This window comes from Mobula hypostoma, chromosome 5, assembly GCF_963921235.1.
Source record: "Mobula hypostoma chromosome 5, sMobHyp1.1, whole genome shotgun sequence".
NCBI lineage: Eukaryota > Metazoa > Chordata > Chondrichthyes > Myliobatiformes > Myliobatidae > Mobula > Mobula hypostoma.
In genome coordinates this window covers 32231145-32294620 of record NC_086101.1, presented here as the reverse complement: position 1 = coordinate 32294620, position 63476 = coordinate 32231145, and the positions used below count along the sequence as shown (strand labels likewise).

At 44.0% G+C, this 63476-nt stretch overlaps 1 protein-coding gene across 1 annotated transcript; it reads right to left on the bottom strand.

The window, feature by feature from the left end:
- Positions 1-26780: 26780 nt before the first annotated feature.
- On the bottom strand, positions 26781-37160 carry LOC134346176 (complement C1q tumor necrosis factor-related protein 3-like). The gene is made up of 4 exons (XM_063047493.1): positions 37076-37160; positions 36924-36989; positions 32574-32667; positions 26781-28101 (listed from the first exon to the last, which is right to left on the bottom strand). The coding sequence occupies exons 1-4, from the start codon at positions 37091-37093 to the stop codon at positions 27713-27715; spliced, it is 567 nt and encodes a 188-aa protein (XP_062903563.1). The 5' UTR covers positions 37094-37160; the 3' UTR covers positions 26781-27712.
- Positions 37161-63476: the final 26316 nt, after the last annotated feature.

Below are 63476 nucleotides of genomic sequence, written 5' to 3'. Positions count from 1 at the left end.
AGAAAGCACGGCAGCACCTCTACTTCCATAGAAACTTGCCAAGGTGTGGCATGACATCTAAAACTTTGACAAAATGTGTGGTGGAGATGTGTGCTGCTTCACGCCTGCATGAAGCACCAATGCTCTTGAATGGAAACTCCTACAAGAAGTAGTGAATACGGCCCAGTCCATCACGGGTAAAGCCTCCCCACCATTGTGCACATCTGCATGGAGTGTTGTCACAGGAAAGCAGCGTCCATCATCGGGCACACCCACTGCCCAGCTTATGCTTTCTTCACGCTGTTGCCAGCAGGGGGAAGGTCCAGGAGCCTCAGGACTCACAGCACCAGGTTCAGGACTAGTTACTGCCCCTCAACCACCAAGCTCTGAACCAAAGGTGATAACTTCGCTCACCCCATCACTGAACTGTTCCCATATCCTCACTTCATGGCCTCTTCATCTCATGTTCTTTCTTAATATGTATTTATTGTTATTTTTATTTTTGTTTTCTCTGTACTTGCACAGTTTGTTGTCTCTTGCACACTTGTTGTCCACCCTGTTGGTGTGGTCTTTCATTGAATCTATATGGTTATTGGTTTTATTGAGTATGCACACAAGAAACTGAAGTTCAGGGTTATATACAGTGACACATGTACTTTATAATACATTTACTTTGAACTTTGAACACAATAAAAATACCAAAAGAACCAATAAATATTAAGAAACATTTAAGGAGGAGGAGGAGAAGATGGCATTGCGATGGCAGCGCGCGCGGCCTCTCCGGTGAATGAAATCTGTAATCTGTCAATTAGGGGACCGTGCACAATTCTGATTTGATAGAGACAGACGTGAGAGTACGGAGGAACATCTGGAGAAACTTCTGAAATGCCCGCTTCACTGCTGCTGCTACTGTGTGGTGACAGGAATCTCCGGAGCAGAAGGCCCCGAATCCTCGACTTTGTTTGTTTTGGCGGTCGGGACGAAGTTGAAGGCGCTCGGAAGAGGATGGCGCTCGAGAGGCTGTATCGGAGGGGCTGGTCGGAGTCTCGAAGTTTTTAGACGGATGGACTCAGGGTTGACTGTGGTCGGCTGCTTCCAAGGCATCGGCAGCTTTCGGTGCCTTGGAGGTTTATGGCAGGGAGTTTCTCCCTTTTGCCGCCTGCTATCGGGGACTCGGGAGTCGATCGGGACTTGAGAGTTTTTTTTACCGTGCCCATGGTCTGTTCTTTATCAAATTATGGTATTGTATGGCACTGCTGTAACTATATGTTATAATTATGTGGTTCTGTCGGAGTTAGTCTTTGGTTTGTCCTGTTTTCTGTGATATCACTCTGGAGGAACATTGTATCATTTCTTAATGCATGTATGCATTTCCAAATGACAATAAAAGAGGACTGAGTGTTCTCATAATCTAATCTAAATGCAGCCCTATAAAACGCAGTATACAAGTAACTGACTGAGTGAGGTCGTGTTTACATGAGATTAGTTTATAGACCTAGAATGACTGTGTGTACATAAGGTGAGGATATGGGCCGGATGCAGGAACTTGGGACTAACTGGGTGAGCACCATAGTCATCATGGACTGGATGGGCCGAAGGCTCTGCATCTGTGCTGTATTGCTCAGTGACCCTATCACACTAACAGAAGGCCCTGATCTATTTTAATGCTTCAGTGGGAGGTGTGTGTGTTAGGGAAGGAGCTGTGAACTTTAGCACTCTCTGCTGTAGGCTCACAGAGTGAGGTGTGAAAGCCAGAGGCGACTGTACGTGCAGCTGTGCTGGACGGGGGCAGAGCGTGGTGGTGTGGGGTTGGGAGCAGGCTTAGTAATGTCCTCACAGACAGCCACACTGAGGATCTGTAGATCCTTCTATGCCAGTCCTTAGGACAAAATTGGAATCAGAATCAAACTTATTATCACTGACACAAGTCATGAAACTTGCAGTCCAGTGCACGACATAAGAATTACTATAAGTTATAGAAATAGATAAATATCAGGAAAGAGGAATAGCGAGGTAGTGCTCATGTGTTTGTGAACCATTCAGATATCTGATTCAAATATCTGTCCACTACACCCCCAATCTTGGTGTCATTCACACACTTAGAGATGCAGATAATGATATAAATGACAAACAACAACGGACCCAGCACAGATCCCTGTGGCACTCCGCTAGTCACAGGTCTCCAGTCAGAGAGACAACCATCTATCACTCTCTGGCTTCTCCCACAAAGTCAATGTCTAATCCAATTTCCTCTAAATCTCTCACACCATCAGGTGGTCTGTAATATAGCCCCATTAGCATGGTCAGACCTTTCTTATTGCTCAGTTCCACCCATAACACCTCAGCAGGTGAGTTCTCCGGTCTGTCCTGACTGAGTGCTGCCGTGATAGTGTCCTCTTTTGTAGATTTTTCAGGTATTTACTCCTCTCTGTCAATCTGTGTGTAATATTTACCCGCGTCGGTAAGGGAACATGATGCAAAGACTGTGGGCACTCATTTCCATCACTTGTAACATGTGATATGACTGCAGCATATACTATAATATGAGGTGTTTCCGGCAAGCTTCACCCGACAATGTGGGTCATAATGTGTGAGTACGGTGGAAAGACACCTCACACTGCTTTGTCCATTGCCATTTCTTCCCAATCTGTAGTAATAAGTTCAATGGGTGGAGTACCGTAGCCAGGTTTGGCAGGAAACACACACAAGATGCTGGAGGAACTCAGCAGACCAGGCAGCATCTATGGCGAAGAGGACAGTCGGTGTTTCAGCTTGAGACCCTTCAGCAGGACTGGAGAACAAAAGGTGAGGAGTCAGAATTAGAGGGTTGGGGAGGGAGGGAGAAATACAAGGTGAAGGGTGAAACCGGGGGGCGGGGGAGTGGTGGTCTGGGGGAAGAGGGGTGAAGTAAAGAATTGGGAAATTGGTGAAAGAGATACAGGGCTGGCTAAAGGGGGAATCTAGTAATAGAGGACAGAAGGCCATTGAAGAAAGAAAAAGGGGGAGGAGCACCAGAGGGAGTCGATGGGCAGGCAAGATGATAAGGGGAGAGAGGGAAAAGGGGATGGGGAATAGAGAAGTGGGGGCATTAGCGGAAGTTGGAGAAATCGATGTTCATGCCATCAGGTTGTAGGCTACCCAGACGGAACATAAGGTGTTGTTCCTCCAACCTGAGGATGGCCTCACCGTGACAGTAGAGGAGGCAATGGATGAACATGTCGGAATGGGAATGGGAAATGGAATTAAATTGGGTGGCCACTGAGAGATCCCGCTTGTTCTGGTGGACAGAATGTAGGTGCTCGGCAAAGTAGTTTCCCAATCTATGTCAGGTCTCACTGATACACAAGAGACCACACCAGGAGCACTGGATAAAATAGATGACCCCAACAGACTCACAGGTGAAGTGTCACCTCACCTGGGGCCCTGAATGGTTGTGACAGAGGAGGTGTAGGGGCAGTTGTAGCATTTGTTACACTTGTAAGGATAAATGTCAGGAGGGAGATCAGTAGGGGGGGGAATCAATGGACAAGGGAGTCAGGTAGGGAGCGATCCCTGCTGAAAGCAGAAAGTTGGGGGTAGGGAAAGATGTGCTTGGTGGTGAGATCCCGTTGCAGATAACAGAAGGTACAGAGAATTATGTGCTAGATCCAGAGGCTAGTGGAGTGGTAGGGTAGACAAGAAGAATCTTATCACTGGTGGTGGCGGGAGGATGGAGTGAGGACAGACGTGCGCAAAATGGAAGAGATGCGGTTGAGGATAGCGTTGATGGTGGAGGAGAGGAAGCCCCTTTCTATGAAGATGGAGGTCATCTCCTTCGTTCTGGTATAAAACCCCTCATCCTGAGAGCAGATGCTGTGGAGATGGAGGTATTGAGAGATGGAGATGGCATTTTTACAGTAACGGGGTGGGAAGAGGTATAGCTTAAGAGAGATCAAGAAAGGGGAGGGAGGTGTCAGAAATGGACGGGGTAAATTTGAGGGCAGGGTGGAAGTAGGAGGCAAAGATGATGAAGTCATCGAGCTCGGCATGGGTGCAGGGAGCAGCACCAACGCAGTCATCGATGTAGCGTAGGAAAAGCGGGGATTGGACACCACTGTAGGCTTGGAACATAGACTGTTCCACGTAGCTGACAAAAAGGCAGGCACAGCTGGGGCCCATGTGAGTACCCATGACTACACCTCTTGTTTGAAGGAAGTGGGAGGAACCAAAGGAGAAATTATTGAGAGTGAGGACAATTTCTGCTAGGAGAGTGGTGGTGGAGGGGTACTGGTTGAGTCTGGTATCCAGAAGGAAACAGAGAATTTTAGGCTTTCTTAATGGGGGTGAAGGTGTCTAGAGATTGGACATCTATGGTGAAAATAAGATGCATGGGGTCACTGAACTTGAAATCGTTGAAAAGATCAAGAGCATTTGAGGTGTCATGGATGACGGTCAAAAGGAACTGGAAGGAACTTGTTAAAGTAATTGACAAATCATAAAAAAACCACAACAGTGACATGTTCTTTGGCCTTGGGGCATTCACCACAGCTTGAGTTTTGTGTGCCAATAATGTGATGGTTGGTTTCAAGATTTCACCCTTGTCTTGCTGTGCTCTGAGCCCTTAACCTACGAATCTTTTCAGCACTGTGTTGGGATTTTGGAGCTGTTCCTTGCCATCCTCACCAGTAACAATGATGTCATCCAGGTAACACTGGGTACCTGGGCAGCCTTGCAGCTCCTGGTCCACAGCTTGCTGCCAGAATGCAGGTGCAGATGCTTCTCCACAAGCAAGCAGATTAAAGTGATAAAGCCCTTTTTGAGTGTTCATGGTGAGAATCACTTTGGACTTGTCTTCCATCTCCATCAGTAAGTAGGACTCCACAAAGTCCATTTTGTTGAAGTGTTTTCCTCCAGAAAGGTTTGCAAAAATATCCTCTATCCTGGGCAGAGAGCATTGATCTACTTTCAGTGTTAGGTTGATAGTGACCTTTAAATCACCACAGATCCTGTTAGACCATCCTTCTTGGGTACTGGGGCCACTGGGGTTGTCCATGGGCTCCACTCAACCTTGGAAAGAATTCCTTCAGCCTCCATGTGATCTGGCTCACTGGCTACTTTATCTTGATGGTACAAGGAACCAGACAAGTTGTGTAAAACCTGGGTGTGGCCTTTTCACATATCCCTGAACTCTGCTGTAGCATCATCCAGTACCATTTGTAATTTGCTTTCAGTTGAGTCTGTCGCAGGGGATGTGGCATGCAAATGGTGGATGGATCTCCAATCAAGTCTCAGCCAATCCCAGCACCATCATATGGCCCTCCTGATTTTACAAGCCCAATGATGCTTGTTGGTTGTTATACTTCACTGTTACCAATGTCAAAGTTCAAAGTGCACTTATTATCTATGTATATATAATATATACAATCTGGAGATTCACCTCCTTACAGGCAGCCACAAAAAAAAGAAACACAATGGGGCCCGTTAAAAACGAAGACCACTAAACATCCAATGTGCAGAAAACAAACAGGTCATGCAAACAATAAAAGTAGACAAATAACACTCATAAACAACGTTCACAAAAGTGAGCCCACAGCCATGAACCAGTCACAGCCCATCGAGGAGCCAGTTATTTGCAGGTCACAGCCTCAGTTCAGTACAGAGATGAATAAACCGTGTGAGCTGTGAGCTGCAAACTGGCTCGTCCCTCTCCTCTTGCCCTGACACCCTGACTATTTCCATCTGGCCCGGTACTTAAATCAGTGAAACATCAGGTTGTTCATTACTCTCAGACCCAACCCCTGCCCCTTCGATACGCTCTCAGACCCGAGACACACCACTTCGATTCCACCCGTACCCAACCTTTCCAATCCTGCCCAGTACTTAAATCAGCCAATCATCAGCTTATTCATCACTCTCGGGCCTGGGCCCGGCAGCCTCAACCATGCCTCGCCTCTGTTGCCTTGCCTAGATTCTGCCGCCTTGAATCAGCTCCAAGTCGGCTCCAGCAATGGCTATACAAGGCTCTCTCACTGCTCTCAGGCCTGAGGCCTGTTGCCTTGATTCGTCACATACACGCCACGCCACAACCATCCTACACCTTCGAGATTTCAGTTCACACCACAAAAATGCCAGGTCCTACAGGCAGTTCAAAAGCACAACTCCAAAAGGGAAGTTGCAGGCTATTGATTGCAGTGATGATTTAACAGAAGAAGTGCTATTAGTAGAGTAGTTAGTATTAGTTTTGTTTGTTGCCAGCAAGTTGCCGCTGTGTTTTACCAATGCCATCTTCAACCGGGGCATGTCATTCCCACAGGAGTTATCTTTTCTCCAGTAAAAGTTCTAAGATGGATATCTGCAGGCTTCAGTTCTGTGTCTTTGAAATGCTGTTCAAACTTATTTTGTGAAATGATTGAAACAGCTGAGTCACCGTCCAATTCCATTTTAATTAATTTGCTGTTCACATCTGGTGTAAGCTGTATTGCTTTTTTCTTGTTAGCTTTCACATTGCAAATCTCAAAGCTATTCAGTCCTGTGTCACTCTCATCATTATCAGATTTTTCTTCAACAGCATGCAGATTAGAGCTCTTTTATGAAACTGCAACTTGACTTTCTATCTTTCTCTCTTCCCTGTGCAGTTCATTTATTTCTGTCTGCCTGATACTCACTGTCGTCCCTGACTGTAACCCAATTGCATCTCTGACTGCCATTTCCATTGATACAGCAATTTCAACTGCTTCTTTAGTTAGGAGACATTTTTGAATGTTTTCTTGTAATATTCCACAAACTAAACAGTCCCTTAGTGCATCGTTAAGCCCATTGCTGAACTGACAATGCTCGGACAGTTTTTGTCAATTCAGCCAGGGAAGCTGAAATGGGCTCCCCTTCCTTTTGATTCTGCTTATGAAACGTAAAGTGTTCTGCAATCAACAATAGTTTCAGTTTCAAATCTACCTGCATTGTGACAACTCATTAGAGATGGTTTAGTTGGATAGATTGAACTTCGAAGCAACCTGTGTGCATTTCGACTCATTGCACTCTGAATTTGATTGGCAGGAGTCGGGATATGTTTTCCCTGCCTAGTGATGGACACCAATATAATGTGGTGTTGCAATGACATAATCTTACATATAACCAATAATGAATCATGAAAACAAACAAAGGGTGCTTAATCAAACAATATACATACAATATTACTCAAATATGACAGAAATATTGAATACACTACAGCAGGGAAATTACATAGAACACAGAACAGTACAGCACTTCGGCCTATGACGTTTTGCCAATGTTTTATCCTACTTCAAGATCAGTCTCACCCTTCCCTCCAACATAGCCTCCCATTGTTGTTTCATCAATGTGCCTGTGTAACAGTCTCTTAAATGTCCCTAATGCACCTTCCCTGGCAGCACATTCCACGCACCCACCACCCTCTGTGTGAAAAATCTATGTCTGTCATCAGGCTATACATCCTTCTAACACTTTAAAGTTATGCCTCCTTGTGTTATTCATTTCCACGATCTAGGTGTCTGATCATCAGGTACACCTCTATCAGGTCTCTTCTCATCCTCCTTCTCTCCAAAGAGAAACATTCCAGCTTGCTCAACCTGTCCTCATCAGACAGGCTTTCTAATCCAGCCGTCATCGTGGTAAATCTCATCTGTACTCTCGCTGAGCCTCCACCTCGTTCCTGCAATGAGGCGACCAGAGCTGAACACAATATTCCAAGCATGGTCTAACCAGGGTTTTATAGATCTGCAACACTAGCTCGGAGCTCTTGAACCCAATCACAGACTAATGCAACCCAACACGCTGTTTGTCTTCTTAACCGTCCTATCAACTTGTGCTGCAAATTTGAGGCGTTGTTACTGGAAGAACTCTATGGAATAAGATTTCTGTTCATTTAGAAGAGCAGAGGATGATTTGGAGAGTCAGTGTGGCTTTGTATTGGTGATGACAAGGAAGCTTGTCTACAGCAGGACATTAGATCACACAGAAAATTGGCAAGAGTGGTGGCAGACGGAATTTAATCCGGACAAATGCAAGATGATTTTCTTTTGGAAGTGAAATTGGTGTCAAAAGTTAAAATTTATTATCATATGCTTAAGTACAGTACTGTGTAAAAGACCTTGGCACCCTAGCCATATATGGGTGCAGAAGGCTTTTGCAAAGTACGGTTTTTTTCAATATAGAGCGGAGAGCAAGTTTGTAACTTTGGCAGGAGCAAAGAGAATTGGGAATGGTGAGGGTGGAGCGCCGTGGGAGGCGTGTGGAACAGGTGTTGGGGGTGGGGGGTGACATGGGGACAGGCACACCAAGCCCAGAGACACCAGACAGGGCCATCTGATTCCAAACAATTGGTTTAATATCATTACTGAATGTTCTGATGCTTCTCTCAATCTCCCTTCTCCAATACACTTTTCCCAACCATAATTAGAGAGAAGGTTCTTGGGAAACTGAAAGATATGAAGGTAGATAAGTCACACACATCAAAGTTGCTGGTGAACGCAGCAGGCCAGGCAGCATCTCTAGGAAGAGGTACATTCGACGTTTCAGGCCGAGACCCTTCGTCAGGACTAACTGAAGGAAGAGTGAGTAAGAGATTTGAAAGTGGGAGGGGGAGGGGGAGATCCAAAATGATAGGAGAAGACAGGAGGGGGAGGGATGGAGCCAGGAGCTGGACAGGTGATAGGCAAAAGAGATACGAGAGGATCATGTGACAGGAGGTCTGGGAAGAAAGACGGCGGGGGGGGGGAACCCAGAGGATGGGCAAGGGGTATATTCAGAGGGACAGAGGGAGAAAAAGGAGAGTGAGAGAAAGAATGTGTGTATAAAAATAAGTAAAAGATGGGGTACGAGGGGGAGGTGGGGCATTAGCGGAAGTTAGAGAAGTCGATGTTCATGCCATCAGGTTGGAGGCTACCCAGACGGAATATAAGGTGTTGTTCCTCCAACCTGAGTGTGGCTTCATCTTTACAGTAGAGGAGGCCGTGGATAGACATGTCAGAATGGGAATGGGATGTGGAATTAAAGTGTGTGGCCACTGGGAGATCCTGCTTTCTCTGGCAGACAAAGCGTAGATGTTCAGCAAAGCGGTCTCCCAGTCTGCATCGGGTCTCACCAATATATAAAAGGCCACATCGGGAGCACTGGACGCAGTACATCACCCCAGCCGACTCACCTGGTAAAGTGTCGCCTCATCTGGAAGGACTGTTTGGGGCCCTGAATGGTGGTAAGGGAGGAAGTGTAAGGGCATGTGTAGCACTTATTCCGCTTACGCGGATAAGTGCCAGGAGGGAGATCAGTGGGGAGGGATGGGGGGGACGAATGGACAAGGGAGTCGCGTAGGGAGCGAACCCTGCGGAAAGCAGAGAGAGGTGGGGAGGGAAAGATGTGTTTAGTTGGAGGTGGCGGAAGTTACGGAGAATAATAAGTTGGACCCGGAGGCTGGTGGGGTGGTAGGTCAGGACGAAGGGAACCCTTTTCCTAGTGGGGTGGCGGGAGGATGGAGTGAGAGCAGATGTACGTGAAATGGGGGAGATGAGTTTGAGAGCAGAGTTGAAGGTGGTGGAAGGGAAGCCCCTTTCTTTAAAAAAGGAGGACATCTCCCTCGTCCTGGAATGAAAAGCCTCATCCTGAGAGCAGATGCGGCGGAGACGGAGGAATTACGAGAAGGGGATGGCATTTTTGCAAGAGACAGGTGAGAAGAGGAATAGTCCAGATAGCTGTGAGAGTCAGTAGGCTTATAGTAGACATCAGTGGATAAGCTGTCTCCAGAGACAGAGACAGAAAGATCTAGAAAGGGGAGGGAGGTGTCGGAAATGGACCAGGTAAACTTGAGGGCAGGGTGAAATTTGGAGGCAAAGTTAATAAAGTCAACGAGTTCTGCATGCGTGCAGGAAGCAGCGCCAATGCAGTCGTCGATGTAGCGAAGGAAAAGTGGGGGACAGATACCAGAATAGGCACGGAACATAGATTGTTCCACAAAACCAACAAAAAGGCAGGCATAGCTAGGACCCATACGGGTGCCCATAGCTACACCTTTAGTTTGGAGGAAGTGGGAGGAGCCAAAGGAGAAATTATTAAGAGTAAGGACTAATTCCGCTAGACGGAGCAGAGTGGTGGTAGAGGTGAACTGATTAGATCTGGAATCCAAAAAGAAGCGGAGAGCTTTGAGACCTTCCTGATGGGGGATGGAAGTATATAGGGACTGCATATCCATGGTGAAAATAAAGCGGTGGGGGCCAGGGAACTTAAAATCATTGAAAAGTTTAACAGCGTGAGAAGTGTCATGAACATAGGTAGGAAGGGATTGAACAAGGGGGGATAAAACCGTGTCGAGGTATGCAGAAACGAGTTCGGTGGGGCAGGAGCAAGCTGAGACAATAGGTCTGCCAGGACAGGCAGGTTTGTGGATCTTGGGTAGGAGGTAGAAACGGGAAGTGCGAGGTGAGGGAACTATAAGGTTGGTAGCAGTGGATGGAAGATTCCCTGAGCGGGTAAAGTCGGTGATGGCCTGGTGCTCCTTAGTGGGGTCACGATCGAGGGGTAAATAAGAGGAGGTATCCGCGAGTTGTCGCTGTGCCTCGGCAAGGTAGAGGTCAGTTCGCCAGACTACAACAGCACCCCCCTTATCGGCAGATTTAATAATAAGGTTAGGATTAGTGCGGAGGGAGTGGAGAGCAGAGCGTAGATAAGTCCCCTGGACCAGATGATGTACAACCCATGATTTTGAACGAGGTAGCTGGAAGAGATTGTGGAGGCATTAATAATGATCTTTCAGCAATCACTAGATTCTGGAATGGTTCTGGACAACTGGAAAATTGCAGATATTATTCCACTCTTCAAGAAGGGAGAGAGGCAGAAGAAAGGAAACTATAAGCCAGTTAGTCTGACCTCAGTAGTTGGGAAGATGTTGGATTTGATTATTAAGGATGAGATCTTAGGGTACTTGGAGGCACATGATAAAATAGACCGTAGTCAGAATGATTTCCTTAAGGGAAAATCTTGCCTGACAAATCTGTTGGAATTCTTTGAAGAAATAACAAGCAGAATAAACAAAGGAGAATTCTTTGATGTTGTGAACTTGATTTTCAGAAGGCCTTTGACAAGGTGTCACACATGAGGCTGCTTAACAAGCTACAGGCCCGTGGTATGACAGGATAAATACTAACATGCATAAAACAGTAGCTGATTGGTAGGAGGCAAAGAGTGGGAATAAGGGTGACTTTTCTGGTTGGCTGCTGGTGACTAGTGGTGTTCTACTGGGGTCTGTGTTGGGACCGATTCTTTATGTGATATGTCAATGATTTGGATGATGGAATTGATGGCTTTGTTGCAAAGTTTGCAGATGATATGAAGATAGGTGGAGAGACAGGTAGTTATGAGGAAGTAGAGAGGTTACAGAAGGACTTAGACAGATGAGGAGAATGGGCAAAGAAATGGCAGATGGAATACAGAGTCGTGAAGTGTATGGTCATGCACTTTGGTAGAAGAAATGAAAGGGTTGATTAATCTCTAAGTGGAGAGAAAATACAAAAAACAGAGGTGTAAAGGCACTTGGGAGTCCTAGTGCAGGATTCCCTAAAGGTTAATTTGCAGGTTGAGCCTGTGGTGAGGAAGGTCAGCATTCATTTTAAGATGACTAAAATATAAAAGCAATGATGTAATGTCGAGACTTTATAAAGCGTTTGATGACACTGGGCCTGTAATCACTGGAATTCAGAAGAATGAGGGGTGATCTCATTGAAACCTATTGAATGGTAAAAGCCCTTGATAGAGTGGTTGTGGAGAGGAGTTTGCAATGTGGGAGAATCTAAAACCAGTGGACACAGCCTCAGAATAGAGAGGCGTCCATTTAGAAAGGAGATGAGGAGGAATTTCTTTAGCCAGATGATGGTGAATCTGTGCAATTCTTTGCCATAGTCAGCTGTGGAAGCCAAGTCTTTATATATACTTAAGGCAGAGGTTACTAGATTTTTGATTGGTCAGGGCATGAAGGGATACGGGGAGAAGGCAGGAGATTAGGGCTGAAAGGAAAATTGGATCAGCCAAATCTGCTCCTATATCTTATGGTATTATGATTCCTCTCTCCCTGCCCCCTTTCCACTCAATTCACACTCGAGACCCACATCAGAATCAGGTTTATCATCACTCACATATGTCATTAAATCTGTTTTTTTTCCCAGGAAGCTGTACAGTGCAATACGTAAAATTACTCCAGTACTGTGCAGAAGACTTGGGCACCCTGCCTGTATATATGTACCTAAGACTTTTGCACAGTACTGCATAGGTACAATGAAAAGCTTTCTTGCAGTAGTACCGTGGGCACATACGTAGCATCAGATAAGCAGTGTACACAAGAAAGGACCAAAAATTAGGCATAAATTATAATTACTTTATTACAAGAAATGACAAACTGAAGATAGGTCCATTTTGGAGCAAAGGTGGTCACAGTGCTGCTGTGTACGTGTAAGACAGGTACAGTAAATGGTAGGGCACTGAAGAACGTTGATGAACAGAGGATCCTTGGGGTTTAAGGACATCGCTCCAGGAAAGTGGCAATGCAGGTTGTTAGGGTGATGGAGAAAGCATATGGCTTTCTAGCCATAGGTTGGAGCAAGAATATAAAAGTTGTTTGATATTTTATAACATTAGAGCACACTTGGAGTACTGTGTGCAGTTCTGGTCACCATGCTACAGGAAGGAAGTGGTTAGTGTGGAGGGAGTGCTTTAGAGGTTCACTAGCATGTCGCCTGGGATGGTGAGTCAGATAAGAAGCATTCACGAGAAAAGACAATACATTAAGCCTAATTTAGAATCAGAATCAGCTTTATTATCACCAGCAACTGTGAAATTGGTTAACTGAGCAGCAGCAGCACAATGCAATAAATGATAAATATAGAAATAAAAAATAATTAAATCAATTACAGTATATATAGTCATCCGTTAGTCTCATGAGACCATGGATTTGCACCTTGGAAGGTTTCCAGTGCGCAGGCCTGGGCAAGGTTGTATGGAAGACCGGCAGTTGCCCATGCTGCAAGTCTCCCCTCTTCTTGCCATCGATGTTGTCCAAGGGAAGGGCACTAAGGCCGATACAGCTTGGCACCGGTGTCGTTGCAGGGCAATGTGTGGTTAGGTGCTTTGCTCAAGGACACAACACGCTGCCTTCAGATCCCTAGACCGACACCTTAATCAATTAGCCATGTGCCAACACATATATGAATATATATGTCAATTAAATGGTTAGATTTAAAAAAATACATAAAAAGCATGGCAGTGGGAAGAAGCTGTCCCTGAATCGCTGAGTGTCTGTCTTCAGACTTCTGTACCTCCTACCTGGCAGTAACACAATAGTCACTGCTCTGCATACCGTACTGACACATCTGGAGAAGAAGGATGCTTATGTGAGAATGCTGTTCTTGGTCTACAGTTCAGCATTCAACACCATAGTTCCATCCAGGCTTGACAAGAAGCTCAGAGACTTCGACCTTGACCCTGCTTTGTGCAGCTGGATCCCGGACTTCCCGTCAGATTTCCAGCAGGTTGTAAGAGTCGGCTCCCTCACCTCCAACCCTCTGACTCTCAATACAGGAGCTCCTCAGGGCTTCGTACTAAGTCCCCTCCTTTACTCCCTGTACACCCATGACTGTGTTGCCACCCACAGCTCCAATCTGCTAATTAAATTTGCCGACACCACTACACTGATTGGCCTTATATCAGACAATAACGAGGTGGCCTACAGGGAAGAAGTCATCTCTCTGACACAGTGGTGTCAAGTAAACAACCTCTCCCTCAATGTCACAAAACAAAGGAGCTTGTTGTGGATTACAGCAGAAATGGAGACGGGCCATCCGACTGATTAACTCTCACTGATTTGAGTGTGCTGTATGTTACATTGACTGTATAATTTATTATAGAGTATTATAAATTACTATGATTACACATTGCTCATTTAGACAGAGACGTATTGTCAAAATGTATGTGAAGGGTATAAGAAATAAAGTCAATTCAATGCAATTTACAATGTGAAGAGGACATGTCCAGGATGATGGGGGTCATTAATGATGGACGCTGCCTTGACCCTTGAAGATGTCTTAAATACTATGGAGGCGAGTAATCAAGATGGAGCTGACTAATTTTACAACTTTCTAATTTTACAAGTCCTGCTGAAGGGTTTAGGCTGGAAATGTTGTCTGTATTTTTTTGCATAGATGCAACCTGACCTGCTGAGTTCCTCCAGCATTTTGTGTGTGGTGCTTTGGATTTCCAGCATGTGAAGATTTTCTCTTGTTTGTGATTTGCTTACAACTTTGTGTAGCTTCCTTCGGTCCTGTGCAGTAGTCCCCCCAATCAGATAGTGATGCAGCCTGTCAGAATTCTCTCCATGGCACATCTATAGAAGTCTTTCAGTGTTTTAGGTGACAAACCAAATCTTTTAAAACTCCCACTGACATACAGCTGCTGTCTTGCCTTCTTTATAGCTGCATTGGTGATACAAATTATAACAAATGTTTACAGGAAATAACTAAAAGCAAAAAAGTCCATTTTAGTGCAAAGGTGCTCATAGCATTACTGTGCATGTGTAAGACATGTACAGTAAATGGTATGGCACTAAAGGATACAGATGGACAGAGTGACCTTGCATTTTAAGGTCATCTCTGCATGAAAGTGGCAACGCCGGTGGATAGGGTGGTGAAGAAGGCATCTAGTGTTCCAGTCTTCATCAGTCAGAGCAAAAATATAAAAGTTGGTTTGTTATCTTGCATCTTTACAAAACAGAGTTAGACCACACAAGGTGACTGGTGATTAGTTCATTATTGTCAGAGAAACGTAAGGCTGGCTAACTGCTAGACCCCACAACTGATTAGTGTGGCCGTTTATGTGTGGAGCCACAGGACATGGGCAAGGTTTTTAATATTTACCAATAGCTTTTACCCTGCAGATACTAAATAAATGTTGGAAATGAGTGACGTTGTCCAGGACCTTGTACAACCAACCAGGGAGGAGGTATTGGCAGCCTTACAGATGGTTAAGGAAGATAAATCCCCAGGACGTGACCATGTACATCTTGGACCTTGTGCGAAGATGGAGAAGAATTAGTCCTTTGCAGTTCCCTTGTGGAGATATATTTGTATCATGTTTAGCCACAGGTGAACATCTCAAAGACAGGAGGGTGGCTAATGTAAGTTTATTTAAGAAGGGCAGCAAAGACAAGCCAAGAAACTACAGGCCAGTAAGACTTGTCATCAGCGTTAGATAAATTACTGGAGGGGATTCTGAGTGACGGGATCTTGTTTTGATATCCAAACGAGTTCGGATAGACAACGTCCCATTCAACCCATACAACTACCTTCTCACCATATTCCTTGTGCCCCAAGCAATCAGGAATCTATCATCTTCCGCTTTAAATGTATCCACAGATTTGGCCTCCACTACCGTCTATAGCAGAGCGTTCCACAGATTCATCATTCTCTGTCTAAAAAAAGTTCCTCCTTACTTTTGTTCTAAAGGGTTGCCCTTCAATTTTGAGACTGTGCCCTCTAGTTGTGAATACCCCTACCAGAGGAAACATCCTCCCCACATCCACCCTATCCAGCCCTTTCAACATTTGGTAGGTTTCAATGAGGTCCCCATGCATGGTTCTAAATTCCAGTCACTACAGGCCAAAAACTGCCAAATGCTCCTGATATATTAATCCCATCCCAAAATCATCCTTCTGAACCTGCTCTGTACTCTCTCCAATGACAATACACCTTTTCTGAGGTAAGAGGCCTAAAACTGTTGACAATACTCCAAGTGTGGCCTGACTAGCACCTTATAAAGCTTCAGCATTATCCCCTTGTTTTTATATTCTATTTCCCTTGAAATAAACACCAACATTGCATTTTCCTTCTTTACTACAGACTCAACCAGTGAGTTAATCTTCTGGGAGTCTTGCACGAGGACTCCCAAGTCCCTTTGCACCTCTGATATTCGAAGTTTATCCCTATTTAGATAAAAGTCCACACTATTGTTCCTTTTACCACGAAGGCATTATCATGCATTTCCCAACACTGTATTCCATCTGCAACTTTTTTGCCCATTCTTCCACCTTGTCTAAGTCCTGCTGCAATCACATTGCTTCCTCAACACTACCTACCTCTCCACCTATCATCATATCATCTGCAAACTTTGCCACAAAGCAAACAATTCTACTATCTAAATCATGGACAATGTGAAAAGTGGTGGGCCCATTACTGACCCCTGACGAACATCACTAGTCATTGGCAACCAACCAGAAAATGCCCCCTTTATTCCCACTCACTGCCTCCTGCCTTCAGCCATTCCACTATCCATGCCAGTATCTTTCCTGTAACACCACAGGATTTTTTCTTGTTAAGCAGCCTCATGTGAGGCATCTTATCAAACACCTTCAGAAAATCCAAGTAAATGACATTCACTGCCTCTCCTTTGTCCACCCTGTTTGTCACTTACTCAAAGAATTGTAAAAGATTTGTCAGGCAAGATTTCCGTTCACAGAACCCATGCTGACTTCGACTTATTTTATCATCAGTCTCCAAGTACTTTGAAACCTTGTCTTAATAAACGTTCCCAGCCACTGAGGTTAGGCTAACTGGCCGAAAAGTTCCTCTCTTTTGTCTTCCTCCCTTCTTGAAGAGTGGAGTGACATTTGCAATTAAGTAATAAATGAAATTTGCAATTATTTCTCCTTCTCATCCTCCTCCACTGCCCGTCTCCACCTTCCTCCCCAACGCCCCCAGCACATCCCCACATCCCTCTGCACCACTGATGTTCTTCCTCTGCTCCGTGCTCCCAGTCAAAAGCACAGAGGCACCCACAGTACACCATCCACCCTGTGTACCTCAACTATATTTCCAGTATGTTTCAGTTCAACATACTCATCACTCCTACATCACCACTCTCATTCCCCCCTCCCCAATCTCAGCCCCACTCCCCCACTCTAGACCACTCCCATTTCTGCTACATCACCACTCTCATTCCCCCTCCCCAATCTCAGCCCCACTCCCCCACTCTAGACCACTCCCATTTCTGCTACATCACCACTCTCATTCCCCCCTCCCCAATCTCAGCCCCACTCCCCCACTCTAGACCACTTCCATTTCTGCTACATCACCACTCTCATTCCCCCTCCCCAATCTCAGCCCCACTCCCCCACTCTAGACCACTCCCAATCTTGAAGGGCGAAAATTTGTTCTATTACTAATTCTTCAGGACCTGCTGCCTTTCCTTTCTTCACCTTATTTATTGCATTACAAACTTCACATTTTAAAATACTTGGACTTTCAATGTTCTTCTTAATTTCTGGTTTTTCACCTTCATCGTCTTCAAACAATTCCTGAATATACTCAGTCCATCTGTTCATAATCTCATCTTTTTCCATGATAATTGTACCGTCCCTTGCTTTCAAACATCCACCTGAAGAACAGAGGGGCTCTTTACCAGTAATATTCTTGATTTGTTGATGTATCCTTTTTGGATCAGTAATAGGGATTCTTTCTATTTGCTCACATTCCTGGTTTAACCATTCTTCTTTGGCTTTTTGACATAAGCTTTTAACTTTTTTATCTAATGACTTATATTCCGTAGGATTTGCTTTCTTCTGTCTCCTTTCTTCCATTAGATTTTTAATTTAATCTGTCATCCATTTATTCTTTGTGCTTTTTTCTTTTTTAGGAATCACTGACTTTGCTGATTCTACCAAGGCATCTTTAGAGTTAAACTTCATTTCTACATGATTGCTATCATCTTCAACAGATTCTATTTCTAGACTTTGAAATCTATTCCTTACTTCAATTGTAAATTTTTGTCTTAACTTTTCTTCTTTAATTAGTTGCGAGTCGTCAAGGGATTGTTCAGGTTTTTGCTTCTTTAGTTTTTTAAGTTTTACTTTTACATGACATACTACTGGGTTGTGGTCACTATTACAGTCTGCACCTGGATATGTTTTGCATTGAGTCACTGAGTTCCTAAATCTTTGGTTTATAGTAATAAAGTCAATTTGATTTCTAGTGTTATCACCTGGACTTTTCCAGGTCCACAAGCGTCTTCAATGATTTTTAAAGTAGGTATTCATAATAACCTGATTATTCATCTTGCACCATTCTACCCTTTTCTCACCTCTTTCATTTCCTTCCCCTAGTCCAAATTTTCCTATGGTATTTCCATCAGCACCTTGTCCTACTTTAGCATTTAGATCTCCCATGACAACAACAATATCTTGAGATTTGCATCCATTCTTTGCTTGTTCAAGCTCTTCATAGAATTTATCTATATCCTCATATGTTGCTCTGTTGTTGGTGCATATACCTGTATAATTGCGATATCAAATGGTTATCCTCTGAATCTAACAAGGAGCACTCCTTCTGGTATTGTCCAATGTCCTAAAACACTTTTTGCCATGTTTTCATCCATAAGAATTCCTACTCCGTTAGTATGGGATGTCCCACAAGAATAAATTTGTGTTTTATTCCTACTCTGACATGTTCCAGCACCTGTCCAACGAACTTCACTAATTCCCATGATGTTAATCTTTAGTCTTTCCATTTCATTTATCACATTGTCCAATCTTCCTGCTTGATATAGGGTTCTTACATTCCAAGTGGCAATAATTTTCTTTTGTTTTACTTGAATTTCATGAGCAGTAGCTTGATGACGGTCGGGGATCCCCTGCTGCCCAGAATTAACCTGACCGAGCGAAGCATCTTCAGAATTGTCTTGAAGATCCTCTTGACGCTGTTATTGTGTGATACATTTTGTGAGTTTGACCATGGTTTTCTTAGCAAATAGATTCTAGGAAACCTAGTATCTAGCAATGGTGGTTTGCTACTGCCTTCCATTGGGTGAACTAAAGAAATCGCCATTTCTCTTCCCAAATGTTTATCCGCCTGTACTATAGCCGTTGACATTTGAGGTCCTAGTTCATCCGCCTTCTCCGTCATAAGTTCAGTTACTGAACCTGCCAGATCTGCTGTTGGCCTTCGCTCGTATCCTGAGCAGGAACCCTTGCAGGTGCTACCGTTCCGGGTCAGAGTGGCCCTGGGAACAATGGATGACTAAGGGGTAACTCCACTTTCCCTAAAGCTCTGAAAGTCCCCAATCAGAGCCTCATCACTGGTTGCAGTTTAGAGTCATACCCAGTGACCAGATACATAAGTATTTGGACAGACAGTGACTGCTTAGGCAATCAACATGGCTTTGTGCATGGTAAATTGAACCTAACCAACCCTATAGTTTTTTCAGGAAGTTACCAGGAAAGTCAATGAAGGCAGGAGAGTGGATGTAGAAAGACCTTTAACAAGGTCCTGCATGGGAGGTTGATCAAGGATGTTCAGTCACTTGGCATTAAGGATGAGTTAGTAAATTGGATTAGATCTTGACTTCATGAAAGAAGTCAGAGAGAGGTTGTAGACAGTTGCCTTTCTGACTGGAGGCCTGTGACTGTGGTGTCACAGGGATCAGTACTGGGTCTGTTGTTGTTTGTCTTTTATATCAATGGTTTGGATGATGATGTGGTCAACTGGATCAGCAAATTGGTGGATGACACAGGATTGGAGGTATAGTGGACAGTGAGAAACCTGCAGTGGGATCTGGACCAGCTGGAAAAGTCAGCTGAAAAATTGCAGATGGATTTTAATACGGACAAGTGCGAGGTATTGCACTTCTGTAGAACCAAGCAGGTCTTACACAGTGAATGGCAGGGCATTGATGAGTGTGGTATCTGGTATCTGGGATTACAGGTCCACAATTTGTTGAAAGAAGCTCACAGGTTGATAGGGTCATAAAAGCTTTTGGGACATCGGCTTTCATAAATAAATGTATTGAGTACAGGAGTTGGGACATTATGTTGAAATTGTGTAAGAAACTAGTGAGGCCTAATTGAGGTATTGTGTCCAGATTTGGTGACATACCTACAGGAAAGGTGTAATTAAGATCGAAAGAGTGCAGAGAAAATTTACAAAGATGTTGCAGGAACCGATGACCAAAGTTATAGGGAACGTTTGAATAGGTTAGGACTTCATTCCCGGGAACGTAGAAGATTGAGGGGAGATTTGATAGTGGCATACAAAATTATGAGGGGAATAGATGGGCAAATGCAAGCAAGCTTTCTCCACTGAGGTTGGATGAGACTAGAACTAAAGGTCGTGGGTTAAGGGTGAAAGGTGAAATGCTTAAGGGGAGCATGAGGGGGAACCTCACTCAGCAGTGACGAGAGTGTGGAATGAGCTGCAAGTGCAAGTGGTTGATGTGTTGATTTCAACATCTAAGAGAAATTTGAATGGGTGAATGGATGTGAGGGGTATGCAGGGTTAAGGTCTAGGTACAAGTCCATGGGACTAGGCAGATTAATAGTTCAGCACAGACTCGATGGGATGAAGGGCCGTTTTATGAGGAAAAGCCCTCCCAGCCATTGAGCACATCTCCAAGGAGCACCGTCACAGGAAAACAGCATCTATCATCAAGGACCCACACCATCCAGTCCATGCTCTCTTCTTGCTGCTGCTATCAGAAAGGAGGGACAGGAGCCTGAGGTCTCACACCACCTGGTTCAGGAACAGTTATTACCATCATTAATCACGCTCTTGAACCAAAGTAGATAACATCACTCACACTAACACTGAACTGATTCCACCACCTATAGACTCATTTTCAGGGACTTTACAAGTCATGTTCTTGACACTCATTACTTGCAGCACAGTTAGAGATTGGCAGGTGTTATGATGGGGGTATCACTGAGACATGGCTGAAAGAAGATCATTGTTGGGAACGTAACATATGGGTACATATTATATTGAAAGGACAGGCAGGTAGGTAGAGAACACACACAAAATGCAGGAGCGACTCAGCAGTCCAGGCAGCGTCTAAGGAAAGAAGTACAGTCGACGTTTTGGCTTGAGAAGCAGAAAGTTTTGAAGGTAGATATGTCATCTGTACCTGATGGACTACATCCCAGAGTTAGCTGAAGAGATTGTAGAGGCAGTAGTAATGATCTTTCAAAAATCACTATATTCTGTAATGGTTCCTGAGGACTGGAAAATTGCAAATGTTACTCCACTCCACAGGGAGGGAGCAAATGAATGGAAATTACAGGCCCGTTAGGCTGACTTCAGCAGTTGAGAAGATTTTGGAGTCCATGATTAAGGACAAGGTTTTGGGGTATTTGGAGTCGTACGATAAAGTAGGCCAAACTCAGCATGGTTTTCTTGAGGAGATCTCTTGCCTGACAAATCAGTTGAACTTCTTTGAGGAAATAACAGGCAGGATAGACAACGGAGTGTCAGCGGATGTTGTGTACTTGGGTTTTCAGAAGAGCTTTGAAAAGGTGCCTCACATGAGGCTTCTTAACAAGATAACAGCCCCATAGTATTACATGAAAGTTACTACTGGATAGAAAATAGACTGATTGGCAGGAGACAAAGAGTTTGAATAAAGGAGGCCTATTCTGGTCGGCTGCCAGTGACAAGTGGTGTTCCCCAGGGGTTGATATTGGGACGGCTTCTTTTCATGTTACACATCAACAATTTGGATGATGGAAATGATGGCTTTTGTGGCAAAGTTTGAAGACAATATAAAGGTAGGTGGAGGGCAGGTGGTGTTGAGGAAGCAGGGAGTCTGCAGAAGAAATTGGACAGACTGGGAGAACGAGCAAACCAGTGACAGATGAAATATAGTGTAGGGAAGTGTATGGTATGCACTTTCAGAGAAAGAATAAAGGTGTAGACTATTTTCTAAACAGGGTGTAAATTCAAAACTCAGAGGTGCAAAGAGACTTGGGAGTCCTCGTGCAGAATTCTTTAAGGGTTAACTTACAGTTTGAGTCGGTGGTGAGGAAGGCAAATGGAAAGTTATCATTCATTTTGGGAAGACTAGAATATGAGAGCACAATGTGATGCTGAGGCTGTACAAGACATTGGACAGACCACATTTGGAGTACCTTGAGCAGTTTTGGTCTCCTTATCTAAGAAAAGGTGTGTTGGCATTGGAGAGAGTCCAGTGGAGGTTCAGGAGAATGATTCTGGGAATGAAAGGATTAACGTATGAGGAACATTTGATGGCTCTGTATCTGTACTTGCTGGAGTTTAGAAGAATGGCCGAGGGGATCTCATTGAAACCTACTGAATATTGAAAGGCCTAGATAGATGTATGTTGAGAGGATGTGTCCTATAGAGGGCGAGCTGGGACCAGAGGGCACAACCTCAGAATAGAAAGACATCCAGTTAGATTAGAGATAAATAGGAATTTCTTTAGCCAGATGGTGGTGAATCTGTGGAATTCATTGCTATGGACTGCTAGGGAGGCCAAGTCATTGAGTATATTTAAAGAAGATGTTGATAGTTTCTTGGTTAGTCAGAGTGTCAAAGTTTATGAGGAGAAGGCAGGGAAATGGGGTTGAGAGGGACAATAAATCAGCCATGACCGAAAGGTTGAGCAGGTTTGATGGGCCAAACGGCCTGATTCGACTTCTGTATCTTATGGTGTTATGGTCTTATCACTATTATGTTTCTTTCTTTTTTGAATTTGCACAATGTGGTGCTGTTTGCACATTGGTTGTTTGTCTGTCTTTGGTATGTTCAGGTTTTCATTTATACCTTTACATTTTTTTATATTTACTGTTAATGTCCACAAGAAAATGAATGTCAGGATAGTATATGCTGATGTTTATGTGTTTTGATAATGAAAATACTTTGAACTTTGAATAAAATGCTTGATCTGTCCACAGAATTGAACAAAACGTGACTATCATGACTATAGGAACCTGGGTCTTAGCACTCAGATCTGCAGCTGGATCTTCAGCTTCCTCACAGACAGGACCCAGGCTGTAAAAATAGGGACAAGCTCTCCTCTACAATTACTCTGAGCACCGGTGCCCCACAAGGCTGTGTACTCAGCCCCCTGCTGTACTCACTGTACACCCGTGATTGTGTAGCCAAGTTTCCATCAAACTCAATATATAAGTACAGGAGTAGAGGAGGTACTACTGCAGTTGTACAAGGCCTTGGTGAGACCACACCTGGAGTATTGTGTGCAGTTTTGGTCCCCTAATCTGAGGAAAGACATCTTTGCCATAGAGGGAGTACAAAGAAGGTTCACCAGATTGATTCCTGGGATGGCAGGACTTTCATATGAAGAAAGACTGGATGAACTGGGCTTGTACTCGTTGGAATTTAGAAGATTGAGGGGGGATCTGATTGAAACGTATAAGATCCTAAAGGGATTGGACAGGCTAGATGCAGGAAGATTGTTCCCGATGTTGGGGAAGTCCAGAACGAGGGGTCACAGTTTGAGGATAGAGGGGAAGCCTTTTAGGACCGAGATTAGGAAAAACTTCTTCACACAGAGAGTGGTGAATCTGTGGAATTCTCTGCCACAGGAAACTGTTGAGGCCAGTTCATTGGCTATGTTTAAGAGGGAGTTAGATATGGCCCTTGTGGCTACAGGGGTCAGGGGGTATGGAGGGAAGGCTGGGGCGGGGTTCTGAGTTGGATGATCAGCCATGATCATAATAAATGGCGGTGCAGCTGGAAGGGCCGAATGGCCTACTCCTGCACCTATTTTTCTATGTTAATTGTTCAGCGACAATAAAGTATAAAGTATCACTCACTATTTCTCCCTTGTTACAGTCATACACGCGCAGGCACACACACACACACACACACACACACACACACACACACACACACACATACACATATACACACACACAGACAGACACACAGACACACACACACACAGTTGTCCTGTGGGGTCAGGCTGACCGGGGATGGGTTTAACTCTCTGGCAACGTTAAAGGAGTGGGACACTGACCCTCCCTGCACCCTTTTGTCTGTTAGCTGGAACAGTTGCTCCTCACCAGACCCCTTCAGTCGTCAGGCAAAACCGGCAGAAGCAGAAGCAGAATCTCAGAGGTGTGCTGAGTTTGCGTCATACCAGCACCCTCAGAGATGTCCGAGACAGGGTTACTGGTCCGGGATACCCCTCCACGGACCAGGCAGGGGAAACACCGCAGCTGGCTGCTCCCTCAGACCAACGGGGTCTCCCTGGAATGGCTGGAAAGTAAAAAGTGGGAAATGACGTCAACAGGGAGTGTGTGTGCAGAGAGAGTGTGGAGATGCTGCAGAGAAGGAGGGTGGAGTACTGTAGGGTGTAGAGGAGAAATGGGAGTGGTCTAGAGTGGGGGAGTGGGGCTGAGATTGGGGAGGGGGAATGAGAGTGGTGATGTAGCAGAAATGGGAGTGGTCTAGAGTGGGGGAGTGGGGCTGAGATTGGGGAGGGGGGAATGACAGTGGTCTAGAGTGGGGGAGTGGGCTGAGATTGGGGAGGGGGGAATGAGAGTGGTGATGTAGGAGTGATGAGTATGTTGAACTGAAACATACTGGAAATATAGTTGAGGTACACAGGGTGGATGGTGTACTGCGGGTGCCTCTGTGCTTTTGACTGGGAGCACGGAGCAGAGGAAGAACATCAGTGGTGCAGAGGGATGTGGGGATGTGCTGGGGGCGTTGGGGAGGAAGGTGGAGACGGGCAGTGGAGGAGGATGAGAAGGAGAAATAATTGCAAATTTCATTTATTACTTAATTGCAAATGTCACTCCACTCTTCAAGAAGGGAGGAAGACAAAAGAGAGGAACTTTTCGGCCAGTTAGCCTAACCTCAGTGGCTGGGAACGTTTATTAAGACAAGGTTTCAAAGTACTTGGAGACTGATGATAAAATAAGTCGAAGTCAGCATGGGTTCTGTGAACGGAAATCTTGCCTGACAAATCTTTTACAATTCTTTGAGTAAGTGACAAACAGGGTGGACAAAGGAGAGGCAGTGAATGTCATTTACTTGGATTTTCTGAAGGTGTTTGATAAGATGCCTCACATGAGGCTGCTTAACAAGAAAAAATCCTGTGGTGTTACAGGAAAGATACTGGCATGGATAGTGGAATGGCTGAAGGCAGGAGACAGTGAGTGGGAATAAAGGGGGCATTTTCTGGTTGGTTGCCAATGACTAGTGATGTTCGTCAGGGGTCAGTAATGAGCCCACCACTTTTCACATTGTCCATGATTTAGATAGTAGAATTGTTTGCTTTGTGGCAAAGTTTGATATGATGGTAGGTGGAGAGGTAGGTAGTGTTGAGGAAGCAATGTGATTGCAGCAGGACTTAGACAAGTTGGAAGAATGGGCAAAAAAGTGGCAGATGGAATACAGTGTTGGGAAATGCATGATAATGCCTTCGTGGTAAAAGGAACAATAGTGCGGACTTTTATCTAAATGGGGATAAACTTCGAATATCAGAGGTGCAAAGGGACTTGGGAGTCCTCGCACAAGACTCCCAGAAGATTAACTCACAGGTTGAGTCTGTAGTAAAGAAGGAAAATGCAATGTTCGTATTTATTTTGAGGGGAATAGAATATAAAAACAAGGGGATAATGCTGAAGCTTTATAAGGTGCTAGTCAGGACACATTTGGAGTATTGTCAAGAGTTTTAGGCCTCTTACCTCAGAAAAGGTGTATTGTCATTGGACAGAGTACAGAGGAGGCTCAGGAGGATGATTTCGGGATGGGGTTTACATATGGGGAGCATTTGGCAGCTTTTGGCTTGTAGTCACTGGAATTTAGAACCGTGCATGGGGACCTCATTGAAACCTACCAAATGTTGAAAGGGCTGGATACGGTGGATGTGGGGAGGATGTTTCCTCTGGTAGGGGTATCCACAACTAGAGGGCACAGTCTCAAATTTGAGGGGCAACCCTTTAGAACAAAAGTAAGGAGGAATTTTTTTAGCCAGAGAATGATGAATCTGTGGAACTCTCTGCTACAGACGGTAGTGGAGGCCAAATCTATGGATACATTTAAAGCGGAAGATGATAGATTCCTGATTGGTTGGGGCATCAAAGAATATGGTGAGAAGGTAGTTGTATGGGGTTGAATGTGATCCGAGATCAGCCATGATGAAATGGTAGAGTACACTTGATGAGCTGAATGGCCTAATTCTGTTCCTATGTCTTATGGTCTAAATAGAATTAATGTATAAAGATGCAAATTAGAACAGGGCTCTACAGCTCAGATATTGGACCTTGAAGTTGCAGGCTCTCTCTGGAGAGAAACTGTTCCCACCATCTCTGAGAGAAAGTGTTCTGAAACAATCTGTACACCAGGAAAGGTAAAACTTACCTCTTCCTCATAGTGACCACTGACCATTCCATAGGGACACCTGTATCTCAGCACTCCCACATGAGGGAACAAGGTGGCCACACTGGCTGTTATCTTACTTGTGGAAGCTTTGCAGAATTTAGTGAGTTCTGACAAAATTCAACCAATGTCTCCTTTTCTCTGCAGCCCCTGTCCATTCACACCTACAGGGTGCAGACCATTCAGTTCAGGTGATTAGTGTTCAGCTCTGCAAATTTTTCAGACTCCTTATACCTTATGTTTCGGGATTTTACAGCTTTCTTCCCTAGCTCCTCTGTTAAAACTGTTAACATGGGGATATTTGCAGGGATTTCCATGGAGAAGATGAACGAAAAAACATTGATAGAACCCTCCAAGGTCCCTGCAGTAAGATGGTCTTCCAGAGGGAGATTCTGCCACAGTTGTTTAACTGTTGTTTAAGGACAGGAGAGTGATAGCCTCAGGCAGCTGACAAACCCATGGGAGATCCAGGCCAAAGTCTCTCAACTCAATCACTGAATTGGGAGATTGAGTGAGGTTTTCAGCGAGTCATCGATCAGAGACTAATATTCACATATGTGATCAAATTAACAGCAAATTGTGGAAATAATGAAAGTCAAAGAACAGGACAGAATATTTCATCCAAACAATGCATTTAATTTTGCATTCACAAATTCAGCAGTTAGCTATATCAGCCAGTGAAATTACAGTCATTAGAGTAACCATTGCAGGATCATCATCGGTACGTAATTCATGGATTATACAGGGATGGTTGTGTGTTAGAAGAGAGGTGTGGATGCTCGCCACAGGGTATGGTCACGTTCTGAATACGTCAGATATCAGTGGGGCTATGAGGAGGATGCAGAGAGACTTCAGGGTGAAGAAAACAGACTGGGAAACAGTAACAGCATGGTGGTTGGAATATAATGTGGGAAATCACTTCGGGAGACAAAAACCCAAAAGAGCTTTTTTATTAACAGGTGGTAATTTGTCAGTGTTCACAGCGACCTTGTCACCTTATACAACGATCATGAAGACTGATGTGCAGGGACAGTCTGTGGGGATATTGTGGACAGTTTGGTTGCTCAGCATAAGAAGGGATGGGCCTGGAGTACGTGGATGCGGCAAAGGATCACAAAGCTGATATCTTGGATGGGGCGGAGGTTGTGTTGTGTGAGGAGACATGAGCACATTGAGCCTGTGTTTGGGAGGAGGAAAGCTGACAGAAGGTTACAATATCTTTACAGAGTGTAATGGTGAAGTTCAGGGATCATGTTTTCTGAGGTTGGGCTCAGCACAACCCACAGGTCAGGATGGATGGGCTGAGTGGTCGTCTCCCACTCCTGGGAAGCATATTTCGAGTTTTGTGCCTTCAGACGCTTTAACAAAGACAACGTTCCAGTTCTCATCTATTGCTGGCCAATGCTTGTGTGTCTCCCTGTCTCACTTCATCTGTTAGCTAAACTTATTCCCAGTGAGCCTTTCTTGTTTATTCAAAAACATATCTGCCTGGGTGAAGCATTTTCAACTGCACAGCACAAAGGTTTTGCAGAGGGAAAGCGTGCTGGGACAACCTACTACGCTAGTAGGAAGCCCTGGAAGCTGAGGGAACCTGTTTCACTCCACAGGTTACCAGAGACCAGTTGCACCCACACTTGATCCCCTTTGTGGAGTTCAAGGATTTTGTTTCTCATGGACAGCTGGGAACTATTCTTGGGCAGGACACTGTGGATCAAATTAACTTCCTTGTCATTCTTCATGAGCTGAACGTCAGTTGTTGTCCCTCTGCCCGGGAGTGACGAGTAGCTGAAGAAATACAGACCACACCTCGGGGCGGTGAACTTCCCACTTGTAGGGCTGTAGCCCTCTCCCTTGTTCACATTGACAATGTCGTAGATGATGGGATTTGTTGGTTTCACAATCTGCCCATTTCCTTGGAGCTGGACGTCAAAGACAATTTCAGCACCTGAAAGACAGCATGATGGAGATGACCTTGAGGCTTTGCAATCCCAGAAGCAGAAACAACAAAACAAGGGACCATATCAGATGATCATATCAGCTTGTGACATCAGTGGTGGAGACAGCGACTCTCACAGTATTGGACAAGTAAGGTCTGTCTACCTCTATAAGGTTGTTCGGCCCTTTGAGTCCATGCTAGCTCTCAAGGCATTCTTATGCCCCCACACACTCTTTCCCCTTTAATCTATCACCTTTCATGTTACCTTTCTCTATCCTATATTCTAATACCTTTCTCTATCACTTTTCCCCAGGCCCATTTCCTCTCCCACTCACACACACTGGGGTAGGTTGCACTGGCCGGGTAATCCATCTCCTGGAATGTCTACAGGAAGACCTGGTCCATGCTGACCAAAATTCCAAACCAGGCCAGTCCTAATCCGTGAGTTCTGTTGCAGGTGCATTTCTGTAAATGTTGAGGCCACATTTGGAGTGTTGTATCCATTCTGCCACTGTATTACAGGAAGGTGGACACTTTGGAGATGGAGAAGAAGAGGTTCAACTGGTTGTTGTTATGGAAACTAGAGGGAATGAGACGCAATGCCATGGTCACAGAGAGGATGTGCACGACACCAGAATTGGGATCGAACCTGGCACTCTGCTGCCATGAGGCACTGGCACTCTCGCTGCTGTGGCACTGCTTGGCAAATGTTGCTAATGTGCCTAACTCTTTCTGGCAGCTTAGTGCAAATGCACAGCACTCTTGTGTGAAGAAGCTGCCTCTGATGTCCCTTATAAATGTCTCACCTCTGATCTTAAACTTACGCCCTCCCGTTCAGAACACATGTTCTCCCTGGGAAAACAACTATGTAATTCCACCCTGTCCATACCCTTCCTGATGTCATCTACCTCTGTCAGGTCACCCCTCAATCTCATACATTTCTGGCAATAAAGTCCTAATCCCCACAACCTCTCCTTGTAACTCAGGACCCACCCCCAATCCAGGCAGCATCCTGATAAAGCTTTTGTTGCACTCTTTGCAGTTTAGTTACGGATTTCCTGTAACAGGGTGACCTAAACTGTACAAACCAGCGGCCTCACCAACAGCATCGTAACTGCCCAATGTCCTGCCTGATGAATGGCAGCTTACCGAATGCCTTCTCTATCACCAAATCTACTTGTGACGCTGCTTTCAGTGAACCTTGCATTTTCTCTCCTATGTCTCTCTGCTCTACAACACTTCCCAACGCCCTTCTGCTCACTATACAAGTCCTACCCTGGTTTGATGCCCTAAAATGCAATACCTCTCATTTACCTGAATTTTCCAATCTTCAACCCACCTATCCATCCATCAAGATTCTCCTGTAATTTTTCATAATCTGTTTTAGTGTCTATGATTTCACCAATTGTAGTATCATCTGCAGACTCACTCACCAAGCAACAAAGATCCAAGCAGTGGCCCCTGTGATACAGCACTAGCCACAGGCCTCCGCTCTGAGAAACATCACCCTCTGCTCTCTACCTCTGAGCTAATTATTAGTCCAACCTGCTAACTACTCCTGGATCCCATGTAATCTATCCTTCCCAACCAGCCTGTCATGAGAGATGATGTCAATAGCCCTGCTAAGGTCCATATAAGACAACATCCAGTGCCCTATTCTCATCAGTCGTCTTGGTTATGTCTTCAAAACACAAGACATTTGTGAGACATGATTCCCTGCATACAAAACTGGGCTGACTACACATGATTAGACCTTGTATATCCAAACTCATTTGGATATCAAAACAAGATCCAGTCATTCAGAATCCCCTCCAGTAACTTATCCAACACTGATGACAAGTCTTACTGGACTGTAGTTTCTTGGCTTGTCTTTGCTGCCCTTCTTAAATAAACTTACATTAGCCACCCTCCTGTCTTTGAGATCGTCACCTGTGGCTAAAGATGATACAAATATATCTCCACAAGGGAACTGCAAAGGACTAATTCTTCTCTATCTTCCCACAAGGTCCAAGATGTACATGGTCACGTCCTGGGGACTTATCCTTCTTAACCATCTGTAAGGCTGCCAATACCTCCTCCCTGGTTGGTTGTACAAGATCCTGGACAACGCCACTCATTTCTGACATTTATTTAGTATCGAGCATTTTCTGCACAGTAAAAGCTATTGGTAAATATTAAAAACCTTGCCCATCTCCTGTGGCTCCACACATAGATGGCCACTCTAATCTGTTGTGGGATCTAGCAGTTAGCCACCCTTACGTTTCTCTGACAATAATGAACTAATCACCAGTCACCTTGTGAATCTCCTCTGCAACCTCCCCAGAGTTTAATGCAGCCAACTGCGAGGTGTTGCACTTCAATAGGACCAACCAGGGTAGGTCTCACATAGAGAACAGCAGGGACTGAGGATTGTGGTAGTAAAAACTGTTCTGGAAGTACAGGTCCATAATTCACTGAAGGTGGCAGCACAGATAGAGAGGGTTGTAAAGAGAGTTTTTCATAAATCAAAGTATTGAGAACAGGAGATGGGATGTTATGTTGCAGTTGTCTAAGGCATTGGCGAGGCCTAAAATGGAGTATTGTGTGCAATTTTGGTCACTTACCTGCAGGAAAGATATAAATAAGGTTGAAAGAGTAGAGAAAATTTACAAGGATATTGCAAGTTCTGGAGGACCCGAGTTACAAGGAAAGATAGATTAGGTTAGGACTTTATTCCTTGGAATGTAGAAGACTGAGAGGAAATTTGATAGAGGAAGACAGAATTTTATGAGGGGTTCAGACAGGGTAAATGCAAGCAGAAGTTTTCTACTAATTGCGGGTGGGTCATGGGTTAAGGGTGGAAGGTGAAATGTTTAAGGAGAACACAATACTCCAAATTAGGCCTCACCAATGTCTTAGATAACTTCAACATAACATCCCATTTCCTGTTTTCATCTTCACCCAGAGGATGGTAAAAGTGTGGAATGAGCTGCTCATGTGAGCTCAATTTCAATGTTTGAGAAGTTTGGGTAGGTACACGGATGGTAGAGGTATTGAGGTTATGGTCCAGAGGCAGGTTGATGGGACTTGGCAGTGTAAGTGGTTTGGCACAGATGAGATGGGCCGAAGGGTCTGTTCTGTGTTGTACTTTCTGTGACTCTATGATACTTTGACTCAATCATATCTTTCCCGGGGGTGACCAGAACTACACTCAATAATCTGTGTGGGCTAACCACGGCTTTGTAAAGTTGCAACATAATGCCCCAAGTTTATACTCTATGCCCAGTCTCTGAAGGTTGTGATGCTGAGGCTTTATAAGGCACTGGTGAGGCCTCACCCTGAGTATTGTGAATAGTTCTGGGCTCCTCATCTTAGAAAAGATGTGCTGGCCTTGGAGAGAGTCCAGAGGATCACAAAGATGATTCCAGAAATGTAAGGGTTATCATATGAGGAACATGTTTTGTCTCTGGGTCTGTATTCACTGGAATTCAGAAGGACAACGGGGGTATGAAACATAAAAACAGAGAAAACCTGCAGCACAATACAGGCCCTTCGGCCCACAAAGTTGTGCCAAACATGTCCCTACCTTGGAAATTACTAGGCTTACCCATAGCCCTCTATTTTTCTAAGCTCCATGTTTCCCATAGTCTAGGACTAGAGGGCACAGCTTCAGGATAGAGGGGCACCCTTTCAAAGCAGAAATGCGGAGAAATTTCTTTAGCAAAAGGCTGGTGAATTTGTGGAATTTGTTGCCTCAGGCAGCTGTGCAGGCCAGGTCGTGGGTGTGTTTAAAACAGAGATCGATAGGTTGTTGATCGGACACCACAAAGGTTATGAGGAGAAGGCTGGGAACTGGGTTGCGGAGGAGAAAAAAACAAGATCAGCCATGATTGAATGGCGGAGCAGACTCGATGGGCCAAATGGCCGAATTCTGCTCCCATGTTTTATGGTCTTATTTACTGCCCTACCCTCATCAACTTTCTTGGTCAAAAAGCTCAATTAAGTCTGTAAGACATGACTATCTATGCACAAAGCCATGCTGACTACACCTAATCAAATCCTGCCTTTCCAAATGTCTGTGTATCTTATCCCTCAGAATCTTCTCCATTGGTAAGGTATCTGGAGAATGGTCCCTAACAGGTGCATGTAAGAAATATCTTATCCCTCAGAATCCTCTCCATAACTTACTACCTCCTGCACAAATGTTAGACTTACCGGCCTATATTTCCCCGGTCTTTGGTTGTCACCCTTCTGAAATAAAATCATTACGTTCACTATCTTCCGGTCAGCTAGCACGTCACTGGTGATGAACCATTGTACAAATATCTCAGCCAGGGATCAGTTGTCAGGATTATTCTAACCTGCTTTGTTTGAACTTTTCCTCGCTGTGATGTAAGATCTTTGACCTGGAACATTAACTCTGTTCTCCCCTTTACTGACACTGCAAACTGGCATTTTCTGTTTTTTATTGCAGTTAAAACTTATCGTGTAAGTCAACTTACTTGGCTCCAGACTGGACCCGGGTCTCAGTTTTTTCACGGCCTGCTGGATAAACTCCAAAACATTCTGTTGTCCAGATGCTTCGAAGACAGACGTCTAAAACAAAAACACGTTTATACAATTTACAAAAGCAGCATTTCTGATCTTCGTCCTGCTCAGGATGATGTGTCGGCTTCGGGAATCACTGTCAATTTTCAACTTGAGGATGTAGCAGAGTAAAGAACGTCAGATAGAGAGGGCGTTCAAACCTCATTCACCCGATGTACGCTGCCCCCCCCGGGGGTGGTGGTCTGGGGTAAAGGGTCTGAGCTTGGGGGTCCTGGGCTGTGACATGCCTGGAGGGTCTGGGGGCGTGAAGGGTCTGAGAGTGGGGGATCAGGCTGTGATGTGCTGAAGGTGAAGAACTGGATGACAGGTCTGGAGTGGGGGTCTGGAGGTGATGGATCTTGGAGTGAAGGATCTGGGGGTGAAGATTCTTGGGGTGAAGATTCTGGAGTGATGGGTCCGGGGGTGAGAGGTCTAGAGTGGGGTTCTGGCAGTGAAGAGTCTGGAGTGCGTGTCTGGATTTGTGGGATTTGGGTGGAGTTCCAGGTGTGAAGGGTCTAGAGTGGGTGTCTGGGGGTTTCTGGGGTGGGGTTTCTCAGGGTGGGGTATGTGTGATGGGGTTTCTGGGATGGGGGTTGATGCTGTGGAGTCTGGAATCAGGATTTCTAGGGATGGGTGTCTGGGGTGGGGTTTCTCAAGGTGGGGTATGTGTGATGGGGTTTCTGGGATGGGGGTTGATGTTGTGGGGTCTGGAATCAGGATTTCTAGGGATGAGTGTCTGGGGGTGATTTGTCTGTGATTGGGGGTCTCGGGTGACCATCGCCTTGGTAACACCCGGCTGCTGTGACTGTTCACACAGAGACACTGACCCCTCCCCCACCCCCACCCCCGACCCTCCCCTCCCTGTCTACACAGAACATAGCAAATGGACAGTTCATGACAGGACAGTTCACCCGGCAGGCTCTGCCAATCTAATACATGGACATATCAAAACGCCTCGTGAACACCTCTACTGTATCTGCCTCCACCACCATTCCCGGCACCCACACGCTCTGTGTGGGAAACCAGTCCCTCCCATCTCCTTTAAACCCCCCTCAGCTTAAATGCATGCCCTCTGGTGTTAGACATCTCAACCCTGTCTGGCTATCTACTGTCTATTCCTCTCAGAAGCCTCTTCTGCACCTTCTCCAAACGCTCCACATCCTTCCTGAAATAGTGCATCCAGAATTGAATGCAATACTCCTGCTGCAATCGAACTAGAGTTTATAAAACTGCAGCGTAATCTTCTGGCTCTTCATCTCTGCCTCGACTAATAAAGTCAAGCACGCTGTACTCCTTCACCACCCGAGGCAGGACCCTTCATAATTACCTTCCCTGTCAGCACAGACCACAGGATCCCTATCACACTGAAACCCAGGAGCTGTTCACTCCCTCACCCGCTCACATCACCTCCCAGCCCCAATCCTTCACCTCCCACTTCCTCAGCCAACTCCCAGGTGCACCCCGCATCCAGGATCAACTGAGCGAGGGGTTGGTGAAGGAGTAGAGGGAGAGGGAGGAGGCGAGAGACAGACAGAGACAAATAGAGAGACAGAGGGAGAGAGGCAGAGAGGAGAGAGAGTGAGTGTGTGTGAGAGAGGGAGATGGAATAGAGTGGATGAGAGGGTCAGGGGTAAAGAGAGAGTGGGCAACAGAGCTGTGTGTGAGTGTGTGTGTGTCAGAGACAGAGAGAGAGAGAGAGAGAGAGAGAGAGAGAGAGAAAGAGAGGGGGAGAGGGATGGGGGAGGGAGAGAGAGAAAGAGAGAGAGGGAGGGAGGGAGAGGGAGGGAGAGAGTCAGAGAGAGAGAGAACAGACAGCAAGAGAGTCTGAGACAGAAACCACGAGCTGGTAACTAAGGGACTGATGGTGATGGAGTACGGAAAGCCCTGTGTCACAGTGGACGTGGGTTGTCTGAGTGAACACAGAAACGTACCACATGGAAACAGGCCATTCGTTTCTACCGCTTCGTGCTGACCGGTGGCAACCTTTCAGCACTAATTGGTAGCCCAGCACATAGCCCATACCCTCTGTCTGGAACGACTGAAGACACAGGATGAAATGCCGGGCTGTGACCAAAGCCCGGTCAGGAGAATGGTTGAGGACAAACTGGAAGAAGGACCAGAGAGCTTGTATACTGAAAGCATGTCCGGGGAATGGTGTTGAGTGGCTGAACGATAGCTGATCTGCTGAAATGGCTGCTTCCCTGTGCCGGAAGTGAGACCCAGGTGATAATTCAGAGAGAGCACAGGGCTCCAGGAGAGGGGTGGGGGTGAGAGTACAGTGAGCAGGGATGGGCAACTGAGCTGGGCTTGGGGGAAGGTGTGGCAGGGGAGAGGGCAGGAACAGGTGCCTGGACGACACCAGAGGAAACAATGCTGCAACAGGGTGAGGGTAGAGAGCTGAGGGGGGTGGGGGGGGGAGGGGGGGAGGAGAGAACAGGTGAAGGCAGTTGCCCTAGCTGAGGGAGTGTGCTAAGATAAAACTCTTTTTTCTGAACGTGATCCATGCCCTCCATTTGTTGTGTATGTGTGTGTCTGTCCGGATTCATTTTAAATGTCACTCTCCTATCTGCCTCCTCCTCCAACCCTGGCAGCACATTCCAGTCCTCCACCCCCGTCAGTGCCAAAACCTGCCCTGCACATCCCCCATAAACTGACCCCCTTACCTTTAATGCATGCGTGCTCTCTAATATATGGCAATTTCACCCTTTGCTTCTCATTAGCTTAAAAACTTCTATTGGGTCTCCATTTAGCCTCCGACAATCTCAAAAACACTTGATTTCTGTTTGGAAATGCACCCGGTGACTGATCCTCTGTATCTCCCTGAGTTCGAGAACTCTGGAGAGTCACTCCCCTCTGGGGTGGAGAAAGTCCCTTCAGCTCTCTCCCAGATGGACAGCACTTTGTTTGGAGTGGAGACAGGATTTGGACAGGAAGGCAACATCCATCAATCAGGACCCCCACCACCCAGTCTCATTACTCCCATCGTGCAGGAGTACAAGAGCCTGAAGATGCACACTCAAAGTTTTCAAAACAGTTCTTCCCTTCTGCCATCAGATTTCTGAACGGCCCATAAACTCATGACACTACCTCACTAATCTGCTCTCTTTTTCCGCTATTTATTTACGTTTAACATATCCCTAATTGTAACTTATAATAATGTTTTATGTCTTGCACAGTCCTGCTGCCACAAAACACTAAATTTGATGGCATATGTTGGTGATAATAAAAACTGGATTCTGATTCTGATGTCGCATTGGGTTAAGAATTATTCCCCACGTCTTCTGTGTCTAACCCCGAAGGTTCTTCTACACCTGAGAACTATTTGTTTAATTGCTCCTCACAAAACCAACCTTCGACCCCAGGAATCGAACTAGTGAACTTTCCCTGTATCCCCCCAAACATGTTCCTTAATAAAAGAGAGCAGAAAGGTGTGGTGCACAGTGCTTTTCAGTATCAGAGACCCGGGTTCAGGTCCTGCTGCTGTCTGTTAGGAGTTTCTGCGTTCTCTCTGTGACCACACGGGTTTTCTCCGGGAGCTCCAGTTTCCTCCCAGAATCCAAGGTTGTACTGGTTGGTAGGTTAACTGGTCATTGTAAATTGTCCCATGATCAGGCTCCGGTTAAATCAGGGACAGTTCAAAGGGCCAGAAGAGCTTACTCCATGGTACATCTCACAAACAAATCAATTATTTCCATGTAAGTCTCCCAAGGGCCCTAAGTAATTGGAGCAAAATGTCTCTCCTCTTGTTCTCAGATCCTCTGGCAGTGAAATGCTACTTGTCTTGCTAATTGCTCACTGGACACGTGTGTTTGGTGTTCAAAGCCTCCCAGTTTCCCATGAACATTATTGTTTAAAATGTTTCTTTTTCTATTTTCCCACTGTCGTGAATGGCTTTGTGTTTGTCCCATATCATAATCCAAACCCACACCCTTACCCATTCAATTAAATGGTTGGAATCTCTTAATGTTCTCCACATGTGTGTCTGCATTCTTGCAGAGAGTGTGAATGAGAGTGAGAGACCAGAGAGCAGGAAGTCAATGAAACAGCAAGACTGTAGAGGAGAGATGTGTGAAAAATCGTTGTAGGGAGAGAGGCAGACAGTCAGAATGGGCTAATCAGCAGAGACCAAAATCTACCGAGAAACACCAAGACTTTGAGAGAAATTGAGAAACAGAGGAAGGAGTCAGAGAGAGGAAATGGGTGACAAAATGGTAGATACAAAGGAAGGCTGGGAACAAGATGGAGAGAGGGAGATTTGTCCTCACCTGGAAATCTTCTGCAAGACTTTCCGATGTCCATGTGTGAAGGAAGATTAAACACACCAGATATCTCTGTGAAATAAATCAACAAGATGTTAGACAGGCGGAAAGAACCAAGTGATTAAAGCATCACTTTGGTGAGCTCAGCTCAGCTGTACCAGTTTTGTGGACGCCATGCTCTCTCTTGCCCTCAGTCGTGGTCTACCTTGCTGCCGAACTGCTGAAGGCCTTTTTAAGCATCTGATCTCACCAGTCCTGCCCCCTCCTTCAGTTAAGCATATTTCTGCTATGATGAAAGTAGAACCACATCCTGGACCACAGCAGGTGTGAACAGAGAAATGGAGTGAGATATTCAGCTGAATGTGTGACGCCACAGCAGCATCTCTCACTCAGAGTCCGTCAAACTAACGAGCTGATTGTTGACTTGAGGAAGGGGAAGAAGTGTGAAAACAAATCATTCCTCTGGTGCCTTTATGATATCGATCACATCTGCCTGGTGTGGAGGGGCCTCTACACAAGATCAGAAACTTCTATAGAGGGTTGTAAACTCAACCAGCTCCATCATGAACACCGGCCTCCCCACCTTGCAGGAGATCTTCAAAGGGAGATGACTCAAAAAGGCAGCATCCACCACTAAGGACCCTCACCACCCAGAACATACCTTCTACTCATTACAGCCACGAAGGAGGAGGTACAGGTGCCCAAAGACACATACTCAATGTAATAGAAACAGCTTCTTCACCTCCATCATCAGATTTCTGAACGGTCAGTGAACCATGAACACTAGCTCACAGTTTCAGTTCTCTTTCTGCAGTACACACACACACACACACACACACACACACACACACACACATACACACACACACATACACAGACACACACACACACACAGACACACATACACACACAGACACACACACACACATACACACACACACACACATACACACACACACACACACAATCCACACACACACACACACACACACACATACACACACACACATACACACACACACACACACACCTGGAGTATTGTGTGCAGTTTTGGTCTCCAGGGTTAAGGAAGGACATCCTGGCTGTGGAGGAGGTGCAGCCTACGTTCAGTAGGTTAATTCCCCCCCTGTAACTGAGTGTTTGCCTGTGGTTTGTTTCTGCTGTTCTCCATCCACTTCATGGTTCAATGTGTTGTACATTCAGAGATGATCTTCTGTACACCACTGTTGTAACACATGCTTATTTGAGTGACTGTCACCCTCTTGTCACCGTGAACCAGTCTGGCTGTTCTCCTCTAACTGCTCATACTAACAAGGTGCTTTTGCCCGCAGAACAGCCTCTCACAGGATTCTTGTGTTTATTGCATAATTCTTTGTAAACTCTAGAGACTGAAAATCTCAGGAAATCAGCAGTTTCTGAGATACTCAAACCACCCTGTCTGGCACCAACAAGTATTCCATGGTCAAAGCCACTTAGATCACATTTCATCCCCATTTTGATGTTCGGTCTGAGCAACAACTGAACGTCTTGACCATGAAAGTAAACCTGATGCTGATTCTGATCGTATTATCAAAGACCTCCAGCATATGGACCAAGCCGTCTTCTCACAACTCCCATCAGCGGCTGATACACAAGCCTGAAGTCTCACACCATTATGTTCATGAACAGCTACTTCAAACATCCAACTATCTGGTTGCAGGCAATACAAATTAGGAGGTGCTTTTAATAGTGAAGATTATTGTAAATTACAGAGGAATATTGGTTATAAACTGAAGTGGGCCAAGGAGCAGCAAATAAACTTCAATGTAAATAAGAGTGAAGTGATGCATTTTTAAAAAGTCAAACAAGCAGAAAACTGCTGAATGGTTCCTGTTGAAGATGTATTCACAATCTGACAATAATTTGCTGTGGCCTTGCACCTTATCATCTGCCTGCACTTCTCTCTCTCTGTACCTGTAACACTTTAATTTGCATTCCAGAACAGGTACTAGGGGACCTAGCCTCAAATTCAGGGGAATATAAAGTATTCACCTCTCTTGGACGTTTTCATGTTTTTTTTTGTTTTACAACATTGAATCACAATGGATTTAATTTGGTTTTTTTGATCAACAATACAAGACTCATTCGTGTCAAAGTGAAAACAAATCTTTACAAAGTGATCTAAATAAATTGCAAATATAAAACACAAAATAATTGATTGCATAACTATTCACCCCCTTTAATGTGACACACCAGAGCATCATTGGTGCACCCAATTGGTTTTAGAAGTCACATAACTAGTTAAATATTGATCTGTTTTTGGAGACATGTGTAGTCAAGAGGCTTTAAGACTAAAAATACACCTGTATCTGGAAGCTCCAACTGCTGGTGAGTCAGTATCCTGGCAAAAACTACACCATGAAGACAAATGAACACTCCAAGCAGCTCCGCGTAAAGGTTATTGAAAAGCACAAGCCAAGAGACGGATACCAGAAAATTTCCAAGTCACTCTGTATCCCTTGGAGTACAGCTAAGTCAATCATCAGGAAATGGAAAGAATATGGCACAGGTGTTGATCTGACTGGAGCAGACCATCCTCAAAAACTGAGTGACCGTGCTACAAGGGGACTAGTGAGGGAGGCCACCAAGAGACCTATAACAACTCTGGAGGAGTCACAAGCTTCAGTGGCTGAGATGGGAGAGACTGTGCATACAACAACTGTTGCCCAGGTGCTTCACCTGTCACAGCTTTATGGGAGAGTGGCAAAGAGAAAGCCACTGTTGAAAAAAACACACATGAAATCTTGGCTAGAGTTTGCCAGAAGGCATGTGGGAGACTCTGACATCAGCTGGAAGAAGGTTCTGTGGTTTTATGAAACCAAGATTGAGTTTTTTGACCATCAGACTAAACACTATGTTTGACACGAGCCAAACGCCACACATCATGAAAAACACACCATCCCTACCGTGAAGCATGGTGGTGGCTGCATCATGCTGTGGAGATGCTTCACTGCAGCAGGCCCTGGAAGGCTTGTGAAGATAGAGGGTAAAATGAATACAGCAAAATACAGGGAAATCCTGAACGAAATCCTGATGCAGTCTGCAAGAGAACTGTGACTTGGGAGAAGATTTGTTTTCCAGCAAGACAATGACCCCAAGCATAAAGCCAAAGCTACACAGGAATGGTTTAAAAACAACAAAGTAAACGTTCTTGAGTGGCCAAATCAGAGTTCAACCTCAATCCAATTGAGAATTTGTAGCTGGACTTGAAAAGGGCTGTTCACTCATGATCCCCATGCAATCTGACAGAGCTTGAGCAGTTTTTTAAAGAAGAATGGGGAAAAATTGCAGTCTCCAGGTGTGCAAAGCTGATAGAGGCCTATCCACACAGACTCAAGGCTGTAATTGTTGCCAAAGCTGCCAAACTTGCAGCTACTAAATATTGACATGAAGGGGCTGAAAATCCATCAGCCCTCTGCTCGACTCGCTTTATACTTATGACAGTGTAGTTAGGCACAGCTCCATTGTTATATTCAAGTTCGCTGATGATACCATTGTGGCTGGCCGAATCAGGGGTGGTGGAGGGAGATTGATAATCTGGCTGAATCACAACGCCAACCTCTTACTCAATGTCAGCAAGATTACAGAATTGATTATTGGCTTCAGGAGGAGGAATCAAGAGGTCCATGAGTCCTCACTGAAGCATTGCTGACCATTCGCCAATGGAACAAGGTTTGGGAAATTCACTACGCAACTTGTCATTAATTGAAGCTCGCTCTTTATTGTCTCTGCACAAACAACCCTGGGCCGACTGCTTCGAACATGAAGTCTACTGTTCCCTCTGTACCCCATACACACACAGACAACTTGTCCAATTTATAACACTGAAATAATGGATCTCCGTTGGCCAGACGATCAATCCTTTCTTCTCCCAGCCCCTGGTGTTTGTGGGTTCTTCCTCGTGATGGTGATCCTCTGGAGTTGTCGCTGACAGCACACTCGAAGTGTCCAATTTATACTTGTTCCTTACCAATTCAAATATTGCTTTCCAGTGTCATTGGCTGTAGGTCATCTGATTGACCTTAACATCTTTTTATTGGCTCTGCACCAGGGCAGCATTCATTTATTTCCCACTTCCTGGCAAGTGACAGTTGGTAATTTATAGCTCTTTGTTCTCTTCAGTAACCAGATCAAATCAATTCAAGTAGGCACCAACTCCAATAGTCACAAACCTGAATGTTATGTCTAATCAAAGAGCACCTCACAAATAATTTCTTATATGGAAATTATCTCCAGTCCAGCAGATTACCTGAAGCATCATTGTGTCTTCTTTAATACACAGAAAACCAAGCAACTTCATCTCACAAAATGGAGGATGTAAAACAGTTCCACAAAAATGGCAGCCTCCATCTCTAAGCACATGGCACGAACAAAAAAAAATTGATCTGCCTGCTTCCATTGTCCTTGCCCCACTCAAGTTCAACGTTTTCTTCCATATTTTAAATCTGCCATGGCCAACGGCACCAGACATGGAGAGGTTCAGCAACTTTAAATTCATCTGTGCAGACATCCCATCCTGCAAAAACTCATTTCAGCGAGGTATCACCACCATTTCAGGGAGGTAGCATCCACGCCCCCCCGCCCCGCCACCTGTATGTAATACTTTGTTTAGTGATTTTGTCTGATCTGTAAACCAAGTTGGGTATATGCAGCAAATGTGACATTAAAATATGTACTTATACTATATTATATTATCATGTTTATTCTATTACAACTTTAAGCAAGTCTACAGGGAGCTTGGCCTCATCACGTAGGACATCAATAGCGTAGCTCCTTAGCAGCTAGCCAGCTAGTTTAAATAATGTTAGCTATGCTGTAATGACACCTGTTAAACTCAACTCAACATGTCTTTTACATTTTAACCCACCATGGGCAATAGAAAAGTCACTGTTGCAAACAGTGCAGCGAGCAACACTGTCATTATTTTTGAGGTCAACTGTAAAGCCCACCCACAGAGAAAACTGATAGGTCTACTTAGCAGGGGTCCACAATCATTTTTGCACCGCAGACCGGTTTAATATTGACAATATTCTTGCAGACCGGCCGACCGGGGGGTGGGGAGAGGTGTTAATCACAACAGGAATATCGGTGATAAGTCAATAGCATCATAACATTTTAAGTAACGTTTGGATATTAAACAAACAGCGCATATTTTCCTCATATGAACATACAAAATCATTGCAACACACCAAAAATGGTTAAATCAGTGGGAGCCCTGGGCTTGTTTCCCTGCAACAAGACGGTCCCATCGAGGGGTGATGGGAGACAGCAATACTCGAAGGGGGTTCCTTGTGTCCAGTCTGTTCCGCAATTTAGTTTTCGTTGCATTCATTGCAGAAAACTCCGCTTCGCAGCAATATGATGTTGGAAATGGAAGCAACGTTTTCAGTGCTATCGTGGCTATCTCAGGATATTTAGCCTTGACCTTAATCCAGAATGCCGGTTGAGATGTTATGTCAAACATATTTTTCAGCCCGCCGTCATTTGCAAGCTCGAGGAGTTGATCTTCTTCCCGCGCTGACGTGGATGACGCGTGCGTAATGACCTCGCGTGCGTTCAAGTTCAACAGTGGGCGTGACAGGGAACGAGGAAAGGTGCAAATGACTCATATCGTTTCATATCGCCAAATCATATTGCTTCCTTGCGGCCCGGTGGTTGGGGACCACTCTTAGCACGAAGAGAGACCGAGCAAGTTGCTCGCTCTCCCTCTCAAAAAAATCTATTTCTGGGATATTGTAGATAATTTCCGGGCATCAGGGAGCCACTATCGATATGCAGGAGACTCCCGTATCTTCCGGAAGAGGTGGGATGTCCGTCTGTGTTATAATTTTGGAGGGCCTGTCCTGGGTCCAGCTTGTAAGTGCAATTACAAAGAAAGCACAGCAGTGCCTCAACTTCCTTAGGAAATTGTGAAGATTCTGCATGACATCTAAAACTTTGACAACATCCTATAGATGCGTGGTGCTTCACAGCCTGTATGGAACAGCAATGCCCCTGAGCGGAAAATCTGACAAAAAGTAATGGATACATCTCTGTCCCTCATAGGTAAAGTCTCTCCACCATTGTGTACATCTATATGGAGTGTTGTCACAGGAAAGCAGCGTCCATCATCGGGCACACCCACCGTCCAGTTTATGCTTTCTTCACGCTGTTGCCAGCAGGAGGAAGGTCCAGGAGCCTCAGGACTCACACCACCAGGTTCAGGAATAGTTATTGCCCCTCAACCACCAGGCTCTTGAACCAAAAGTGATAACTTCACTCACCCCATCACTGAACTGTTCCCGTAACCTCACTTCATGGCCTCTTCATCTCATGTTCTTTCTTGATATTTATTTATTGTTATTATTATTATTATTATTATTATTTTTGTTTTCTCTGTACTTGCACAGTTTGTTGTCTCTTGCACACTGGTTGTCCACCCTGTTGGTGTGGTCTTTCATTGAATCTATATGGTTATTGGTTTTATTGAGTATGCACACAAGAAACTGAAGTTCAGGGTTATATACAGCGACACATGTACTTTGTAATACATTTACTTTAAACTTTGAACACAATAAAAATACCAAAAAAAACAATAAATATTAAGAAATGCAACTCTATAAAACACAATATACAAGTAACTGACTGAATGAGGTAGTGTTTACATGGGATTAGCTTATGGATAGATAGATAGATAGATAAATATACTTTATTGATCCCGAGGGAAATTGGGTTTGTTACAGCTGCACCAACCAAGAATAGAGCATAAATATAGCAATACAAAAACCACAATCAAACAACAAAATGCAAACTATGCCAGATGGAAATAAGTCCAGAATGACCATATGTACATAAGGTGAGGATATGGGCCGGATGCAGGAACTTGGGACTAACTGGGTGAGCACCATAGTCATCATGGACAGGATAGGCCGAAGACTCTGCATCTGTGCTGTGTTGCTCAGTGACCCTATCACACTAACAGAAGGCCCTGATCTATTTTAATACTTCAGTGGGAGGTGTGTGGGTTAGGGAGGGAGCTGTGAACTTTAGCACTCTCTGCTGTAGGCTCACAGAGTGAGGTGTGAAAGCCAGAGGCGACTGTACGTGCAGCTGTGCTGGGCGGGGGAAGAGCGTGGTGGTGTTGGTTGGGGAGCAGGCTTAGTAACGTCCTCACACACAGCCACAGTGAGGATCTGTAAATCCTTCTATGCCAGTCTTTATGACAAAATTGGAATCAGAATCAAACTTATTATCACCAACATAAGTCATGAAATTTGCAGTCCAGTGCATGACATAAGAATTACTATAAGTTATAGAAATAGAAAAATATCAGAAAAGAGGAATAGCAAGGTAGTGCTCATGGGTTTGTGAACCATTCAGATGTCTGATGGTGGAGTGGATGAAGTTGTTCTGAAATGCTGGGTGGAGATCGCTAGACTCGTGTACCTCGGGAGCAAAATGGTAGCCAGGGGAAGAGTGGAAAGCAGAGGGGTAATCAGTGTGAGGGTCAGTGGAAAAAGGGAAAACTCCTCATCTGTATTCCATCAGGGAGAAAGATACAAGAGAGAGAGAGGGTTCAGGGAGAGGGATACTGCAACACCCGGACTGCCACAGAAACTCAGCGGGTCGAGCAGCGTCGGTGTGGGGAAAGGAACTCTCCACGTTTTGGGTTGAAACTTGCATCGGTGCCTTAGCCCCTCGTAGATGCTGCTCGATCCACAGGACTCCTCCAGCAGGTAGTGTGTTGCTCCAGATTCCAGCATCTGCTGTCTCTTGTCTCTCCAGAGTGAGGGAGATACTTTTAAGCATGTTAGGATCAAGAAAAAGGAGGTGATAGATGTCTTGGTGCACATAAAGGTGGATAAATCCCAAGGGCTTATTGAGATGTATACCAAGCTGCTATGAGATGCAGGAATGAGACTGTGGGCCCCTGTCAAAGATATCTAAATCTTTACTGGCCACATGGGAGATGCCAGATAATGGGAGAGCTGCAAGTGTGGTTCCTGTACTCAAGAAGAGTAGCAGGGACAAGCCTTGTAACTACAGACATGTCAGTCTTACCTCAGTGGTAAGGAAATTATTGTAAGCGTTCTAAGGCACAGAATTTACTTTCACTGGGAAAGGCAGTTAAGGGATTATCAACACGGCCTTGTTGATGACAATTCCTATCTCACTGATGAGACTGAGGTTTTGAGGAACCTCCTCATAGGGCTGATGAGGCTGTACTTGGAGTATTGTGTTCAGACTTAGTCAAAAAATGTTATTAAATTGGAAAGATTGCAGAGAAGTGTAGTGTATACAATATTTCAGTAATTTTTGAGTAATAATATTTGATTAAACATCCTTTGATAGTTTTCAGAATTCATTATGAGTTATATGTAAGAAGTTCATGAATGAGATACACAATTACACCACCACATTATACGTGTGTGCCTCACTAAAGAAAAATTAAGTAGACAAAAGATATCCCGGCTCCTATGTTTTTCTTTCGATTGGTTTCTGGAGTTACAGATCATAGCAGTCATCAGTAGCGATGAGAAAGCTTAAGAACTAATCCAAGATGACTACAGTGGTGTACCTACCTGTTGAAATGCAGCATGTTTTTCTTTGGAAGAGGAGAGAAACATTTGAGTTTAAAAAAACACAGCACATTTCTCCTTGGAAGGGGAGAGAGAGAGACATTTGAGTTAATAAAAAGGCATAAAACATGAAATTTACAAGCAATGAGTACAGCCACAGGCTCATAAAAAGTAATTACGTGGGTGATAATAAAAATAATAAAAATAAATTTAAAAATCAGAAAAGATTAGATTAGATTAGATTATGAGGACACTCAGTCCTCGTTTATTGTCATTTAGAAAGGCAGACTACATCAAAAAAATTGCACAACAGATGTATACTGATGTACACTGAACAAATTGAGTAGCATTCTGAAGCAAATGAAATAGCCGATGAAGAACAATGTCACTTTTGCTGAGTGCAATGGGTGAAAAAGAATATAGTTTGCTTCGAAGTTTAAGAGCTTCAATTTAACCAGCCGAAATGAGCTTTGCTGATATCGTAAATGTTATGCAGGAACATTTAGACCAGAAACCATTGTTGCTTGCATAATGCTTGAGGCTTCATAAACATAATCAAAAGGAAGGGGAGTCCATTTCAGCGTATGTGGCTGAATTGAAGAAACTGTCCAAGGATTATGGTGTTAATGATGCACTGAGAGATTGTTTAGTTAGTGGAATTTTACAAGAAAACGTTCAAAAACGGCTCCTGACTGAAGCACAACTTACATGTAAAAGAGCAGTTGAAATCGCTGTATCAATGGAAACAGCAGACAGACACACAGTTAGCAGTTGTCTAATTGCATTACAGTCAGAAATTAAAGTAAGCATGAACAAAATTGCCAAGTCCAGATGGAAACTAACCTGGCCAAACAAATTGTGTTACCATTGTTGTAGGGGCTCACACACACCAGACCATAGAAACATAGAAATATAGAAAACCTACAGCACATTAGAGGCCATTCGGACCACAATGCTGTGCCAAATATGTACTTACTTTAGAAATTTCCTAGGGTTATGCATAGCCCTCGATTTTTCTGCGCTCCATGTACCTATCCAGGAGTCTCTTAAAAGACCCTATCGTATCTGCCTCCACCACCATCGCCGGCAGCCCATTCCAGGCACTCAACACACTCTGTGTAAAAAAACTTACCCCTGACATCTCCTCTGTACCTACTTCCAAGCACCTTAAAACTGTGCCCTCTCATGTTAGCCCTGGGAAAAAGCCCTTGACTATCCACATGATTAATGCCTCTCATCATCTTATACACTTCTATCAGGTCATTTCCCATCCTCCGTCACTCCAAGGAGAAAAGGCCAAGTTCACTCAACATATTCTCATAAGCCATGCTCCCCAATCCAGGCAACATCCTTGTAAATCTCCTCTGCACCCTTTCTATAGTTTCCACATCCTTCCTGTAGTGAGGTGACCTGAAACGAGCACAGTACTCTAATTGAGGTCTGACCAGGATCCGAAATAGTTATAACATTATCTCTCAGCTCTTGAATTCAATCCCATGGTTGATGAAGGCCAATGCACCATGTGCCTTCTTAACCACAGAGTCAACCTGAGTAGCGGCTTTGAGTGTCCTATGGACTTGGACCCCAAGATCCCTCTGATCCGCCACACTGCCGAGAGTGTTACCATTAATACTATATTCTGCCATCATATTTGACCTATCAAAATGAACCACCTCACACTTATCTGGGTTGAACTCCATCTGTCACTTCTCAGCTGAGTTTTGCATCCTATCAATGTCCCACTGTAACGTCCACACTATCCACAACACCCCCAACGTTTGTGTTTTCAGCAAAGTTACTAACCCATCCCTCCACTTCCTCATCCAGGTCATTTATAAAAATCACAAAGAGAAGGGGTCCCTGAGACACATCAATGGTCACTGACCTCCATGCAGTATATGACCCATCTACAACCATTCTTTGCTTTCCGTGGGCAAACCAATTCTGGATCCACAAAGCAAAGATCCCATGCCTCTTTACTTTCTCAATAAGCCTTGCATGGGGTACCTCATCAAATTCCTTGCTGAAATCTATATACACTACATCTACTGCTCTACCCTCATCAATGTGTTTAGTCACATCCTCAAAAAATTCAATCAGACTCGTAAGGCATGACCTGCCTTTGATAAAACCATGTTGACTATTCCTAATCATACTATACCTCTCCAAATATTCACAAATTCTGCCTCTCAGGATCTTCTCCATCAGCTTACCAACCGCTGAAGTAAGACTCACTGGTCTATAATTTCCTGGTTTAAGATGCAGGTTTAAAAGTGAAACTTGTTGAAAACACAACAAAGTAGGACACATACAAACAGCTTGGTTGGCAGACAAAAACAAATAGACTGCACAGGGAAGAAAAAAGTTTAAAAGTCGTTGCAGTTTCAAAAAGCTCTAATCTACATGCTGTTAATGAAAAATCTGATAATGATGAGAGTGACATAGACTAGGTAGCCTTGGGATTTACAATGTGAAAACTAACAAGAGATATGCAATATAGCTTACACCAGCAGTGAATGGCAAGCTAATTTAAATGGGATTGGATGCTGGTTCGGCTGTTTCAGTCATTCCACAAAATGAGTTTGACTGGCATTTCAAAGATGCTGGGCTGAATACTGTAGATAACTTATTAAGGAATTATACTGGAGAAAAGATAACCCCTGTGGGAATGACATTCATAACAGTGAAATACAACAGGCAACAAATAACATTGGACTTGTATGTGGTAAAAACAGGAGGGACGTGATTGTGGGATACGATTCGCTGAGACAACTTACAACCTAACTGGAGATCTTTCCACTATTTGCATGCCACACCCCTGCAGACAAGTCAACTGAAGGTGAATTAAGGAAGGTACTGGATGATGCCACAGCAGTGTTCAAGGATGGCATTGGAAACTCAAACACATCAAGGGTAAAATAATGTTAAATGAAAATGCCACACCCAAGATTTACAAAGCCCATCCAGTTCTTTATTCTATCAGAGATAAAGGAGCCAGTGAGCTAGATAGCATGGAGACTGAAGAAAGTCTTTCTAAGGTCAAGTGGAACTCATGAGCAATGTCTGTGGTCCCAGTAGCCAGGAAGGATGGGTTTATCAGGTGATTTTAAGGTCACTATCAACCCAGGACTGAAAGTTGATCAATACGCTCTACCCAGGATTGAGAATACTGAATCTTTGCAAACCTTTCTGGAGAAAAACACCTTAGCAAAGTCGACTTCGGTAAAGCCTACCTAGGGACGGAGATGGAAGAAGAGTCCAAAGTGTTTCTCACTATAAACACTCACAAAGGGTCTATCACTATAGTAGGTTTATTTCTGGAGTAGATTCTGCACCTGCACTCTGGCAGCAAGCTATGGACCAGGTGCTACAAGGCTGCCCAGGTACTCAGTGTTACCTGGATGACAACATCATGATTAATGCTAAGGATTAAAAGAAACATCTCCAAAATCTTGGCAGTAATAAAACAATTAGAAGATTATGGGCTCAGAGTATGACAGGACAAATGGTGTTATTGTTGTTAAACCGGTTCTACAAATGTGTGCCAAGAATATTCAAGCAGTGGTGGATGCCAAAGGCCAAAGGACATGTTACAGTTGTGGTCCTTTTTAGTATTTGTCTATTACCTTAACAGGCACCCGTCAAACCTGTGTACTGTACTCCACCCCTTGAACTATTTACTACGGTCCAAGAGGAAACAGCAATGGACAATGCAGTGTGAGGTGGCTTTCCAAAAGACAAAGGAAATAGTGTTGTCAGACACTGTACTCATACATTACGATCCACATCATTCAGTGAAGCTTGCCTGTGACGTCTCACCTTATGTTTTAGGTGTAATCGTGTCCCATGTTATGAGTGATGGAACTGATCACCCCATATCCTCCGCATCACATTCTCTGACCACTGCAGAGAAAAACTACGCACAGATTGACAGGGAGGCCTTGAGTCTGGTCTGGGGTGTAAAATGTTTCAACCACATCTGTTCAGGAGAGAGTTCACCCTCATTACTGGTCATAGAATTAGACCATTCCAGTCATCAAATTATCTCCACCATTTCATCATCGCCGATCTACTTCCCTCTCAGCCCCATCCTTCTACCTTCTATCGATAAACCTTTCATGCCCTGACTAACCAAAAACCTATCTTGATTAGCCTTGAATGCACCCAGTGACCTGGCCTCCACAACTGTCTGTGGAAACAAATTCCACAGATACATCCACCACCTTCTGGCTGAAGAAATTCCTCCTCATCTCTGTTCTAAATGGACAAACCTCTATTCTGAGGCTGTGTTCTCTAGTCCCAGACTCTCCCACCAATGGAAACATCCTCTTCACATCCACTCTATTTAGACCTTTCAAACTGTGCTAGGTTTCAATGCTATCCCCCCTCATTCTTCCAAATTCCAGTGAGTACGGGCCCAGAGCTATCAAACGCTCCTCATATGATAAGCCTTTCATTCCTGGAATCATTTTTGTGAACCCCCTCTGAACCCTCTCCAATGCCAACGTATCATTTCTTAAATAAGGGGCCCAGAACTGCTCACAGTACTCCAAGTGAGGCCTCACTGGTGCCCCATACAGACTCAGCATTACATCCTTGCTTTTATATTCTTGTTTATAATCACATGCCAGAGACATTAAACCTGATTCTGATTCAGATTCGACTGATTCTCCTTTGTCTATCCTGCTTGTTATTTCTGCAGAGAATTAATCATCAACCACTCGTGACCTTTTTCATTCCACAGAAGGGAGTTTCATTAACAGTAACAGTAATATTAACAAGGGAGTAACCTTAACAGTAACAGCGAGAATGCAGGGATGGGCTCTTTCTTGGGGGACACAATTACAAGATTGAATTCAAGAGAATGACTAATTAAGGAAATACTGGATTGCCTCCTTTACCCTTGGAAAAGGAAGTACCTGAAAAATTTACAAAAGAGGACACTCCTCTTGACATATTCTCCCTAACGCGAATCGGAAGTCTCCCTATTACGACGGAGATGATCCACAGGGAAACCAGAAAAGACCCCGCACTGTCTCAGGTCTACACGGCAACCAAAAATAGAAAATAGTTGGAATAGGCAGAAGAAATTCAAGATCCCCCATTTTTACCAGCATCGGGATGAATTTACCCTTGACGTGGGTTGCCTTATGTGGGGATTAAGATCTGTTGCACTATCCAAACTGAGAGCTAAAATGCTGGAAGAACTTCATGCTAGTCACTTAGGTGTAGTGAAGGGACGTCCAGTGCTCCTGATGTGTCCTCTCCTCCTCTACATTGGCGAGTCACATCATAAACTGGGGGGACCACTTCGTCGAGCACCTCTGCTCCATCTGCCAAAAGAGGGACTTCCCTGTGGGCACACATCTTAATTCCAATTCCCATTTCTGCTCCAGAATGCCAGTCCGGAGCCTCATCTTGTGCCATTGTTAGGCCACCACAAGGGTAGAGGAGCAACACCTTAAATTCTGTCTGGGTAGACTCCGACCTGATGGCATGAGTATCGATTTCTCCTTCTGATAAAGTTATTTTTCCCTTCCCCTTCTCTTTTCTTCTATTCCCCGCTCTAGCCCCAGACTTCATCTCGCCTCCTCTTGGGTATTAAGTTTAGAAGATCAAACGTGGGTAGGACTTACACAGTGAGTGCCAGGGCCCTGGGAAGTATTACAGAACAGAGGAAGCTTGGAGCGCATGTGAATCGTTAACTGAAAAGCGGCATCACAGGTACATGATGGTTGGTATGCTGGCCTTCACCAGTCACGGCACTGAGGATAGGAGTTGAGAAGCTATGATGCAGCTCCATAAGTTGTTGGTGAGGCTGCACTTGGAGTACCAGTATTGTATATAGTTTTGGTCACACTGTTATAGAAAAGATGTTATTAAACTGGAAAAAGCGCAGACAAGATTTACCAAGATACTGACTGGATTTGGGGTCTGAGTTACAAGAAGACAATGCACAGATTAGGACTTTTTCCCCTGGAACGTAGGAGATTGAGAGATGGCCTGACAGAGGTATATGACCTCAGAGGGGCATAGACAGGGTAAAGACGCATAGTGTTTTTCCCAGGGAAGGAGTGCTAAAAACAAGGTGTAGGTTTCAGATCAGAGGTGAGATATTGAAGAGGAAATCAGGAGCAACTTCTTCACACAAATGTTGGTGTGTATTTGGAATGAACTACCTGAAATAGTGGTTGAGGCAGGCCCATTAGCGACATTGATAATTTAGATGTTTAATATGTTGTTAGAAGGCTGTGGGCCAAATGCGGGCAAATGGGATGAGCTCACTGGACAACCTGGTCAGCATGGACAAGCTGGGCCAAAGGGCCTGTTTCCTGCTGTATAACTCTGTGACTCTATGACTATATTCCCTTTAGTTTTAGACTCATCTACCCTGGTAAAAAACCACCCTATCTATATTACTCATGAATCTTAAACCTCTATCAGGTCACTCAACAGTGTCCTTTACTCCAACCTAACTAGACTCTCTTTATAAGTCTAGCTCTCCATACTCAGCAACAAACTTGTGAAGTTAGATTTATGACATCCTCCCTACAGCTGGGTGAGCAGAACTGTGCACAATATTCCCAAGTATGATCTCATCAATGTCTTGTACAGCTCTAACATGACATCCTAATTCCTGTTTTCAATGCTCTGTCCAATGAAGGTAAGCATGCCATACGCCTTTGCCACCATCTGGTCCACTTGTATCACCTCTTTCAGGGAACAATATAATTGTATCCCTGTTCCACACTTCCCAGGATTCTGCCATTTCCTGAGCAAGTTCTGCCCTAGTCTAACTTCCCAAATGAATCACTTCACACATGTCAAAGCAAAATTCCCTCCTGCATTCCGTGGCCCAGTTTTCCAATAGATCTCCATCCTGTTCTAGCCTTAGACCAGTCTGAATGAAGAGTTTCAACCTGAAATGTCAGCACTCAATTTCCCTCTACAGATGCTGCCTGTCTCAGTGAGAATCTTCAACAGCTTGTTTTTGTAATTCTAAACAGCCCTCTTTCCTGTCACAAACACGAGAGAGTCTGCAGAAGCTGGAAATGCAAAGCAACGCACACAAAATGCTGGAGGAACTCAGTAGGTCAGGCAGCACCTATGGAAAAGAGTGAACAGTCGACGTTTCAGGCCGAGGCCCTTCACGGGGACTGAGAAGGAAGGGGAAACAGGGGGAGGGAAAAGAGGCTAGCCGGAAGGTGGTAGTTGAGGCCAGGTGGGTGGGAAAGGCCAAGGGCTGGAGAAGGAAGAATCTGATTGGTGAGGGGAGTGGACCGTAGGAGAGAGGGAAGGAGGAGAGGACCACCAATTCTGCTGTGAACGATCCACACTTCCTAACCATGCCACCTACATTCTCATCCAAGATGTTGGAATAAATGACAGAGAAAAAGAGTCCCAGCACTGATCTCTGGAGCACAACTCTGACCGAAGGTCTCCAATCCTAACATTCACCATGATTCCCATGTGATCAGTGAGCGATGGGGGGGGGGGGGTGATCTATAATACACTCCCAGAGGGTGTAATAGAGGCAGAGACTCATACAATATTTCAGAATTAACTAGACAAGGACTGGAATCAGAAGGCAGAGGAAGTATGGATCGAGTGCAGGGAATGGGACCTTGGTCAGCATGGGCAGTCGCCTGAAGGGCCTGAAACACTTGATAACCCTTCGGCAGTAGACAGAGCAGGGCTGACGACCCTGTCTCCTGGTTGAATCGATCTCAAAGTGCCCCCCTGTCTCCAACCACCTCTCTCCCTCTCTTCTTCTCCTCTCAGACCCGCCACGATCCACAGCTCTGAACCTTCCCTCTTCTCCCTGCTTTCCCCACAGGGTGGTGGTGTTCCTGTGCAGTGTCTTGGGAAGAGGTTGTTGCAGCAGAGTGCACAGAGACCGAACTCTGTGTGAACACTGGAAAATCCACCCTCCCGTACCCAGAAAACCAGCACTCACTCCATGAGAACATTAGTACTGGACTGTAGAATTGTTTTTCTTGTAGCTTAAATTTCTTATGCATGTTTGCATTTTTATATATTCATCTGTATGCATGTGATTATAGGTGTGTTCAGTGAGTTTTACAGTATTTTTCAGGAAAATTCTTGTTTTCAGTATTGGGTATCATATTACTTGGATCTGGCTATCTGATTGGTTAATGTTATCACTGGAATTTTCGGTTATCAGTGATCTGTATATTGCCTGGGGAACATACACTAAGTAGGAGAGGAGCTCAACACTTTGAATTTAAGGTGCCTTCGTCGCACCTTGGGCACCCCTGGAGAGACAGAGTACCTTTTGCTGAGGCCCTCGTGCACGCTGGCTTCCCCAGCGTGTACACCCTGCTCAGGCATCTTCGGCTGTGCTGGCTGGGCCATGTCAGTCATATACACAGTGGCTGCATCCCAAAAGGCATTCTCTATAGTGAGCTGGCTTCAGGCAAGAGAACCGCTGGCTACAAGGATGTCTGCAGCCAGGACGTGAAGGCGCTGAGCATCAACAGAGAGTCCTGGGAGGAACTTGCGGTCGACCACACCAGGTGGAGAAGAACCCTGAGGTGACACCTTAAGCCAGGCGAGGAAAAATTCCTGAAAGCAGCCGAAGACAAACGGGCCCTTAGAAAGGAAGACTGCACCGCCGGCAGAGCCGAGCCCACTTACAGATGTGACCTTTGCAACACAGACTGCCACTCTCACATTGGTCTCGTCAACCACAGGCAGCGCTGCACCAACAGTGTCGACACCTAGGGTGCAAACATCCACGGTCGATCTCAACCAATGGATGGCCTCACGGTTGATCTGGTGTAAGAAGGCCACACTGCTTCTCTTCCACACCAACCCCGGCTCTTTCCTGCTCTTCTCTTTGTCTTCTCTCTCAATGCTTCTGTCCTTTGCTCTGGTAACACTCACTAAAAGCCCTGAAGACAGAGGGGCAGAACTTGGCCCATCGAGACTGCACCTCCACTCCATCATAGCTGATTATTAACCCTCTCAACCCCATTCTCCTACCTTCTCCTCATAACCGTTGACACCCTGACTAATCAAGAAGCTATCAACCTGTGTTTTAGATATACCCAATGACTTTGCCTCCACTGCCGTTAGCAGCAATGAATTCTCCAGATTCAACGTCCTCTAGCGAAAGAAATTCCTCCACATCTCTATTCTAAAATGATCATAAGCATAAAGTTTTAGGCTTCATTTTTAGCTTTCAACAAATGTACAGATGGCCAATGCCTCAGGAGCCAACAGAACTAAACTGAGATGGTGGATTACAAAGTTAACTTTAACTTTACACATTAAGTGCAACAAAAAGCGCTGGTCTGTTTTGCAGCTTCAGCGGGAGGTGTGGGTGCCTCAGAAGGAGCCGTGAACTTCAGCACCTTCTGCACTCTGCTGCAAGCTAACAGAGAGAGGCGTGAAAGCCACAGGCGAGCAGCTGTGGGGAGCCGGAGGGAGGGGGGTGGGGGGATGCTGGAGGGGAGCAGCCCAGATTGTGGAGTGGACACCCTGGCTGTTATCTGCATGCCCCAATGCAAATGCAACAGTTGGGACAGGGCAGGGACTGATCCTATCGGACCGTTAGTGCGGAGGTTAATTTGGTAACTGTTGGGAAGTGTGAGCTGCCCAAGATGGAGTCTGCTGTGACAACTGTGTGTCACACTTCCCACTGACTACAGTTTTGTCCTATCAACTGCCTGGCCTTCCTCACATCTATCTACACACCAAATGGCCAACCACCTCCCCAGACCTACTGTATCACTCCGGTTCCCATGCCCCTGCTGAACTAGCTTAAATCTTACCCAATAGCTCCAGAAAATCTGCCGTTAGTCCCCCTCAAGTTCAGGTGTAACATGCCCTTTATGTACAGGCCAGACTCTAGCTTGCCCAGAAGGGATCCCAATGATCCACAAATCTGTAACCCTGCCCTCTGCACCAGTTGTTTAGTGGCACGGAATCAGGATCAGGTTTCATATCATCGTATCACCAGAGGTGTGTAAGATGATGAGAGGCATTGATCGTGTGGATAGCCGGAGGTTTTTTTCCCAGGGCTGGAATGGCTAACACGAGGAGGCATAGTTTTAAGGTGCTTGGAAGTGGGTACCGAGGGGATGTCAGGGGTAAGTTTTTCACACAGAGAGTGCTGGGTGCATGGAATGTACTGCTGGCGGCGATGGTGGAAGCGGATACAATAGGGTCTTTTAGGAGCCTCTTAGACAAGTACATGGAGCTTAGGAAGATAGAGGGCCATGCGCTAGGGAAATTCTAGGCAGTCTCCAGAGCAGGTTACATGGTCAGCACAACGTTGTGGGCCGAAGGGCCTGTAATGTGCTGTAAATTTCTATTTTCTATGCTCTATGTGCAAAGCTAGAAATAAAAAAGTAGTGAAGAAGTGTTTTTAAAAATGCAAACACGAGGAAATCTGCAGATGCTGGAAATTCAAGCAACACACAAAAAATGCTGGTGGAATGCAGCAGGCCAGGCAGCATCTCTAGGAAGAGGTACAGTCGACATTTCGGGCCGAGACCCTTCGTCAGGACTAACTGAAAGAAGAGCGAGTCAGAGATTTGAAAGTGGGAGGGGGAGAGGGAGATCCGAAATGATAGGAGAAGACAGAAGGGGGAGGGATGAAGCTAAGAGCTGGAAAGTTGATTGGTAAAAGGGATACAAGGCTAGAGAAGGGAGAGGATCATGGGACAGGAGGCCTAGGGAGAAAGAAAGGGGGAGGGAAGCCCCAGAGGAAGATGGAGAGCAGGCAAGGAGTAATTGTGAGAGGGACAGAGGGAGAAAAAAGAGAGAGAGAAAGAAAAGGGAAAAAATAAAAAATAATAACTAAATAAATAAATAAATAAATAACGGATGGGGTAAGAAGGGGAGGAGGGGCATTAATGGAAGTTAGAGAAGTCAATGTTCATGCCATCAGGTTGGAGGCTACCCAGACAGAATATAAGGTGTTGTTCCTCCAACCTGACCGTACGGTAGAGGAGGCCACGGATAGACATATCAGAATGGGAATGGGCCGTGGAATTAAAATGTGTGGCCACTGGGAGATCCTGATTTCTCTGGCGGACAGAGCGTAGGTGTTCAGCGAAACGGCCTCCCAGTCTGCATCGGGTCTTACCAATATATAGAAGGCCACACCGGGCGCAGTAAGTTGGGTCTTGCCAATATATGGAAGGTCGGCTGGTGTGATATACTGTGTCCAGTGCTCCCGGTGCGGGCTTCTAGAGGAGAATTATCTCAAATGTATATATATCAATAACAATACAAGCCGAGATTAAGACAGACATTATCAAAATCATACATATTGTTAAGCTAGTATAAAATATATATGTGTGGGCTAGTATAAAATATATAAATGTGGGCACGTGGCCAAGTGGTTAAGGCATTCGACTAGCTATCTGAAGGTCGTGAGTTCGAGACAGCGTGATGTGTCTTTGAGCAAGGCACTTAATCACACATTGCTCTGTGACGACACTGGTGCCAAGCTGTATGGGTCCTAATGCCCTTCCCTTGGACAACGTCGGTGTCGTGGAGAGGGGAGACTTGCAGCATGGGCAACTGCTGGTCTTCCATACAACCTTGCCCAGGCCTGCGCCCTGGAGAGTGAAGACTTTCCAGGCGCAGATCCGTGGTCTCGCAAGACTAACGGATGCCCTTATTATTATTATTATAAAATATATAATAAAAAAAAGAAAATAGCAATTCTGGAAAAAAAACATTGAATTTTAAATGAAGAAAACAAAAACCCACTACACTATATAAAGAAAGAAAAAAAAAAGGGACTGGGCAGTCTATTCTGAGGATACGGCCAAAAAAAAGAAAGACTTTCTGATCAAATCTAAAACTTCGAAAAAAAATTGGAAGAGTAATAAATCAAATCAAATGAAAATATTGAATAAAAGATCGCCTGATTTGCTCAAATTAAAGGACGTGTCAAATGTCCGACTTCTTATTTTCTCTAAACTTGAACAGGACGTAATGGAAGAAAGCCAATAAAAGACCGTAGGTGGATTAGAATCCTTTTACTTCAATAAAATGGCTCTCCTAGCCAATAAAATCAAAAAGGTTATCATATGTTGAGCGGAAACAGGAATATTTCCTGCCTCCAATGGGATAATCCCAAAAATTGCTGTAAGCAAATTAGGTTGTAGATCAAGATCCAAGGCTTTTGACAGCATTTTAAAAACATCTCTCTAAAAGTTATCTAGCTTTATACAAGACCAATACATATGAGTTAAAGTGGCCAGCTCAGTATTACATCCGTCACAAATAGGATTGATATTGGAAAAAATACGCGCTAGTTTATCCTTTGACATGTGGGCCCGATGCACTACCTTGAACTGTATCAAGGAATGACGGGCGCAAATAGATGAGTTGTTAACCGAATGAAAGATGACTCTTGAAATTCCGATTCCCAAGCACGTTTAATTTTATCATTAGGTATCATTTGTGAGTTCAATAACTGTTTATAGATTATAGCTATCAACCCTTTTTGAAATGGTTTAAACTGAAAGAGAGCATCTGTCATATTAGGTGGATAAGCAGAAGGGTAATTTGACAAAAACCATGTAAAAAATTCCTAATTTGTAAATATCTAAAAAAGTGTACATTAGATAAATCATATTTATCCACTAACCGAGAAAAAGACATTAAGCAGTCCCCTAAAAACAAATTTGAATAAGCTATTGTTCCCTTGGTTTTCCAAATTAAAAAGGCCTTATCCAAAATTGATGGTTTAAAAAAATAATTAACAGAGATATTACTAGAAAGAATAAAATTATTTAACTCAAAAAATCTACAAAACTGAAACCAAATTCTTAATGTATGTTTAATAATGGGATTAAAATCTTGTCTACTAATCTTAGAAAACAAAAAGGGAAGAGGAGCTCCCAGTAAAGAGGCCAAAGAGAATCCTTTCACCCAGTTTTCCTCCAAATCCAACCGTAAAGGACATTTACGTACATCTGAATAGGGAATCCAAAAAGTAATATATGGGATATTAATTGCCCAATAGTACATTCTAAAATTAGGTAAAGCCTTACCACCATCCTTTTTAAATTTCTGCAATAAGGGTTTACTCAATCTAGGATTTTTATTGTTCCAAATATAAGATAAGATTATAGAATCTATTCTGTCAAAGAACTTTTTAGGAACAAAAGAAGGAACTGCCTGAAATATGTATAAAAATTCAGTAAAACTATCATTTTAATAGCATTAATTCAACCTGTTAATGATAATGTCATAGGCGACCATTTAGAAAGCATTTGTTTGGTGTAGCCAATTAATGGAAAAAATTATATTTATAGAGATTCTTAAAATTTTTAGTAATTTTAATACCAAGATAAGTAAAGTAATTTTTAGCAATACTAAAAGGTATCTGATGATTTGAATCCGAGTAATTATTAATAGGAAATAACTCACTTTTATGTAAATTTAATTTATACCCAGAAAAACTACTGAATTCAGAAAATATGGATAACATAGAAGGATTAGATTTCCTAGGATCTGAAATATAAACTAACAAGTCATCATATACAAAACCTTGTGTATTTTGTCCCCGCTCTTAATACCCTGAACAGTATTAGAATTTCTAAGAGCAATAGCTAGGGGTTCTAAGGCCAAGTTAAATAATAAAGGGCCAAGCGGACATCCCTGCCAAGTACCCCAATGTAATCTAAAATAGGGAGATTTTTGATTATTAGTTATAACCGCAGCCATAGGAGCTTGATAGATCAATTTGATCCAGGAAATAAATCCCGGGCCAAGATTAAATCTTTCCAAAACCTCAAATAAGTTAGACCACTCCACCCTATCAAAGGCTTTCTCTGCATCAAGGGAAACAACATATTCCGATTCTTTAGATGGAGAAGAATAAATAATATTTAATAATCCTCGAATGTTAAAATGTGAATATCTATTTTTAATAAATCCAGTTTGGTCATTCTCAAGTCTATTAGCCAAGATCTTAGAAAGAATTTTAAAATCTACAGTCAGTAGAGAAATTGGTCTATAAGAAGCGCATTCAGATAAATCTTTATCTTTTTTAGGAATTAAAGAGATTGAAGCTTCATAAAAAGTTCTCGGGAGAGTCCCAGAGGATATAGAATCAGTGAAAATTTGACATAAATGAGGCGTAAGTATATCAGTAAAAATCTTATAAAATTCCACTGTATATCCGTCCGGTCCCAGAACCTTAGCTGATTGGAGAGAGGGTATAGCCCCTTCTATTTCCTCTTGTTTAATAGGTGCATCTAATGTATTCATAGCTTGCATAGAGATTTTAGGTATATTCAATTTTTGCAAAAAACTATTCATAAAAGTAATATTGTCTGAAAATTCAGATTTATAGAGTAGAAATCCATAAATCTCTTATTAATTTCATAAGGATCTATCATTGCATTTCTATCAGGTCTTGGTATTTTCAGGATCTGTCTTCCAGCCATATTTGCTTTTAACTGGCCTCCTAATAACTTGTCTGACTTGTCTCCATGCTTTTAGATTTAAGAAATTGCTGTTCAATAGGAAAAGTCAAAAGCAAATCATGCTGTACTTGGAGTTCCACCCTTTCCTTAAAGAGATCTTCACTAGGCATTACTAAATAAACTTTATCTATTTCTTTAATCCTATTAGTAATCAGTAAAAGTTCTGCCTTAGTTTTCCTTCTTAAAACTACTCTATATGAAATTATCTGTCCTGTAAGAAAAGATTTCATTGTATCCCAAATAACCAAATTTGACATTCCCTCAGTTGTATTTAATTCAAAAAAAATAGAGAAATTTGCTCTTAAATAAAATTTACAAAAGTTGAATCTTGAAACAATGAAACATTAAATCTCCACTGAGGTATCTGAATATTATCAGAGAACTTCAAAGTTACTTTCATAGGTGCATGATCCGACAACGCAATCACATCATACGCACAATCGGCAACAGAGGGCACCAATCGCGTGTCCAGCAAAAAATAATCAGTCCTTGAATATTTATGGTATACATGTGAAAAAAAATCTTTTTCTTTAGGATATTTAAATCTCCTAATATCAACCAGACCGTATTCTAATAAAAAAGAATTACTACAAGTCGCAGCTTTATTAGGAAGCGACGGATTGGCATACGATCTGTCAATCGATGGATTGAGACAGCAGTTAAAGTCACTGCCCATAATCAACTTATATTCCTTTAAAATCGGCAGCACAGAAAACAGGTTCTTAAAAAAATCAGGGCTATCTATATTAGGTGCATAGACACACACCAAAGCCACCTTTTGTCCACATAACAGACCAGTAACAATTAAATATCTTCCAATTAAATCAGTAACAGTATTAAAATGAACAAAGGGGATTTTAGAATTAATAAAAATAGATACCCCTCTTATTTTATTTACTGATAAAGAATGAAATAAGGGTCCCTTCCAAAATTTAAAAAAGCCATTTTCATCCTGCCTGAGGACATGAGTCTCCTGCACAAAAATAATTTCTGCATGAAGTGCTTTTAATTTCTTAAAAATCTTTCTGCACTTATTAGGTTGGTTCATACCGTTTAAATTCCAAGATATTATATTGATTTTATTCAGATCCATATTTAAGGTTTAATTTTAAAATGTTATAAAATAATCTAATACGCAGGCGCAACCTAAATCGGAAGAAAGGGCGAAGCATGACTCGATCAGAAAGAAAAGCAAGATGATTGACAAAGAAAAATCCCTCAGGACTGCCCAGTCGAAAAAAAACTAATCTAATAGACCCATCCTCCTCTCCTGAAAACCCAGAAACCATCCAATAGGCGGACAGCATGCTATTCTAATAACCTTTAACCCGTCTCCAGATAGCAGCCCCGCTTACAAAGTAAAAAGTTACCACCACCAAAAAGACATAACAAAGAATACATAAAGAAGTAAACAGATTCCAAATATTTTCATATTATGTCTAACAATAGTTAAAACCGAATTAACGACGGCCATCTTAAATCCATTTAAAATACACAGCCATGTATTCAAAAAAAGGATAAATCCAATCAACTAATATACTACAACTAATATTATAAAGACTTACAAATCAAAGAAAAAATAAGTAAATATATATATGTTAAATTCAAAATGTCACGTGACCAGCAACAATGAATATAGAATTGAGTCAAGTTTTATAAACAAACATAAACATTTATTAAACTCTGCTCAACAATAGCGAAAAGTATTCAAATGACTAACTTAACCGGAAGTTAACTGCTATACAGCAACTCTGGAACTGTTCTTAAGGTGGTAAATTCAAACACAGTCTTAAAATGGTAAATTCGAAAGTCCAAGTGATTTACATAGTCAATAAGGAGAGACTTCTCTGGAAATGGATTTCTTCGAAGACGTGACGATACTGCTGATTCTGTCCAAAGGATTCACGACGAATGAAATAAAATGGCTGAAAGGAACTGACCTTTTCCTGGCGAGTGAACACTGCACAAACCTTCCTGATCTTACAGGAGTTATCTCAGACGCAGGCCACTATTTCTGAACGAAGAGTCAATAAGGATGATCCTGTATTAAATCGTCGAACGACACCAGCTTTACTCAATCCATCAGGTTCCTGTACTTTAGTAAGGTCTTCACTCTCCAATACTAGACTTACAATAGAAAGTAAAACTCCACTCTAAAACGAAACTGCGTCATGAGACGAATACGCAGCATAACGGAGTAACTGACGAATTAAACAACGAATCAACTGCGTAACAACAGGGGTTTCCCATTATATATCTGTTGAGAACGTGACCTCACTCTGGCGGGAAAATTATATCACCACCGTCACAAGACCATTACATCATGCTCACAAGATACTCAATTACATCATGGTCATAAGACAGTCACACGATACCCATGAGGTGCGTAACAAAAACTACATTAACTGTTAAAGCAAACAACAACAGATCTAAGTGAGTTAGCCAAGACCGTGTCTGGGCATTCATAAAACGTGGAGCGGACTTTCATCGACGGCGTTACAAACAACTCCCAGCTAAGGATCAACTTTTCAAATTGCTTATGAAGTGGACTTAAACTCTTTTATAAATTTCCACCTGTCTTCTGGAGATTCAATCCATTTTAGAAGAGCATTGGGTGTGGAGTAACCATCAGACGAGCCAGATAACGCAGAGACGAGCAACAGTTAATTTTTAAAAGTTCCACCATCACTTCCCGATATTTAATTCTTTCAGCGTAAATCTCTGGGGTAAAATCTTCAACTGTACAAATCTTAACCTCGTTATAAACTTCCATCCCCCATCAGGAAGGTCTCAAAGCTCTAAGCTTCTTTTTGGATTCCAGACCTAATCAGTTCCCCTCTATCACCACTCTGCTCCGTCTAGTGGAATTAGTCCTTACTCTTAATAATTTCTCCTTTGGCTCCTCCCACTTCCTCCAAACTAAAGGTGTAGCTATGGGCACCCGTATGGGTCCTAGCTATGCCTGCCTTTTTGTTGGGTTTGTGGAACAATCTATGTTCCGTGCCTATTCTGGTATCTGTCCCCCACTTTTCCTTCACTACATCGACGACTGCATTGGCGCTGCTTCCTGCACGCATGCAGAGCTCGTTGACTTTATTAACTTTGCCTCCAACTTTCACCCTGCCCTCAAGTTTACCTGGTCCATTTCCGACACCTCCCTCCCCTTTCTAGATATTTCTGTCTCTGTCTCTGGAGACAGCTTATCCACTGATGTCTACTATAAGCCTACTGACTCTCACAGCTATCTGGACTATTCCTCTTCTCACCCTGTCTCTTGCAAAAACGCCATCCCCTTCTCGCAATTCCTCTGTCTCCGCTGCATCTGCTCTCAGGATGAGGCTTTTCATTCCAGGACGAGGGAGATGTCTTCCTTTTTTAAAGAAAGGGGCTTCCCTTCCTCCACTATCAACTCTGCTCTTAAACGCATCTCCCCCATTTCACGTACATCTGCTCTCACTCCATCCTCCCGCCACCCCACGAGG

Excerpts from the sequence above, each read along its gene's own strand:
- LOC134346176 (XM_063047493.1), bottom strand. Across the intron at positions 32,668-36,923 it reads GTCTTGCAGAAGATTTCCAG|ACGTCTGTCTTCGAAGCATC; the intron begins GTGAGGACAAAT and ends TTTTTGTTTTAG. Across the intron at positions 28,102-32,573 it reads CGGGTCCAGTCTGGAGCCAA|GTGCTGAAATTGTCTTTGAC; the intron begins GTAAGTTGACTT and ends GCTGTCTTTCAG.